Source organism: Seriola lalandi, unplaced genomic scaffold, assembly GCF_002814215.2.
Source record: "Seriola lalandi dorsalis isolate HSWRI2012SDOR001 ecotype SW California unplaced genomic scaffold, Sedor1 jcf7180002054861, whole genome shotgun sequence".
In the NCBI taxonomy this organism is placed as follows: Eukaryota; Metazoa; Chordata; class Actinopteri; order Carangiformes; family Carangidae; genus Seriola; species Seriola lalandi.
Window position 1 is genome coordinate 3072581 of NW_019525414.1, and position 71888 is coordinate 3144468.

At 40.5% G+C, this 71888-nt stretch overlaps 3 protein-coding genes across 6 annotated transcripts; 2 read left to right on the top strand and 1 right to left on the bottom strand.

Annotated features, from left to right (window-relative positions):
- Positions 1 to 1732: 1732 nt before the first annotated feature.
- On the top strand, positions 1733 to 5266 carry masp2 (MBL associated serine protease 2). Of its 2 annotated transcripts, XM_023427332.2 has the most exons (6): positions 1733 to 1849; positions 1923 to 2145; positions 2229 to 2406; positions 3083 to 3214; positions 4478 to 4674; positions 4924 to 5266. In XM_023427332.2, the coding sequence occupies exons 1-6, from the start codon at positions 1842 to 1844 to the stop codon at positions 5095 to 5097; spliced, it is 912 nt and encodes a 303-aa protein (XP_023283100.1). In that variant the 5' UTR covers positions 1733 to 1841; the 3' UTR covers positions 5098 to 5266. The 2 variants fall into 2 exon arrangements, with proteins under 2 accessions (XP_023283100.1, XP_087035764.1); XM_087179638.1 differs by lacking the exon at positions 1733 to 1849 and having other exon boundaries at positions 1859 to 2145.
- A 2339-nt stretch (positions 5267 to 7605) lies between these two features.
- dffa (DNA fragmentation factor, alpha polypeptide) lies at positions 7606 to 13364 on the bottom strand. The gene is made up of 6 exons (XM_023427407.2): positions 13164 to 13364; positions 11807 to 11965; positions 11558 to 11712; positions 10974 to 11178; positions 9793 to 9920; positions 7606 to 9334 (listed from the first exon to the last, which is right to left on the bottom strand). Exons 1-6 carry the CDS (start codon positions 13255 to 13257, stop codon positions 9131 to 9133), a joined length of 945 nt encoding a protein of 314 aa, XP_023283175.1. The 5' UTR covers positions 13258 to 13364; the 3' UTR covers positions 7606 to 9130.
- A 1475-nt stretch (positions 13365 to 14839) lies between these two features.
- pex14 (peroxisomal biogenesis factor 14) lies at positions 14840 to 60055 on the top strand. 3 transcript variants are annotated; one of them, XM_023427693.2, is made up of 10 exons: positions 14840 to 14940; positions 16137 to 16187; positions 33650 to 33734; positions 40074 to 40199; positions 42273 to 42358; positions 44475 to 44577; positions 48434 to 48531; positions 54808 to 54899; positions 56791 to 57271; positions 58654 to 60055. In XM_023427693.2, the coding sequence occupies exons 1-10, from the start codon at positions 14905 to 14907 to the stop codon at positions 58675 to 58677; spliced, it is 1182 nt and encodes a 393-aa protein (XP_023283461.1). In that variant the 5' UTR covers positions 14840 to 14904; the 3' UTR covers positions 58678 to 60055. The 3 variants fall into 3 exon arrangements, with proteins under 3 accessions (XP_023283461.1, XP_023283462.1, XP_023283464.1); XM_023427694.2 differs by having other exon boundaries at positions 56791 to 57266; XM_023427696.2 differs by having other exon boundaries at positions 56791 to 57226.
- The last annotated feature ends 11833 nt before the right edge of the window (positions 60056 to 71888 follow it).

The window sequence follows — 71888 nt, forward strand, 5'->3', positions numbered from 1 at the left end:
ACAGCCACTTAACCACTTACTTCAATGTGTAATTATGTCAATAAACACTCATTTCTTGGATTATTACATCTTAATGCAAAGTCATATCAAAGTATCTTGTGTCTTATCAGCAAGAACAGTGAATTTGAAGTGTTTTGTAGTTTAACTGTGCTAAAATAAACAAATAAACAAATAATTAAAGGTTTTACATTTCACCTTAAAATCAATGCTGTGTTTATCCCACAAGTCCTTGCGCACTTGTTCTACAGGTACGGTAAATCAAGGAGAGGTGGCTGAAAGGTTAGATCAGTCTGTCGCTCTCTCGGGACCAAAGAGATATACTGTGTGGGATATTTTTGAGTCCAGAGTGCAAAACACATTTGGGGCCAAAAAGAAATAAGTTGTCAGGGGATTGATGGGGTTATGAGTGGTGATGCAGCTCCTTGGTGGGTATAAGCCCAAGTGTAAGAAGCCCAGGATCTTTTTCTATTTTCACCTTCAGGATCCCACAGAGTTCTTCGGAAATGAAAACCCACAAGCCTAAAAATGAATTTACACTCCCAGAGCCGGCGGAAATGAGACCTGAATGATGCATGAAGCATAAACGCCACAATCATTATCGATTGTTCTTTGTGTTTTGTTTTTGTTTTTCTTTATGAAGGCATTTGTTTATATTCGGGGGGGGGGGAGTGATTTTTGCCGGAGCATCAGAGCCTGAGTGGCGGCTGGGTGACATCCAAGAGGAGAACATCTGCTGTCAGCACAGACAGTGTGGCTCCGCATCCGGCCAGCTCACAGTCAGGCGAAAAAGGAAAAGGTTATGGCACCATTTAAAAAGAGTACCATCAGAGAGGTCATTTGCAAAGGGAAATTAACACTGATGTTTATGTGGATAATTATTGTAATTCACTTCAATACTAGCCATTAGTGCTTCAGCATTAGGGAAAATTGGGGTTGGTTATTATATGCTTACTTATTGTACAAACTGTTGCGAGTTGAAAGGCCCCATCAGTTCTGAATAACGTCAATATCCGTATTCCATCAAAACAGACAGCGTGCATTCTCAATTCGCTCATTATAAAAGCCTGTACAATAAAGTCTGACCTGACAGCATTTGGCACAGTGAAGACATGTAACAGACATGTAAAAATAAAGAAATAAAGAAATAAAAACAACCAATCAAAGGAAGCAATCTGGTTTCATCCTCTGCTGATATACCTCTGACTGTTTTCATCCCTGATACAGTGATTAGGTGCAAACAAAAGGTCTGGGCTGGTAAATGTTGTGGGTGTTGTGTATTTATTTTTGTGGGGCTTTTATTTAACAGCCTCACAACTCAGCAATCAAGCAGGATCTGAAATAATTAGAGTCTGGTCTGATCAGCCTCACTGTCTAAACGCCTTTTCGAAGGACACAGATGAGTGATACGAGACGACAGGTGATCTTCATTTTTATGAATATATCTTCATTTTTATGCTTCAGATATTTCAATGCGAAGATTAAGACTGAAAAACTTTTGGGTGGTTTTTGATGATTCGGACAACCGAGCGATGTGCTGTCAGTCTTCCTTCATGTCTTTTGTTGGATGCGATGAATTTTAAGACAAAACTGCTTCTGAGGTGATAAAACAATCAGAGAGAGACTTTAAGAGTAAGAATGAATATAACTGATTCTGACATTCATCAGTTTGATAGATCTCTGCGACTGAGGGAGGTGGGGAAACGATGACAAACTGATCATGTGCCTGTCTCACTTTGTTTGCCTAAATGTCGGCCAGCCAGGACAGCTGGGTTCATTTACCCTCAGATCAGTGAGCGAGCCATTCCAAAACACACAATATATCTGGGGACTGTGAAGCCAGCATGACCAGGTGAGTGTCACTTAGCATTTATTTGTGCAAAATAATCCTTTAAACTGCTGCCATCACACCTAATGTTGCCCAGTGGCTGCTGCGTACTTGTCCTGTTTTCCCTCCTCCATGTCTCGCTGAGTGTGGAAATGACAGGGTTACATGGCAGCTTCACCTCCCCCGACTTCCCCCAGCCATACCCCGACAACCAGCACATAGTGTGGAACATCACTGTCTCAGACGGCCACAGGGTCAAACTCTACTTCACCCATTTCAGCGTGGAACCCTCCCACCGGTGTGAATACGACTACATCCAGGTAAATAATGCTGGAGAAACTCCCAACTCCCATTACCTGCGCTGGGAATCTGTACTAAAAGGCTTCTGACCTTGTCAAACCAGGTTTTGGCAGAGGGAAAAGAAACGTTGCGGTTCTGCGGTGAGGAAAAGAAGAACTACGAAAGCACCCCCGGGAACACCGTCATCCTATCAGCCGGGAACCTCATGTCAGTGGTCTTTAGGAGTGACTACTCTAACGAGGGCCGATTCACCGGCTTCCAAGCATTTTACACCTCAGAAGGTGATGCAGAATAGTGACATTTGTTGCCAGAAGGCAGATACGTTTTTGGTGGCTGTAATTACACCGAGTTTGATGGTAGTTTCGAGAGAAATAATAGCAGGTTTGTATCACCACAAGTATGCACAGTAATGTTTTAAAATATTAATTCAAATTTAGAAAAAAAAAGAAGAAAGGCTATAAGCAAAATAGAAGTATAACAATAACAACACAATGGCACACAGCAGGGATAAAGTGCAACATGAGTTATTCCAAGGAACTTGTGTCGGCCATCCGAAGCAGTTCAGCAAATACCTTTTTATTGTCTTGGCATCCTTACATTTTCATTACAGACCCCTTTTTTTTTTTTTGAATCTTCCTTTTTGTATTCTGCTGCTGATGGCCCTAAAGCAAACAAAAAAAAAAGGCCTGTCTGCAATTTCCGTTTTCATGCAATTAATACTTTTAATTGGATTTAACGATCACTCCTAGTTCATTTCAACATCTGGTCATCGCTTTGTTTCAGCCAGTTGATGGCACAATTCTGTGTGAGCAAAGAGCTAGATTCATTTAGTGTCTGCTTCACTTGTAAAAGCCAAAAACCAGGTATTTAAGTATGCTCATGAATGGAAAAAAAAAAATGCATATTTATTTTGTAGTGTTTCACTCTTCAACCTCTCTGTCTCTGTCTCTCTCACAGACATCAATGAATGTCTGTCCAAGGTGGGCGGGGAGAGAGCGTGTGATCACTTTTGCCACAATTACATCGGTGGATATTACTGCACATGCAGACAGGGATACTTTCTGCATGACAACAACAGATCCTGCACAGGTAAGAGCAACGCAGACCAGAGCTCAAGAGACGAGCTCAACTGAGCTCAGTCACAGCCAGTCAAAACCTGTGAAATGAGGTTTAGTGTTAAGAGCTCAGCACACAGCGTTCGACTGTATATTCATCTCTGTGAAGATAGCGTGCAGTGCAGAGTAAATACAGTGTTCAGCTCCTCACTACCAGACACAGCACGGCAGATATCGATGGCAATAAAGCAAATGTTCATTAGTTTGCATTGAGCTCTGTTTGAGGCACAACATATTTTAATTCCACCACATTTGTTGATAGTATAACTATAATGGCCAAATCTTTCAGTCGGCACAGTTAGTCGATGTGGCATTAAGGTGTTAATAAAAACGATCAACATACAAAATGTCGCTCGTTTGAGACTTTTCGAGAAGGGTGGATGAAAATGAGATCACATTACTGTGTCGCAAACTTGTAGCTACGCCTAATTATTGTAAGAAAAAGCCATTTGTATTTCAAAATGATCTCAATATTTCACAGCACTGCAGAACAAATTTTCAAAAAGCAATTTTCCGACATTTCACACTGGGCACACAGTTGATAGTGTCCTAGATTGGATTTCACTCCATCATGGCTTGGCCTGCGCTGACTAATTTCAGACCGAGAAGGCACACTGATGCATAAAGTAGTTGATCTTTGCCAGCTGGTGTAAAGCAAGGTTAATTACTGTCGATTCCTAAGGGAAAAGCAACTTCAAAATGACATTAAAAATTGATACCTGTGTGCACTGTTAATAGTGTACTGACACTGGGTAATTTATCACAATTACCAGTTGATGTGCCTTAAATTATTATTCTTTGCCAGAGGAAAAGGGTGACAAAACAAATCACGCAATGAATAGGAAAAAAAATGATTATCTGCCTACAGATTGTACTAATTATATGAATTACAGCAACTCAGCCTCTTTGCAATACTCATTTGTTTTTGTCTGTAACAACATCTGCACACTCGCCGGGGCAATAATGCAAACCTAAATGAATCCCATCATTTATGGTGCCAGGAAATGTCTCAATTGACATGAAAAAAAGAAAAATCTTCTTCTAATCAAACGGCTCACGACCGTGTAACTCATAAAGCAGTTGCAGGTGGATCATAACACTTTATCATTTTTCAAATTAACATGCATGAGATGCAAAGATTTGAGCAGTGAAGAGTGGATGACATTTTTGGAATGTGCCCCAAAATGACCACTTTTAATAGACATTTCAATGAGTGTGTGAGTCCTCCTGCTCACAGTGCCATGCCACAGCCAGGTGTTGACCTCGCCATCGGGGGTTCTGACCAGTTCGGGTTACCCAAAACCCTACCCGCCCATGAGTCAGTGTAATCACACTATATCTCTGTCGGAGGGCTACAGAATAATCCTGGACTTCCTGGAACCTTTCGACATAGAGGGACACCCAGACGTCCCCTGTCCGTACGATATGTTGAAGGTTAGTCGTGTGAGTTCAGAACCTACCCCACACACACACACACACACACGCGCGCGAGAGAGATGATGAATAAGCAATGTATTCCTCCTCATGCTTGTGGAGGTAGTCTATCACTGACTTGTCCTCCTTGGGTGATATACTGTTTGGCCATGCGGCCTCCTGCATATTTAAGTTTGGCTGGACATCAATCAGTCAGGCATTTAATGAATCAACATCCCTGTTCCTTATTTGGTGTTCCTCTTTTTCCAGATATCAACAGCTGGACAAGAGTACGGACCCTTCTGTGGATCAACTGCACCCGCCCGCATTGACACAGGGAGTTACCGAGTGCATGTTAGATTCAGATCTGATGCTAGCGGGAAAAACAAGGGATGGAAGATCAAGTACACCAGTACAAAGGCAGAATCCCTCACTTTGACTTAAGACTGATGTGACATTATCTTAATGAATCCTTGTTATGACATTATGACAACTGTGCTACAAAGATACCCTCCAAATTTCACGCAATGCAAACAATTATTCTGCTCTGGTCCAGCTGAAGACTGAGGTGCATTTTAATGGCAGATACAATAAATGAATTCAGTTTAAAGTATTCTGGATGTGAGTCGGTCTCGTCTAAGACGCGGTGAATGCTCGTCATTTAACCTTCATACATAATTCAGCTTGTTCTGAGCAATCCCGGATCTACTCCTCTATCAAAACAGTCATTATAGGGTTCTTCAATCCCATGAAATTGCCTCTCATTTGACACTTCTCCATCAGTGTCCCACAAGTGGGGCAAAAGAACAAGCCTGATGTGAGAAAGAAATTTACTTGTGTTGATTTGTTTTTACTGTTCCTGTCACTCCAGGGTGTGATTTTTTTTTTTTTCTTATTGACCCTTGGAATCACACAGGGCCAACACTTCTGTCCTGTGACTGTACAATGAACATCAGTATGTTGTTCACTTTGACTGAACTGTTATGCTGCTACATACTTTGTAGTTTGAAGGCCACCGCAACTTGGCAAAGCGAGGTACTGACCCATATATCCCCTTGGCATTTGCAGCTCCAAACAGAATCCGTGGGTCCACAGTGGACATGTGCTCTCTGAAAGTCATCCGACCACGTGGGATAAGGCTTGTTTCCAGCATGAAATGTCCAGACAGTCCTCAGGGCAGTCGGGTGCTTACAGAGCAAACCTGCAGTTGTTAGCCGAGCACTGTTAACTCATAATCTAATCCAGCAAGACGGTGTGACACATGATAGCAGAATCAACTGCTCCCGTAGTGCGCTCACTTCTTACTGTTCGGCCTTGTTGGAGCCAATTCCACAGGAATTACGCACACCATGAAACCCATTAGGCGACTGTTGGAAAATATCGCTCAGCAGCATGCAGCCAACAGGCTTATAGCTAATACGCCCTTCACTATTTTGTTGACAGCACTGTATCTTGGGCATGAAGGTACTGTAATGTATGGGGGGAAAAAAAGACATGTAAAGGAGGTGTTTTTGTCAGTGTTAATATTTCTTATCATGGTAGACCTTTCAGTAGTGAGTACTTCTGGGTATTTAGATTTACTTTCACAAAGAAGAGCATCTAGCTTTGAGCTCAGAACTGATGCTGTGTGTCACTACACCATGCTCAGCTTTCGAGTGAAGAAAACAGATTGTGCTAAATGCTCGTTTTTATGCACTTAGATACTGTATGAGTTTACACCCAAAATAAACACATGTAAAGTTTACCTTTGGGAAAAATGTCATAAGTTTGAGGGCTGGTTTATTTTAGAAAAACCCTCCTAGCACCATTCAACATGTGTATAAAAGGTACCTTAAATCACATACTGTACAGTCACATACAGCTTCTCTGTGTAACAATTGTCGTACCTGTTTAAATACAAAATGTGAATGTGTTGGAGAGCTTACAGTACGGTTCAAACGGGGTTTAGTATAAAACAGCACTTTACTTTTTAAAGAAACTGCCTATGAGATATCTATATGAGTCCTCCACTTTTCTCTGATACATGTAATTGTAAAGTACAAACCGGTAATGACATCTCAAATCTCACCGCAGCACGAAAAGATGAATCCTTAACGCAAATTCAAATCCACCATCATTTTGTGTTCATTGTTCAAGAGACAGGTGATGAGATGACAGGCATGACAAAGGCTATCTTCTACATAACCTATGAGTCACACAGACCCCGCACATGTCGTCCACGCCGTCACATATCACACAGCCACTAGACTGGTACATAACTTTCACAATGGTGTATAATTGAAACTCTTAAAGAGCACTCGTCCAGAAATATTGGTTCTGCGCAATTCAAAGAAGAAGCTTTGTTATTCTTACCCACAATGCCAGCCATAATGTGCTCAGTGAGGCTTGCGTGTATGTGACACACATCTTATCTTGTCTTACTCTATTGTAGGAATAATAAATTAAGTCTGTGTGACCCATTCAAATTAGCTTTTACACAAATATATTTGCTCGATGTCAGCATTTGCACATATCTCAGAGAAAATGCCACTCTCAGTATGATCCTGCTCACAGTCTCTGTCAGCACTGCCTGTCATTCTAATGTGGTGCTGTGCAAGTTACTTTGGTATTGTGTCTTGTGCGAGGAGTTCATACTCATCGTTTTATGGCATTTTCTACTATTCATTCTTCCGTGTGCAGACTCCGCTAATGGTTACAGGTCAGTGAATGATGACATTTCACACCAAGTAGCACATACATGAAGGCTGTGGTGCAAAATGCCTGTTCTCAAAACGCGTTTGTGATCTTAAGTTGGAAAATTGCTGAACTCGTAGACTTTAAAACCGATTGGAGAAAAGGTAGACCTACGGGACCGTAGTGGGAACATAGCATAATAGTGTCTTTTTGCAGCGGTCACTGGGGAAGGCACAAGACCAGCCATGTTGCCAGCTGATTGAAATAAGAGTGCACTGCTACTCTAAACATCCCATCCCCTGTATTTAATATGTAAATCACATTTCAATGATGGCACATGTACAGCACACAAAATATTTTGTTACTCTACTCGAGATTGACAGGGTTTCTCTGGATAGATATATTTCCTATCTGTAGTTAGTCAAAGGTTGTTAAAAAAGGAGTGCATAATTTGTCTTAGTTGTCAATGTTTAAGCAGGAACACAATGTAAACAATAATACTGCGAAGCTGAGTCAACAGTAACAGTTTATATAAAACCTCGAAACAATAGTTCCACATAAGGGGAAATACACTTTCTTGCTGAGACTGTAGATGGATTGTGTTAACAGAACCAGTGAGGCTTTTTCCCAGTTTCTACTTTTTATGCTAAGCTAGGGCGGCTGTCTGCTGCCTCCAGCTTCATATTGAACAGACAGACATGAGAGTGGTGTTGATCTTCTCATCTAACGCCCGGGACACACTGCTTGTGTTGCGTGTGCGTGACAGCTACTGTGGCTCGCACGCTCGTGTGTATCCACACCTCCAGCGTGTCTGCTGTGGCGCTGCTGCTGCCAGCCCCGGCTTTCTACTTTGAGTTTGCTATGCATAATGGTCATCAATGATCGAATGTTTGATTTCTTTTTCTTATAAACCTCACTAACTAACACTTTTGTAAAGACGCACACACACACTCACAGAGAGTAAGAGAGAACGAACTGGAAATCTACCGCCCTTCACCTCTTAAATTATTGACATAATATAATTAAAGCCTACATTGGGTTTCTGCTATGACGATATAACACATGTGGCTTCCACTGTCTCCACATGCAATTACTAAAATGGTTAAAAAATATAATATTGATCTTTTTTTCATGTCTGTGTCATATCCAGATTCAGTCTAGACAATGAAACTATAGTGGAAGGTGTCAGTTTAATGTAATGCTGCTGGTATAATGTCAATATGTCAATATGAACAAATCTTTCCCTTTCTATTTTTTCTGGGAAAACTTGCATCACATGGGAAAAATAGGCGAGACGCCAAAACTGTAGATGATGCGCGGCAGCCGCGAGGCTCGAGCTCTAATCTGTTAACATGGGCGCCGAAATGAAAACCAAGATGTTCCGCGACCGTCATGCACATATAACACAGGCAGTGTGTCCCGAGCCTTACTGTCAGCAGGAAAAAATAACTTCCCAAAATGTCAAACTATTGCCTTAAGTTTTCACATGGATATGTTTATATTTAACTGTGTTTATTTTCACAGCATGGCGCTCAATCAAAATTAGGAACCAGTCGAGGCCAGTGGTTAATGCCAATATGTTTTTGATAAACATGACTTGTGCAAATCACTTTGCTTCCTCTTGAGGCAAAAGCATTCGAGTGGTTTGCAAGTTTTACAAAAATGATGCAAACATCAACATCATTAGCATTCATGGATTCCAGCATTATGGGTATTATCAGTAACACGGGTTAAATCCCATTCTACTGGCCCTGAGGCAGGTAGTGTGAATTCTTATCAGTCTCTGCTCAGGTGAAGAATCAGCCTAGTTGCTGTCTTGGGCTGGTGTTTCTTTGCCCTCCTGCTGGCTGCTGTTCAGCTGTGTGTTGCTCCTGATGGACTGCAAGGCCTGAACCTGCTGGAGACGTCTGGTCAGCTCGGTTTCGCAGGCCTGCAGCAGCGCTGACGTCCTCGTTCTGTCCCAGCCCAGCACCTGCTCCATAGCTTCAACCCCTCTGGTCACGACCATCTAAAGAAACATGGAAGAGCCTTCATTTCAAGCACTAGAAAATGTGAGGAAGTTAGATTTTATACTGATTTATAATTTCTGGGCACACATATGCAATTCAGTCACACCCTGTAATAAATCCTATCCTTTGTGAAAATTATAATGTTCAGTTTTTGTTGACAACGTGTCAGTTAGGAGTTGATTTGAGTATTTTTTAGCTAAAGTAAATCATACAACACCAGTTTATCACTATTAAAGTATATGGATGTGTTGTGTCAGGACTTGCAGTTTTAGGTAACTGCATAATCTTTTTATAGCTGCTTATTAGACTGGATAGGGTGTGATAAACATAAGCCAGAAGTGTCAGAAGCAATGTTACAGGAATATGATGAACCCTAACCCTACATTGTTGGGACATTGTTGGCAGCTTGGTTTCTCAGCTCCGTCTGAAATCTATCGTATCAGCTTCAGTGGAGTACCTGCAGATCTTCAGTGGAGAGCCTGGTCTCTGGGCTTGTTTTTCCTTTCAAGACCATCAGCGTCCTGGGCATGAATCCGGATGCAGAGTCCACTTCCACGCCATCCGGCATATCCATGTCTCCAGCCCCTGACACATTGAAACAGGTTCTGTCTCAGGATCATTTGTTGTATAAAAGGGTATAGTTCTAGTAAATCACTGAAGAGGTGGGATAATACAGCAGGGACAACGGTTCCACCTAGTGACCAAAATGCACAAGCACACATCTTCCCTTATGCGCCATCTACTGTAAATACTATAAACCGGCAGAGGGAATACACTGATACCAGTTTTGTCAGTAAATGTTGGAAGTGAAATGTATAAGACGAACAACATGTTAAAACTAATATCAATATACTAATATACAGCTGATTTCACCACATGTATTTCTAGCATCGTGGCGACAATATGCTTTCTCATTTGCACATACAAAAGCTCAGGGGTGTATATGAATATGTATGTATTAAAATGATGATCTACTGAATACAAATAGTGTGATTAGTTATTAAATAAAAATACATAAAAAGATATTTATGAAGAAGTCTTGTGCCAGTCCTGCATGCTGATTCAGGTTTTGTTGCAGACAAAGAACAAGCAGTTTATGGGTCATTACCTTCCTGCAGGGCTACACAATCATGGCATTATATTGATTATTTAGTTGAATGTTGTACTCAGGCTTATTGATCACAGCTATTCATTTGAAATTGTTTTTTTAGGACAGAGGAAGATATACAAGCACCTCTGGCATTTAAAACCCACAGATTTATATTGTTTTTACAGCAAATATTCTATACAAAAAAATCAATTTTATATTAACCTAATTTAACTCTCTTACATAGCACTTTTATGTCATCAGCAAGCTGTTAGAGAGAGACAGACGCTGTCATAGATTTGCAGAGGCAATAATCCAAAAGTGATATGTCTATGACTTTTGCTGTCAGATCCTCTCTTTGGTCTGACTGACACTGACATACAAAAACTGAAATACCTTTCTAACCAAGGAGTAGCAACTTATCACATATTTTATATTGTGTCAGAAAACCACAGTATAAACTATGAAACCTCTTTAGAGTGCAAGTCAAGAATAAAATGTCCCAGACCTTTATTTAGGATAACCGTTTCCACATAATGACACAGCCATACCTCCCTGGCTGGGCTGACTTGGCTCTTCCTGCTGTCTGTCCTCTTTCTCCACAGCTTTGAGGTAGAGCTGGAGCAACTCCTTGGACTGCCTCTCTTCCTCTCTTCGGTCCAAAACCCTCTGCAGTGTCTCCTGAAGGTCCTCAGCCTTCTTCTCTTGGAAGCCCAGAGCAGAGGCTAGTTCGGAGCACGGGGCATCCACTAAGGTCTGCAACAGCAGGTGATAAAACTGTACTTAAAGCAATATTATACTGTTAACATTTAGGCGACTATGTCTGTGTTGTTGCTGTGTGTGTTGTGCTTCAAAGTCACAGCAACTAAAAATAATGGAACAAAAGAAGTAAAAATTAACAGTTGCAGTGTTTAGTCTTTCCATTTGTTGACAGTAGGAAAACTATAGAATAGTATATATACATATAGCCATTAGCTAAATAGCCTTTAAATTGAAAAAATATTAAAAAGCTGATGGTGAAAACAGGGGAAAGTGGAATTCAAGTAATACTATTTCCTTATTGTTTTCTTACCTGTGCACGCTGTTTCAAGCATGACAGCACACTGTTGGTGAAATAGAGGAATAATGTTGGTACCTGTAACTCTGCCTCAGACATGAGAATGATGCTGGCCAGGTCCTGTTTTAGCTGCTGGGCCAGGTCCCACCAGGGTGCCACAGCACTGGAAGTGTCCACAACATCAGCCTCCAGCAGCACAGACTCCCTGGCCATCCAGGCTGTGCCACCATCAACTATAATGAAAAGTTAATGAGTACCAAAACACAAGGCTGGGCATTTCACTGTTAAATGATGAGAATCACTGCAGACAGAAGTAAACCTACTTACGCCTGCGAACTGGAGACCATGACTCTTTTTCATGCAACAGCATGAACTTTGTGTTTAAGGGTAAACATAAAAAGTAGGCCTGATCCTCTACTATCGTCCCATCATCCTCTAGGACCACTGTGACCTGGTCACTGGGGCTGAACCCAAGGAACTCACACCCTGTGGGAAGAAAAGAGAAATGATAGACTTTACATCGTATCGTATATGAATGCCACACCACCAGATCATCAGCAAAGACCAATGACTTCTGCACTTCAAATAAGTTATGTCCATTTAAGCTGTCACCTCCTCTTTCATCACAGCTGTTCTTATTTCTCATCCACTACACTGCTATTGAGTGGCTGTGCTGCTCCGGCCCTCTGCCACTCTAACCACAGGCTTTCCTTTTACAGTTATGTATACTTTAATAAATCCATATTTCACTTGTGTGGTTGGTGGGTTTGCCTCTTGAACATTTGTTTGTGTCCCTCAGTGAATCTTTTATGTAATGAGTGTATTTTTTTTAATTCACATGTAAAGCATCAAGAAGAGCAGAATCACAGAATACTAATGAAACCTGCAGTGATTTCATGGTTCTGCACAACTGCACAACCACTTTGGTTGTTTTAATCACCACCAGACTAAAAATGCCTGCATTCTCTGTATTTTACTGTATTTATGTTATTCATATTCTGTCTGAAACTGCTTTAAAGGGAAGGTGCATTATTCATTAAACACCTGTAACAACACATTTGATTTATACTGAGGTTAAAAATATGAATTTACTAATGGAAGTTTTTCAAATGACACCAGGAATTGTGTGATGACAACTGACCAAGACTTCAGCAGGATCAAAAATCTATATTTCCAACATGTTGGATGGTTGAGAATGATGACACAAACCTGTAGTCATAGTCCTAGAAGACCACCACTGCTTCAATCTAACACAAAAGCTGTATCTACACCTCTACTGGGCAGACACCTTGAAAAGTGCAGTGATCTGGGCAACGCCTTCTGACTAGTATTTTAGGAATGAGCAGGACAGGGGGCAGGTCTTATCTGACTTTTCATGTTTGGACACGATGAAAATGTTGCTGCACAGCGCGTTAGCAATCAAGACATAAGTAAGCTCAAAGTGTGAAGCAAAATCATATTGGTGCTGAAGATCACCGCATGTACATCCTAATGACTGTGTTTCAGTTTCACATTATAGCCTACAACTACAGCTTTAGTAGGACACACACCGATGTTAAAATACTAAAAATATACGACTACATGAGACTGCATTTCACTTTATTGTCGGATTTCTCTGACTTTTATCCTGAACATACATAATACATCCACACGTTTACAAGTTGTAGCCAATCTGACTACTCACCTTTTATCTTCAGCTCATCCAGGGAGGGAACTACCAACCCATATGATTTCTGTCGTGTGAAATTACACACCTTACACGGTTTCCTGTCCGTCATTCTATACGTTATTTAGACAAACGTATTTCTCTTCTTTCTCTTATCTTTACACTGACAAATACCGACAGCAGTTCCCGACCACTATCTCAGCTCTGGCAGATTCGAACACGGAACCGCTGCTTTGGCGCAACGGATTCTGGGATATGTAGTTTTGTATGTTAGAAGACTAAGATGAGAAAAAGCGGCAAAGGGACAACAAAATAGCACGACTTGCAATAGTAATCTACAGTTTGTGTTTCCAAATAACTAACTAGCTAGATAGTTAGCACTAAGTTAGTTAGTAAATTCAAATGAAGCTTAAGGAAGATTTTTAAGATGCAATAACACTGATGTGACTCCAAATGGTCTCACTTGAAAAGCATCTGTCAACCTACAGACATAATTTTCTCACAAGTCTTTATGGTCTTTAATATCTACTTTTACTACTTTTAATGTGTCACTTGAAGATGACTATGAAAATGAATATACCATTATGAACTTATGACAGCAGGGCTGTCGAAAGGACAAAGTGGACGAGTGCCCGAGGGCCCCAGGATCTCAGGGACCCCTGATTGTTAGGAGTCTCTCTTCTATTCAGTGGTAGAAGTGCTGCTTTACTTGAAAGTACCAATATGACAATGTAAAACACTCTTTACATTCCAAGTAAAAGTCCCATATTCCAATTCTACTTAAGCAAAAGTACAGAGGTATTCTCAGCTAAATATAATTAAATGTACTCTCTCTACAGAATGATCCCTGTGGCTGATATGTTATAAGAACTAAATAACTAGATCATAATAATCAACAATTATAATAATATAATTGTTAATACAATACAATGTGGCATCTGTGTGTAAGCAGCATTTTACTGTTGTGTATAGGTGTAGCTAGTATTTCAAACATATCAGTCCAATGGTCCCCATGCCTAGGGGTCAGGCAGGCCATGCAAAGGATGACCAGAGTACCATGAGTAATGAGATGATAAACGGGAGAAGAAAGAAGAACGAATTTTTAATACACAAATTTGACGTTTTTTCCCCATATAATTCATACGAATTAAAATGCATGCTTTTTTTGTGAAATAGGAGTGTAAAACCTCTCTGGGCCTCAATAGATCCTATCAGAAGTTTAGAGGGGAATTTTCTTATCTTTTTCAAATCTAAACAATGCACTGTGTTTTATAAACATATTATTTGTGTTTTTTTTTAAATTGTCATATGAAAAGTAACTAGATGTCTGATACATGTGCTGGACTACAAAGTACAACATTTTCCTCTGAAATGTAGTTTCTGTTGTTTGGACTTAATTTGTGTATGAAAATGTAGCCCTGGAGCACAATGTTATCTGAAACATTAATTAATCAATATAGTTTTACTAATTCTGTTTATGTTTGTGTTAAGTTTATTGTTTTTATTATTATTGTATTATTATTGTAAAGACTTTTACCAGTTCAGTTGATGTTGTGCTTGCTTGTTACTTGTAAGCACAAGGGGCTCCAGGTAAATTCCTGATTGAGCTTGCATGTGGACTGCGCTGTGTTCAGTGCATAAGTTCAGTGTAGTTAATAAGTAGTGACATTTTGTGAATATAGACCTTCGTTACTCTTCAGGAGAAGCAATCGAGTGTAGTTCACTCGAGCAGCCTCTCAAACAAACGAGGAATAGGAAGATGGCATCCACTGAGCAACCTGATCCACCAACACAGGTCTACATTTATGCAACTAAAACATTTACCTCTTGGTGTCCAGATGCGACAGTGAACTCTTACAATGTGTTTATATTTCGTGACCCCTGAATGCCACCATTTTTTGTTAGTTACTTTTATAACTACTCAGTTAGCTCAGGTTAGCATGCTTGCTAGCTAGCATGCTAGCTAGCTCCTGTAGCGTTTCAAAAGTTGCTTCTCAGACATGTTTGTGTTGATAAGTGGGCACGAAGGGCCGAGCTGACGTTCTTGTGCTTTACCATATGTTGTCAAAACCGTTTGGCTTGCGTACCTAGTCGACTAGCTATTTACCCTGACCGAATATACGTCCTTCCACTTGCCCATAGCGTCTTGTCTCTGTCTTATTATGTGCAGTTAATGACATGATGTGAAAAGGTCACTGTTAGCCTGATAAGCCTGGCGGTTTGTATTCGGCTCTTTGCTAACGCTGTGTCGGTTTAAGTTGCTGACAAGCATTGATCATTCTGAGAAAACAAAGGCTAAGGAAAGTTGTGAGTCATACACCTTGCCAGGTGCAGCTTTGCACTTTGCTGCTTCATTTACAATGTATACTTTCAGCAAGCATGTATACCATGGGCTGTGCAAAGTTCAGAACTGAAGCATTCAAATCCCAGTTAATCACCAAGTGAATGAGCAACAGATATCTACCCCAAAAATATCTAGACCTTATTATATACATGTATCCAGTTCAAGTCTCACTGTTAATACTCAGCATTAAATGAGGCATAAGAAGGTTAGTAAATGTAATGCAAACAGCTGATTTTACGTTGTTCTCCCCATTTACATAACTAGATTTTAAGTACATTAAGGTCAAGGAATTTTTAAAGTTAAGTGACAGATGTTACTGTCCTCTTCTCCTGCTAGACTGTCATGTTGTTAGGTGTTTGAGGCTTTAAAGTACATGATGTTAAAGATGTTCATGTTTTTATTTCTATCTTGCAGATAGTCTTCAGTTAATTAAGCAGCATTAAGATTCTGGGATAGATAGACAGACAGACAAATAGACAAATAAATAGATAGATAGATAGATAGATAGATAGATAGATAGATAGATAGATAGATAGATAGATATGCCCACTGTAAATGTCATTCTAAACACTGCTGTGTGAAACCAGCAATACCCTCTGTCGTCCAGTAGATGGCGCTCTAATACAAGTATTTGTTTATCTTGTCAGCCTGGCCTTCCACCTGGAGATAGTGCAACAGCTCCCCCCAGAGAAGCACTGGTAAGGATTCATTATTTAATACAAATTACTTGACTTGAGGCAATGTGGACTAAAAATCACAAAAAAATTAAAGTTTCCCACTTGATGTCAATGCATATTTGATAGAGATGGCAGGCTACATCAAATGAGCCAATTTTGATTTAATCTCAAATAGTAAAGAAAACAGTGTTTTCTGTTTACTGATCAGTGCCTCAGCTTCGATTGCGTGTTTACCAGTAAAATCAGCAACCATTTCCCTTTTTCTTTTTTTGGAAATAATGAAAGTCTGTATACTTTTGGTAATTGATGACACATAGTTGAGGAACTTGTGTTTTTTTATGATCTTGTGACTTAAAGACATTTGTTTTCATCTTTTCATCAACAAACCACTTTTCCTTGGCTAATCAGATGATATTACACATTCCCCAGTGAGATCAAGTGTTAAACGCTTCCAATTAGCAGCCAGTCATTTAGCACCATGCTGATGTCCCCAAGCCCATAATGAGAGTGTATTTCATGTTCCTTGTCTTTGGAGAGAAAAAGCATGTAGAAAGTTCTATTTTAGCAGTGACAATGTTTCCACAGTTGCTTTAATCATGTTTAGTATAAAACTTTAACCACATACCTTTGTTGTCCTTAGTTTAGTCCACTGTTTTTCATCCACAACACAAATGGATCCAAGAAGTTTTTGAATTTGGTTCCTAATAGTTTGTCTTTGTCCCCAATGAAGAGTATTTAAGAAAAATAGCCCTAAAAAAAACTGCAAATACTAGTTGTTAATACTACCAAAGCTGGTAACATTTAAACAGAATAAACTTCTGTTGCTTTTCAATAATCTGTAAAGGAAAGTGTTTATAAGATGAGCCTGGCCCAAGTGATGACAACGATTATAACCAGTGCCTTATTGCTAAGTGGGATGGAATACATCACAGGTACATTCACTGTCCTTGTATGGACACAGCATCCAGGTTAGAGGAGTGCTGTGTTGTTCAGTCTACATGTCTCAATGTCATTCACCACCATTCACTCTTCATCCTCCCCCCATCATCCCTTCATGCCAAGGCTAATTTAATCCTGGGGTTATTGATTGTGGGAGCATTCTCCCAGGCTTTCTTTCAATTTACTTCAATTTCATCATCCCAGTGCGCTTCAAGACTGCCTCCTCAAAAAGGGAAGAAATTCTTGTTATGAGGGTCCTGATTCAAGACTGGTTGACAAGCCCCCCCCACCCCCCACTAGCACCACCTCACCACCACCACCACCACCCTCACTTCCAACCCCTTTTCTCCTTTCTCTTTTTGATGAGCTGCTCTTTCCCAGTTAAGTGGATTATTACAGTAGGGATAATTCTTGTCACATGGCATTATTTGGATGAGGTGAATAATTGAAATTTGTGTCTGAAAGGATTTTATCTGGATGAGAGGAAAGGGAGTGCTGGCAGGGTTGGGAGGGCAGAGACAGAGAGAGAGAGGGAGAGAGAGAGAGACAGAGAGAGAGCACACACGTTTGTATAACATTTATGTGCACATGTGCGTATCAGGCTGGGGACACCAGTCATGTTAACAGGTTCTGACTCACCTCGCCCAGATCAGCAGGCCCTGGCACACTGCATGGTGTGGACTCTCCTCTGTGGCAGAGCCAAGCTTAGGGGGCAGTGCCACAGCCTCTGCCACTGACCAGGCCAGAGGTGCAGGTCTGAACCTGCAGTGCCTGTAGAGAGAAAAAATGTATGGGAGAGACTGTGTGTGTGACTGAGTGTGTGTTCCATGGCTGACTGGTATACCAGTCACTGCCAGCCGCTGCTGTTGCCTCTGGCGCTGCTCTTTGCTCGCCCTCACCCCGGCTTGCTTCTTCTTCGTCTATAACCCCCTCCCCCTTCCACCTTCCACTGATCACTGCCATGGCCATTATCCCTGCCAGTCTCTTGCCGCTGTCTCCCTGCGGTGTTCCCCTGTGCTCACCTCTAGTTTTCCCCAATCACTCTGTCCACATTGCTTTCAAATAACACATTACTACGATAATTATATGTGAACAAAGTCCCTTTGATCACATAAAAAAACGGAGGCAGATCTGCATTATAGTTTCAAGTAATCCCATGTTCTGAACTTATTTGACTCTTATGAATGAAATGAAAAATTAATACCTGCAACCAGCAATTATTTTCATTATCAGTTAATCTGCTGATTATTTCCTTCATTAATCGATTCATTCTTTTGTCTATAAAATGTCAAATAATAATGAAAAATGGCCTTCGTAATTTACCAAGTGAAACTATATGTAATATCTGATTGTGATTTTTGTCTTGTGCTCTAGGAGCTACATAAGAATCAGACTCGCTTATGACTGTGTGTCCAGTGTGTCCCTGATTTTATTTGAAGGTCCAGTGCATAAAAAAGCTAACTGCTGCCACTCAGTGAGAAACTTTTAGCTATGATGTACGTGTATGAAGGCTCATGTGGGTGTGCAGCTGATTTACATTTAAGTACTGTCCCCTCACCAAATAGGATTCTTAGTCTATTGGGTATCCCTGGTAATATTAAGCCTGTCCTTTAGTCTCTGCACACTGAAAAATCACAGGCCCCGAATGAAAAAGCATGTTATTGTGTAGGAATGCAAGCGTGTGGGTTATGTGTGCAGGAGGTGTATCTGTACCATTTTCACACCTCTGCGTGTGCATAAGGGCATACATAGTGTAAACGGAGTGTGTGTATGTGTTTAGGTTTGGGGGTTTTAATACAGCAGAGGGAGGGTGGTAATGGGAGGGGAAAAAGAATTGTAAGAAGAACATCCCCGGTCTCACAGCAACTTCAAAAGCTCCCCTTCCCCAGGATATTAAGCGACTGTGATGAAAAATTTAGCAAGCGTTAAATAAGCCGCTTTGAAGTGATCTGTTTTGGCTCTGCAGTCTCTGAATTTCCGTAGCCCCTCTGCAATAGCCATCATACAACGGGGGGGGGGGGGGGGGCAGTATGTTAAGTGCAGGAGTTGTGGGGGACCTGGCTGGTTGGCAGAGGACGTGCCAGCAGTAATTGGTCCAGCCGGTGACATGAAGGCACTACTGCTGCTACTGTCCCCTTTTGTCTTTCTCTGGCTCTTTTTCTCCTCATTTCACCTCTCCCTCCCTGGCGGCTCTTCTGCGGAGCCCTGTGAGTCGCAGGCAGACAGATGTTGCTCATCTGTTAGCTCTGAAAAGAGATTTCTTTTTTCTTCACTTTGTGGGTGTAACGCAAATGTAACACAGCGGTGATACCAGGAGGTCAGAGGTTACTCTTGGGTCTTGACTCAGTTATTTTTTGTCCTTAATGACTTTCCCCATGTGTTTCTGGAAAGATATGTCCTTTAAAACTGATCTGTCCTCCGTGTGTGTGTGTGTGTGTGTGTGTGTGTGTGTGTGTGTGTGTGTGTGTGTGTGTGTGTGTGTGTGTGTTTCTTCAATGGATTATATAACTTAAGTAATTAAAAAAACTGAGTTACAATACATTTTAAGTGGTTTTAATATTTTTAGGTTTACACTGCCATAAAGCAAAAATAACAAGTAGTTAATCTCATATTGGATCATTCATATTTCAATTCATTTCACATTCAACACTTTTAAAACCATTACTTTAATTTTTGAGGACTCCAGGTTTCAACACGCTCCAAATTAATTATTGGGGCAGAATAAGAAATGGGAGCCAGTAATGAGTCTGGTATGGTAACTCCATTCTGTCAAGAAACTAGGCTACCATTTAGTTAGTCAAGGGAACCTTCTCTGAGATTTTCCTTTTTTCCTCTTTGCTCATTACTTTAATTGTAATTGTAATCCTTTATTGGAGCTGTCTGCAGTAAAGGAGAGTTATGGTCCGAGTGGGGGCGCGAGCCATAGAGATATTTCATGATTATTGGAGAAGACGGTCACTAGGTGGCAGCCACTAGTTCGGCCTCGCTGTAATTACTGGGTGGGAAGTGATGGCGAGTAACTGTGTGTGTGTGTGTGTGTGTCTGTGTGCATGCATGCAAGGGTGTGTGAAGAGAGATTTCTCAGATTCGATCACACTCCTTGAAAGAGAAAAGTCCAATAAATCTGTTCACCTGCCATCTCACAGTCAATAGATTCTGTATCCTGTCATGTTGACTGTAAACATGCTACATGCTCTGCACAAGCACAGAACAAAAGGCGCGTGTGGAAATCATCTGTCTTCATACTTTTGTGGTTCATTTCAAATAACTAAACTCATTTTGAATGTTGTCTGAAAACTGTATCTCACGGTGGGAACCAATGCAGAGTGCTGTAAGATATGGAAAAGACATGGCATCACATGTATTTTCTTTCATATGCCCATAGATTTACATGTGAAACATTTGCACACCGCAGTTTGTTTCAGTGGTCGTGGTGAAGTTTTCTCTTTGAAAAACGTAAAATCTCATTTCTCTGTTTCTCAGCGCAACGTTCATTGTGTATCATGCGCTGTTTGTTTCGGTGGTTAATGATACAGGAAGAGCCCTCCATTTTATTGTTGCTGTGTTGCACTTTTTCCCCTCCTCGCCCAACCCGGCAGCCTGCCTCCTTAGAGGACTCTGTATGAATTCTCACTGTCATGTCCAAGGACGAGTGGCGCAGGGTCAGCTAATTGCTTTTATGATTATGATTTCACGTCAGATTTATTGTGCATGCTCGGAGCACATCTTCCAGGTCCTGCAGACGTTGCTGGCTTGGATGGGGAAAATGAGTTTACAGCTTCTGGCTGTGACTTCTTGTTTAAGTGCAGGTCACACTTTTTGACTCATTAGAGTTGAACGCAGGGGGTGAACCACACAGGCTTTTCCTGTAAAAGCTTCTGTTTTCTATGTCAGTAACTGTACTTGTTTTTCTCACATTTGGCCACAAAGAGCATTTCTTCACTTTGTCTTCAACATGTGCTAAAGTTTGGAGGTCATGAGTGAGGAATGACACAGACAAGGATTTTTGGTTTTTCTGTCGTTTGAACTTTTTATGAGCTATAAATCTCTCATCTTCGTTTCTGTTCACAGATGAAATCATTTCGCTTATTCCCCTCATAGTATGCCAGAATTATCAGTTGAATTCTTTTTGATGTTGCTGACTTTTTTTCTGATGGTTCCACCCACCACTTTGAAAATGATGAACACAGATGAGTCCAACCCATTTTATAAATTTTATTTATTTTGTGGTTTCTGCCTCATGTGCTGAGCCGGACCAGATCTGCACTGCCAACCCAGACAATAGCATTTTTTATCCTGGATTTTGATGAAGGCATCGAAAATCCCTTTAATTCGCTGTAAAGTTCGTGGTAAATGAGGAACAAGCTGTTGTCACTGTATGTCAATAATACACATATTTTATGTAGATAGAGTTTCATGTCGTGACCCGTGGCTTTTGATTTGTTGCATTAATTTGACCTCGCTCTGACCTTCCTGCCTGGGCTGCCATGTGACGAGTGACAGATGCAGCCTGGGAATATGGTTTGGATAGTCTTCCAATGCTCAGAGGAATGCTGAAGCTAGTTCTACGCACAGTTCATTTTGGAGACATATGTAAAGTCTGTGATTAAGCTGAATTCAATAAACTTTAATGAATACTTAGGACTTTATTTGTAGGGTTTTCGTCAGCAAGTATATTAATGTAAACAGCATGGTAACAGAGCTGTAATTTCCTATTCTCCCACAATTTAGTGAACTGTCATAATGTGTTTACTTAAGAAATGATAGAAATACGACACCAGTTTAATTACAGCGTAGTCATTTTGCCTCAATATACTTGGGAAAGTGGCCCTATTGAGCTGAGCTTCCTTTATACTCTCTATTCTGCTTTGTAATTACTTCAGCTTGATTTATCGTCTTTTCTTTGTGTTTATGGTTGTAAACTGCTCGAGTGAGTAACTTGGTCTGAGAGTGGCTTGTCTCCTTGCAGCGAGGCTGGAAATCTCCCGATGAATCTGAGATGTCTCCGCTGTCAAGACTGCTCACATCGCTCTCAGCCTCCAATGTCACTTTCAAGGCATAATTACACAAGTTGTGTTGATTAGTATGAGAAGCAATTACGCTGGCTTTCCGCTGCAAATGGAGAATGTGATGGGTCTTGATTGACAGGAAGCATCCTGGCTTTAATAAGTAAATGACTATGGTAATTCAGGTACTGAGACCCTTTGATTTGTCAGCATCTTTCTAATTTTTGTGATGTCCTCTGATTTTAATGAACATGAATTTGATTGAATCCCCCTTCAATTCCCTCCGTCCCTGCACCCGTTTGTCTGTCTCTTCTCTCAGACCAGCAAGTGCTCTCACAAGAGAGCCATACGGTTACACTTTCACAGCTCCTGCAGCTGATGCTGAGCTATCTCTCTCTGAATGAATCCAGTTTGTAAGAATAAAAAAAAAAAAAAAAAGAAAGAAATGAGCAACATGCAATTTTGGCACACTATGCCAAATGCTTTTTAGGACATCATGCTTTCACAAGTGTGGGAATCAGAGGAAAAATTATTTTTAATTGACACTTTGGGGAACATTTTTTTCTCTTTTTATCTGGCTTCCCAGTAAGTTATTAGCTGTTAATTTGTCGGCAAGCTCCCCTACAGCGCCAGATATTTGTTCAAATGCTGGGATCCCCTCAGTGCATTACTACACTTCTGAAAATGCTGCCCTGTCTAATTATGTAATATAATACTGCCTTTTAGGCAAGTTTCTTTTAATTGAATAATATTAGTTCTAGCTAAGGGTATAAGCTATTGGAACACTTAAAACGGCTCTGTATACTGTCACTATACTGGCGTCTGCAGTTTACTAATTTCGTAAAAACACAATTCTTATAGATGTAAAGCTTTTACACCGAGTTCTCTGCATTTTAGATATTTGAATTAGGGCCAAACATTTGAATAATGCTGAGATTTGATTGGCTCTACCCTCTGTGTCATATTTCTTTCTTTGTTAACCACAGTTGGCCTAATCAAGTAATTCCCTGTTTGTCTTAGTAACCCCCTATAGAGTCATACATGCATAAATATAATAAAATAATTTGCTCTTGCACTCCATAGCCCAGCTGTAATTTATATGGATTGAATGAGTGCTGCATTGTGGAAAAGCACGAGTGGACCAAATGCTCGTTTGTCACCTCTAATAAATGTTGGAATGTAAATTATGAAGTTATGCTTCAGATGTAAATGCACTTTATTCCAGTCCTTTAATGTAAACAGCCCACTTCAATACATTAAGGGGGTTGGGGGAGGGCAGAGAGGGATCTGACTTGGAATTTTGACTGTTTTCACAATCAATAATAAACACAAAAGAGCCTAGATGGGGAACGTTATAACATATCTGAAGTCGGGTTCATAAATTATTGCATGAAAGCAGGCTTGTACACCAAAAATGTAAATACATTAATGTTATTAATAATGTAGTGACTAATAGTTCTATCAAGACTGTAATAGCAGTTTAATGGAATATGACAGCAAGAATGTATTACACTTCTTACATTTAGACGGGACCTCACATGACATTTATCAGGGATTTCTGAAACAATTTTTTTGATTATTTTGTTAAGTTAATTGCTTCTTTTCCCCCCCAACGTCTTCTCAGGGAGAGGGGCAAAAAACTGGTAATGGATATTAATTAATATGTGTCAGTTTTGTGGGTTTGATTAAAAATAATGAAAGCAAAATGCTAATGGGATTTCAGAGTTTCTCTGTGTGTGGCGCCCTGAGATTGTGGCTTTATCTGGGGAATCTGAAAAAAGGAGATAGTGCGCTACTTTCCAGGCTCAAATGAAAGCGAAATAAAGAAAATGAGACAAATTATCTTAAAACCTGCAAAAATGGAGAACTTAAGTGAGAATACTGCACTCTAATTACCCTATCTTTAGATGTATGATACAGAAGTGTGTTGACAGTAAACTGTAAAGTTTTCAGTGCGTTATAATGAAAAGTTGAGCATTGGCTTGCAATTCATCTCCTCCTCTCAGAATGACATTTCCCTCACCTGCAGCTGAAGGTTTTTTTTCCTGAATGAAAGAAACACTTGAATCATTTCTGACAAGTTGCTGTCTTGGCAAGTCTCTTTTCCGGCTACTGTGATGTGTTTCTAATATATGGTTGTTTGCCAGCAAGGCGATGTATGGACTTGTTTTTCAGAAAGGTTACAGAGCTTGGATGTGTTTTTTGTTTGTTTTTTTCCAAGGGGTTCTTCAGCTTTTCTTTCAAAATACACGCTACTCGTGCATCTTGAAAATTGAGTTGCACTTGACTTGGCACTGATTATTGCGGGACGTCTATGCCTTCATCCGTAGTCCATTACAGTCAGCACGGAGAAACCCCTGCCAAGACTTCTTTGTGTCCGTGTGCAGTCTTCAGCAGAAAGAGGACTTTTAAAAGCTATGATTAAGGTGGGGCACAAGAGTAGATCAGCAGTGAAACAGAGGCTGGCACAGTAAAAAAGCAACCATAGCCACTGACACAACTGACAATTATCCAACACCTGGACTGGCTCCCCTCCCTGGCATGTGCGTCAAGACTGTCGACTTCTTGTTAATGCAGTGATTAACAGGAAGATTGCATTTGTTTTCCTGTGCAGCTCTCCTGGCAGCAGTACTTCGCTTTCTTTTTGATTAAAGTAGTAGATGGATGGATGAATTGTAGCTCTGCCATGAACATCAAAAAGGAAAAGGGAGAGGGAGATGATAGAAATGGAATAAACAGAGGAGAGGCCTTTTTGTCGTCCCTTCCACATTGTGTTTACTGTGGAATTTGGGACTTTAAGTGAGATTTTAGTGGCCTGCGATCCTGTGGAAAGAGTGAACAGTCTTTGGTTGTCCCCAAATATGCCTCAGTATCTCAGTATCTCTCCTTATAAGTCCCTGTTTTTCCTTGTTATTTACTGCCACTACGTGAATTGCCTCCTATCTGTCCCTCTTCACATCTATAGGACGTCATAGTTTTTCTCTGCTTCCATACTGTGTGGAAAGTGGTTTTAGGTATCATGGGGATGGGAAAAGGGGAAGTGAAGGGGCAAACACCCTGTACTTTTGAAATGCAGAGAGTGGCATTGTCATGTGTTTTCTGTGTCAAGGTCGACAGAAAATGTCAGAACAGGTGCACGTCTGCTGCTGAGTTGCTTGCCAACTCAGCCCCTTTGCTGTAACACGCCACCCTGTGTGACATTATAGTGGTTCACTGTGGGTTGTCTCCTCTCCTCATTCTTTTGGAGCAGCCTGGTAAAACATGTATTTTCCCCCGTCACCACGTGAGTTGATTTAGAGTTCACATGGGTGTTGACACCTAAACTTCGACCATTGCCTCTGATTGTCATGTAGTCACGAAAAGTATGGGTGCTGTGCAGCAGTGACGTGCAACATTCCTTTCTGATGAATCCTTCTTTTTTTGTTCAGATCTGAATGTCATTAAATTTTTCCATTTTAGGAGACATGATTTTGATGAAAAGGGAACCTGTTTCTTTAGAAGAAATTGTAATCATGACCTTTTTAGGAAGGTTACAGAACAATGAGTGCCTCTTTAGAAACATAATTAGAAAGAAAACAAATACAATTATAATAATCTGAGATCTAAAGAGAGAACAAAAAATGTACTGTATTATATGTAATTTAAGGCACATTCTTGGAGTTGTATAGGAGTAAACGTGTGTCGATTTATATCACTGTCACATGTCTCATGTCTATTTACAGTTTACATCAGGCAAACATGTTGCAAAACCTGATATTCTCTCTCAACTTCTCAGAAGAGGTGGATTATATTTAGGTGCGGCACATATAAAACAAATGCCACATGCTTATTTTATTTTATGACACTTAACAACCAGTGAAATCTCCAGTGTGTAACCTCACCGCTTCAGAAAGGTTGAAATGGAGAATTATTATTCGATCTGACGAGCTGTCGTGTTCGTATCCTCTCTGGCATCGGGTTAAATGAGAAGAAAGAGAACTTCTACTTCTGTGACCCTGATGATTGTTGTTTTCTGACGTTGTCAGCACCACACTCTTTTTATGCTCATCCTAGTCCTGAGGTTAGATTCTTACTGGCAGTTGGAGGCCTCCAGTAAAGGAGATTTAGCCAGCATTTTTCTTTGTCACTTAGTGTGATCAGGAACAGACTCTGTTTGGTCTTTCTCCAAAACCAAACGAAGGCCTACTGCTTTAAGTTCCCCTTTTCATTTGACGGTGATTTCATTCTGCCTTATCTGCTGCTGTAGATGTGTGGCCCATTGTCTTGGCAAGTGTGTCTAAATGTTTCTGACAGGTCTCAGTGAAAGACAGGCCGCAAGGGTAAACTGCCAGGCTTTCCGCCCCCCTTTGACTCGACCCGTACCACCCCTGACCAGTAGATGGCGATGTTAATCTTCTCTGACTCCGCTCCTGCCTCAGTGCATCTCCCTTTACACCATCCTTCTCTCCTTCTCTCTGTGGCACTCGCTGAGGAAAGAGGGGTCTCACCCCGTGTGGAGGGTCATGCCACCAATTCCTGGCCCCCTTTGAAGACCATGAAATTGCTGATCCAAGACGCACGATTAGTGCATTCAGCCTATTGACTGGAGAAGGGTTGACGTGTGATTATAATGTCACTGGAATGTCACAATCTGTCTGGTTGTCTTTGTGAGCATACTCTCATCCAGTGGCACAGTGTACCCAAGAAGGAATAATTTGATCAATAAAAGGACACCTCTCTCTCTATTGTCACTGGCCTCTCTGTTCTAGTTTTATTAGTCAATTTGGCAGGCTGGCAGGACCGCACACAAAACTGATGCCAACTCGTTGCATCTTCACCTCAGCTCCCTGCTTTATTTGCCTATTGTAATGGTTCACTTCAAGTTGCTGTGCTGTGTTTGTATTGCACGGTGTGTGTGTGTGTGTGTGTGTGTGTGTGTGTGTGTGTGTGTGTGTGTGTGTGTGTGTGTGTCTGTGGGTGGGTGCTGCCTCAGTGAGAGGAGCAGTTTGTATCAACAGAGGAGGATAGGCTTGTCACTGTAAGTTGCTTGTGACGGAGTCGGTTCCTCTCCTGACACCACAACACAACTTCTGTGGTGTGTCGCTTGGACACAAGCTTCACGTTGTTTGCTGCTGGTGCCGCTTGCATTTTGCCTCAATCAGCTAATTGAACGTGAAAGGCCAGCGGGCCTTGATGATATGAAGGACAACACATAGAGCAGTGGCAGTTTCAAGAAAAGCCTATGTGCTTGTTTATGTGACGGTATCCAGTTGCTTCTCCAATTTATTTTCACATAAGACATTTCAAGGAATTTATGCAAATCAGTTTATTGTGGCTAAAAACTTATTTTTTTCAAATGTAAATGTTTGATTAATTTTTATTGACTACAATGCAGTTTTTGTTTATTTTTAAAGTTGTATATTATGGTTTTCTAAGATAAAAGTGTGTGATTTGTTATGTTTTTGTGAAATGTAAGTGAGCAACCATTGATTAGTGACAGTAAATCTTATTTGAACAAAAGTTTTTATAACACATGCATTAACGACTTTATAACCACATGTTTAGTAGATTCCACTTGTACGGTTGCGTTTCTAAAATGGTGCGCACTTATACAATTTTGTAATACAAAATAACCTGAATATGTAATATTAATGGTCATTTAAGTCATTAAGCAATGATCGCTGAACAAAGTTTACATCCAGTTCATTATTTTTATTGTATCATAAAAATGTTTTTATATTTGTTGTTTTGTTTTCGGACAAAACTTTTCATGCATATTGAAACCACATTATAACCACATTATCTAGTACATTCCACTGATCCAAAGTTACATCGTGAGCACTCCTATGTTTGGTAATGCTCATTCCCCGTAAAGAGAAGCACACGGAGCTGCTTGTCACAGAATGTCATCATTGACTGTAATAGAAAAAAAAAAGAAAAAAGAAAAAGAAAAGCTTCGAATTACAGGAAAGAGGCACTGCATTAAAGAACAAAGGAGATCGATGGCAGTACATTAAATTTTATGCGAATGAAAAAAAAAATCAACTAATTAAAATTGATTACTCCTGCTTTGTAAATGTGTTTCTGAATTAAATTATTGTATGAAAACATTTTGACCAATCGAGGAGCTGAGGAAGTATCCATTACTGGATTGCAGCTGAGAAGGGGCTGGAATGTTTTGTGGTGGCTAAGTAGTTTGTTGTGCTCTGCTGTGACTCCCCTCTTGCACCCCCACTGCTAAAGTGCCATGGGTTAATCTCTGATGACCCTCATCTCTCAGAGCGGCTCCAGACTCATGGTTTGGGCCTTTTACCTGAATTAGAAGGCATTTGTGGGCTATATAAGTATTTTTGTCCAAAGTAAGTGAAAGTGAGGTGTCACTGACGGAGTCGCTGCTCTTTAGTCATCGGGACTCTCGGGGCTCTGAGGGCCCCGCTGGGGATGTCCTTATCTAAACAGTCATCTGTCTCGCTAGTTTAGCAAGGGCAACCCCAGGCAGCACGACTGACAGTTACACATTAAGAAATGTCAGACTCGGCTTTATACCGTATCTCTCAAGCTAGTTTTGAATTGGCTGGATGCCACGTGTTTTTCTGGCGATCTCACAAGAGTAAAAGAGCCACTTGATTCATCTTTTTTATTTTAAAATGTTTGGCTGTTTGTTCATGCTGCAATGATGTGTTTTTGTTTGTTTTTTTTATCATGTAAGCAAATCCTGAAAGAAGATGAATTATTCTTTTGCAAACCACAACCTGTAAAAACAAACAACACACTTTTTGACCTATTACTTTACTTAAATTTACAATGTAAAGGAAATGAAGCAGTCACATGACATCATCATGCATACCTAGCATATTGAGTCATTAAATATGTAGCTACAGTCTTTCACACTATAGTAAAATTTCTTTCTGTAGCTACAGAAGAGAAAGGAGCAAGGAACAAGTCATTTTTTTTCCTTGATAGCCTCAGCATGACTCCCAAGGCTCTATTATCTGTGTTTATCTGTACTCTGTACAGTTTTTACAGTTTGATAGTGTCCTCGTTGGATCAAATGTACTTTAGCCCCCAGTGTTTCTTACTGCTGAACCTACTCAACTTTTCCATGTTTGTGATGACAGAGCTGTGATAGGGAAATGCTGCTGAATGGAAAGTTTGGTCTGTACGAGCAGTGGTCTTGAAAAAAGCTTGATTTCCGTCCACCAACCCCCCCTTTACAAAAATTGCATAATGCGCTTTTGATGTCATGATTGTAGCCTTGCCCATGGCTCTAACGCTGACACTGATACAGTGCTGTATGTTATTTTTAAACCTTCGCAATGCAAATGTCAATGAAGTTTTCCATGACCCTTTTTCATCTGTTGAAATGTTGTCTTTCAAAATTAGGACCATTCAATAAAGACTGACCACATTCAGAGTAAATGACACAAAAAAATACCCCCTGTATTTACTGACAGTAAAGTTTTAACACATGTAGAAGTAGGTCTATACTATCTCATAGTTTTTCAAAAGAAGAAGAAAAAAAGGACCACAGTTTAACAGCATTCTTTATCAGATTTTACTGATTCTGAGGTTCAGTTTCGGTAATGGTTTTTCATTTAATTTTCCCACATTGCAGCTTCTCCGAAAAGCACTGCCCAAAAGTGATGAAAGAAATAAACAAACGCCTCTTTTTGTACAGTCATTCTCAGAATGGTTCAACTCCAGCAGGGCCCTTGATGTAGCCTGCAGTGTCTGAACGAGTGTAGATGTGGAGCTTAGCTAAATGGTCGAGTCTGCACCTCACTTCCTGATGTCTCTCAGGGTCAATAATTTCCTATAGCAGCTCCCATGAGGCCTTGCTTCCTCCGCTAAAGGTCACATTAAGGCGGGAAAGATGTCACAATTAGAAGGGCATTTAAAGCTGCTCTTTTAAAAAGATTAAAAAGCACTGTTGGCCACATCAAGCAGTCAGGCGACTAAAGGAAATACGGTAATTGCATTAAAACTTCATTCGTTTCTGGCAGGGCTCTGGTATCAGAAAGGTATTGGGTTAAGTCATTTAAGACAGCTGCCCCTGATAGCAAATCATCCATGAAAGCACCAAATTAATATAGAGCTTCATTTTTCGCGTCTCTCACTTTCTCTCGCTTTTGGTCCTCCAAACGTGTGTTTGGGGGGGAAATTTGAGACTAGCCTAACACAATTTTTGTTCGTGTCTATCAGTGTGTTATTATATCAGGGGCACTTCTCCACAAATGTACAGGCCGGGGCAATTTGGAATGAATTGATTCACGCTGAGACTGAATCCTATACTTGCTAATGATTTCCTTTTAGCCCCTCCATTGCACCCCCTCACCCAAGTTCTAGTTCCATCATGCCCTCTGAATGTCTTCACTGTTACAGACGAAATGTGTTATACACACCTTTATGTGGAACAGTTGACATGGAAAAAAAAGTTGCTTGTGTGTAGTAATTTAATTTAAAAAAGAAAAGAAAAAAAAAGGAAAGTAGATGTGACACGCTACTTTTGAATAATCTTTTGGAATACAATGAGCCTTTGGATAAAAATTAAGTTCAGATAAACCCTGGGTTGGTAAGATGCGTAGTAGTTTCATTAAAATGTTTCAAAAAGAGGCGCAAGTATCAACAACAATCAGTGAATCTTAAAGAAAGAAAAGTCACAGTTGCAAACAATCCCCTCTTACCCTATAGCACTTTCATTTCCTAGTAATTGCTAGTGATAATCTGTGGTTTGATGTCGCCCAAATTATTAAAACTGAAAACAAGAGCCTTGAATCCTTTTTTGTGAGGCGTCTTTTTCATCTGTTGTGTTTCAAATGTTGTTCTCCAATTTATTTCACATACTGAAACTAGCCAAAAGAAACAAATGTAAGACAAACAACGCATTGCTGTTCCAGTACAGAGAGTCTGAATTTCCCAACTGCTCATATCCTCAGACTCACAACATATACCTGCAAAACATCCATGGCTCTTACGGTATATAATGTTTAAGTAATATTACTAGTTAGAGCAAAAATATACAACTGGTTACATGGATTTCCTCAGGCGTCCAACCATGCGGTTCGAACATAATTGGATTTCATCCTCATTTCTCACAATTCAAGGTATCACAGTTGTAATTTTCAGACAAGTGCAGTGCAAAGTCTTGTCCAATTCAAACTCAATAACACTGCTGTAATCTTGTCCTTTCATCAACTTCACTGTCTTTAAGTGTGTTGGTTAATGTTATCTCTTCCTATGATTGAGTTTTCGCCTCTTTTTCGGCTTTACCTGACACTTTATTGGTTATCTGGTTTACAAAGATTATTGCTCCTAACATGAAGCACTTTGGTGCATTAGCAGTCAGAGCTTTACAAGTAGCTTACACTAAAGCTTAATTGTTGTTTCAAACAAAAATGATTCACTAGTTTCCTGAAAGGAAGGAAATGCACCCACTTTTTATTGTAGTTATTTATGCTGCCAACCCAAATGAGCCTTGTACTGTTATCCATCTTACCCCCCTAAAAGCCCAGTTGTGTGCTACCCAACACTATAACTGGGGTGATCCATAAGTCAATAACAAGACAAGACTGAAATCTGTGCAATGTGGTTATAATTGATTGAGGTGTCTGGGTGGAACTTGTGCAAAGCATCTATGTCATCTGCTAAGAAGTGCACTTTTCCTCTCCCTGAAGATCTACCACTACACTTTTAACCAAATGGACATTTACCTCATTAGTTTGCCGCTGAGCTAGCTGTGGTCCTTACTAAGATGTCATACTTATGCCTATTAACATTGACACAATTTTCTTGTCAATATTGTGCTACTGAAATTTTAAGGGAATGTAAACAAGGGGTGCTCATTCAGCATATTCTTCCTCTATTAGGTCATTTCCCTCTCACAGGGCCTACATCACTCTGTTATTTACTGGAATAAATATTAGGATATTAGATTTTAGTGTGTTCATTATCTCTGCTTTCTGCCTTAACCACAAGTAGTCTTGTTGGCTCACTTACTTGAACAGAAGAGCTTTGCCAAGAGCAGGGTGATTTTTGTCTTGTTATCAAAGGGATATTTTCTCTGTGTTTTGACTGTATCTTTTGGCCCAGAACATCAGTTGGGGGTTCACCATGCAAATGGTTTAATCTGCTTGTCACAATGAAGGTTCCGGGTGACTGACTTTAATAAGCCCTCAGCATATAGAGATCCAGGAAATTCCATACCCCTTGCATAACCCTTACGTACACCAAGGTCACGGTAGTGTCACAGTGAAATGGTAGATTAGTGTCTAAATGAATTGTGGCAGCATCTCTCGGGAAGAATCTGCTACATTTTGATAAACTTCACTATTGAAGTTTCATTACTGCAAATACAGTGTACTGTGGACGCTGCACGGTATTTTCATGTGTGTACCTAATTAGAATAAACGTGCTATTAAGTTGCTTTTCAGCCTGCTGAAGAAAAGTCAAAGTCTTTTTCATAAGTTTGATAAAGATGCCTGTGCCTTGATCCTCCACTGTACTGTTTGTTTGTCACAGAAATCTAGCTCTTTACACAGCTTCTCTGCCACACCTACCCCGTGGACAAGTTTAAACTGCAATTCTTTTGGATTGAAACGGGTTCATAGTGTATGCAATGCATTACCCAAAACGAATTACCACTGGCAGGGCGCTCAATCACTTTGTATCTTTCAACACTAAGAGAAAAGAAGAGTAATCAAAACCTTTCAACCTATTAGAGGGATGACTTTTACAATTGAATCACGGGGACCACAGGTGCGATAATAAGTCATCTAAACCTCCCCTCCAGTGTGTTTCCCCTTTCTCTGTGTTCTTACATATTTATCTATTTTAGGAGGCGCCACTTCATGGCGCCCACTTCAAATTTATGTTTTAATGCCATTTGAGGAAGATTTTTTTTTCTCCCTCCAATTCTTGGAAATGCATACTGGGGTGGAAAATTAAGGTGCATCTCGAAGGAAAACATAATAGAATCGATGAATGCAGTGCACTTAAAACTACTGATGTTCTGATGCTATTTAACGTTCTAGTGCATTAACGTTTCAAGTCATTACAACATTCAGGCCGGGTGATTTGATCATGGCAGGTTTTTAACTGGAAGAATTACAGAAGTTTTCAGCCTAGGATTCTCAAGTTATTAGATACAAATGATCACCTCTGCATTAAGTATAGATTTTCTTCCACTGCGCACTTAAGAATGGAAGTTTGTCTTTAAGAGGGTAATAGCAAATTAAGCTCCATACTCCATTTGTCCAGCACTCTTGATGGGCTAATTTTATAACTGCTGATTTGGTCATTCTCCACATTTAGCTGGTGGAAAGTGGTCAGGTGGTCTTTCTTCTCACTGCTGGGTGTGGGGGCTTAGAAGCAACTATCAAATGGAATCCATTTATGTTCAATTTCTTTTTTTCATTTTTTTTTTGTCGGGATTTATAACGAACCTTTTTCTTAAAGAAGGTCTAGACTGTTGTTTGTAGTGTTTAAAAGCATGTGCAGCTTATCTCCTTCCTCTCACGTTATCTCATTGTGAGGAATTAAATCACATTTCTCTCTTCCCAGATTACCACTGCTGTAAAATTTCTACAGAACCCAAAAGTATGTCAGAGTCCCTTGGCCACCAGAAAAGCTTTCCTGAAGAAAAAAGGTAAGAGACTTTTGATTTGCTCCTGATTTCTGTTGAATGCAGCACTGAAAGCCTTTAAAAAATATATGTGGCAAGAGATGAACACACTGTGTTTTTTTTTTTTTTTTTTTTGGTAAGATTAGTCTGTTCGGGTCAAAGGTTGTGGCCATAGCTCTTTGCCCCGGGGGGGTGGGGGGTGGGGTCTAACATGGGTCGATTTTAACTTCAGAGTGCATGATTCAGGCCCTGTGAATAAATGACACACCAGTTGGGATGCTCCTTTGGGTTCAGGAAAATTAATATTGACAAACTCTCTCTGCATTTTCAATGGAATTATCAATATTGCCTTCCAGCATTTTAACCCTTTTACTTAATTTAACTGTTATCGTAAATTTGAGGCATGACGCAGGGAGGTTTTCTAAGCAGGGATGGTGGAAATGTTTGCTGGCTCCTCAGTTTCTTTGCAATTCAGTGAAATTATTTCTGACACATGGTAGAATATTGTTTGTGCAATAAAACTTGCAAATGGCTTTATTACTCCGAACTCATTTAAGTCTGTTCAATATAATGCGGCGGTGGAAATGTGCAGTGTTATGCCATGTATTTGTTACAGTCGGCCTATGGCTGAGCAATGACAGTGTGTACAGAGAGTACGTGGCTTTGCCTCAGATAAACTCTTCAGGGTTAGTATTTTTATTTCACTTCTTCACAAAAACAGTTCAGTACTTAGGGGACTGTACCTCTGCAGTGCTGGAGGACTTTGCCTAGAGTAGCCAAACAGTGAAAAGTGAGCCTAAAAGCTCCACGACTAGGGAGGGTAACCTGAAACCAAATCTATGGTTGCCGGCTGCTACTACACACATCTCATCTGGCTCTAATGACTCTTGGTATCTTTTGAAATTTCTTTGTCTTTGTGTCTCATTATCGACAACTAAGGCACGTTCACAATCTACTGTTGGTTATCTCAAATGTACTAAGGCCTCATCAATACCACATGATGTCACGCTGCACCTCATTTTCTTCTTACTTTCTGCTTTGTTGTAAACTCCACAGAGCTGCGCTATCCAAAATGGTTTGCTCTTACTGCACTTTAAGTCCATGAAATATGTATGACGCTTTAATGCAGATTTATTTAGGAATGTCTGTTCTACTGTAGATCTAAACAGGAACCCTTGATTTGCATAAGGACATTGATCTCAGGGAGAGAGAGGGTAAAGATGAGAGAAAATAGAGTAATGTAACACTGAATACAAAGTACTGTATACTTGAGTAGCACTCTGCAGTATTCATAGGAGAACTCTTGACTTGTATCTTAAAGTCATACATAAGTGAACTTGGAAATCGTGTACATTCCCTTAGTTGTTTCAGGAAAGTGCTTAACTATAACCTCATACCTCATTGAATCAAAATGTTTTGTGCTCTTCTGATTTCACTTCAGCACACTCATTTCGAACTAAGAGCAGTATTTGTACATGTTTATTTTACAGGAAATTGTGTCAGGAAAAGGTTGTATTATTATAAGATTAACCTTGGACACTGTGTAGTTCTGCAGCTGTGAATGTCATTTAATAAACAGGTTATCTAAAGTGAAAGACACGAGTAAAAAATCACTTTCTTGAAGTGATAAATCCTGAGTCAAATTAAATCATTTTGTAACGTCTCTTATGTCATTGAAGTTTTTCTTTGTCATGATGAGTTAAACGATATAAGTTTCCAATGCCCTTATTTATGGTGTTGCAGCACACGTCAGTATGAGTTTTACGTCTCGGATACATTCAGAGTAAATAATATATAATGTATATGACGCATTACGCATTACATTACAAGATGCATTGCAGTGCTGGTTCGTTCTTTTCAAAAGTATACGTGTTCTAAGCTGTAGTAACTTAGTAGACATGGTAAACTTGCATAAACATAACAGTAGGCCAATACTCACATTTCCCGTTTCTGCACCCAGCATATATATTGTCCTCTCAACCTTTTGACCTAGAAACTCAATCAGCTTCCTCCTCCCATAGTCAACCACAGCAAATGTGTCAGTCTTAATTTCTAATACAGTTTAATGTCATATTTATGTAAATACTTCTGGATTTTACTCTATATTAACAGCCAGAAATGTCAAAGCACACATAAAATGAAACAATACCATCTCCTGGTAGAGTGGAATTTAAATTGGATTCCTCTTGCTGCCAGTACTTACGCTGGACAGCTGATGAAGGGGAAAATAGGGCCCACTTTGATTACATGTTGCAGAATCTTTACACAATAATCTCGCTCGTGCATATTATTTCTCTGCACATTTGTGCCCTAATCTGCGTTGAAGGATGCCTCTCTGGTTACATCTCCTTTTTTCCAAAGAGATCCTAATAGTGTGGTTTATTTCAATATTCATTGAAAAATATAATTTTCTGTTTTCCTTCAACTGTCAATTTCAGGGTATGAATTGGCAATTATGCAGTCCAATATTTCTAGCTGCCCTTCTTGAGTCCTTGTTGAATAAACTGGCTGAAATATTGAAACTTTGTCACTAAGATGTAATATAAATCAGGATTTAAACCCAGAGACGTTTTCTCTTTTTTGCGGAGGAGTGGGGGGAAATAAATTGCATTTAAACTGTCTTGCAACCATCTTGAAGCAATTTTGCTTTACTTGTTCCTTGCCAAGATCAAGTAAATTTTATTGTGTTTGAGTGAAATATAATGTGCTACAGTCTCATCTAGTGAATTGTTCCATCTATGTCCTCAACAATTAACAGATGTAACAACTAAAGTGCGTTGGGACCCATTTTGGCAACACCATTTAGCCCAGACAATTAGCAGTTCCACACATAATTACCAAAAAATTCTAATTCTCGAGACAAAGTCAAGAACATTTTACAGCTTTCAGCATGTCACTTTGACTGTGGCCCTTAAAATGACATCTCTGATGATCACCAGACTGAGTGCAGTTTGGGAGAGTTCAGAGTACACAGACATACATTGTTGCATTACAGGTAAATTCAGCATGTGAAACAGGCACAGTACATTCTCTGTCAGCGACACATAAATGATGGCTTGAATTATTTCTTTTTTATGCCATCCCAGTTGTTATTGACTTGAATAAATAATCCTAATAGATTTCACCCTGAGTAGAGGGCCAGTGATGGAGGGTCACAGGGAACACAGGTAGGCTGTTGGGCTATTACCATACCTGGTATGAAGGTAAGGGTAAGGTTCATCATTCCAGATATTAATAGGATCCTGTTTGTAAGTGGGGTTATGTGACTCACCTCTCGGACAAAAATGACAATGACCAAGGCCTGCACAGAAGGTAAAGGGATTGATGTGGTTATAAATTACTCCACGGCGCCACCTAGCCTAGGCCTTGCCTACTTTGTCATCAGTACAAGGCGATAAAGCAGGGAAATGAGAGCAGAGTCCGCTTTTTTAATACATAAATGAATACTCTATGAGAGCGGTCATTATTTAGGGCATGCCATTTTCAAGCAGTTGTACGGAACCAAATGACATGTAGAATCTTCTCGCCAGCACAGCATGAGAAACAGGTTGAAGTTGCACTTGACTTCTTAATAACCCATTGACCTCCATCTATTTATGACCCCTGCCATGCATTTTTTTTTTTATATAAATATGTTATTCAAAATGTAAGTAATTTTCACCCAAGGACAACTTCATAATTCAGGCCTTGGAGGACAGCAAAAAAGGCATTCACCTTTTACCACCCAAAATATTTTAGTAAGCAATTTTTATAATTGGCTGTCCGGCTTAGGTCTTGACCCATAAAGTCCAGAAGTGCCAGAATTGGAGAAATGGATTTAATGTAAGAGCCTTGCTGCCTCTTTGCCCTTAAAAAATACCCAGAGAATATGAGCCACTGAAAATAGAGCTGTAAATAACCTGACGAGCAATGGGTTTTCCTTTAAATAAATACCGATCAGGTTTATGTTGAAAGACAATAGAAAACGTAGCCCAGATATGCAGTTTACAGTATTTATAGCTGTAATATCGAGGTGCCAGCACCGTAATTTCATGCCCCAATGAGAATGGCAAGGTCAAAGCAAATGCTTTGGCTGAGCATCTGCTAATACGGTGACTCATAAACAGGCACTGCGTGTATCAGGTGCACCAAATAATACAGTATAATGAAATACAGAATAGCTTTCCATTATTGTTCTTTTTTATGGTGTCGTCATTAGGTGTAATTTATGTCTTAAAAAATTCATCTCCCCACAGGTCGATCTGAAATGGAGGTCCAGGGGTCATTCCACAGGTTTTGGAACCCATAATAAATTTCACAATCCCTTTTTTGTCTTTTCCTTTTATATGTAAAACTCACTTTCACCTTGTTCCCCTTTCTTTTGGATCTAAGGGCCCTTTCATTTGGTGTTGTCTTCCCCTCAACAATAAACAGATCAGAGCCTACAACACAACTTAGCAAGCTGTAATTTGACTAGAATATAGCTTTAGGAATTTCCATGTATTTTATTTAGATGCAAGGTAAAAAAAAAAAAAAAACCTTTCATTTGCTGCAAACACAACTTCAAAGATATGAACAGCCATTAAGATGTACATACATTAAGCTCAATAGCATCCTAAATGTGGATTTTTTTAAAAAGACTTTACATTTCAAGGTGAAAGGAAAGACCTGAAGCATGTTTTTATTTCTTCTCATTCGGTGAAACTGAGATCCTTGCAGGTCTCATTCAATAGTCTGCCACCATGTAGTCTGCTGTGGTCAGATGAATCAGGAGTCCAGGGACACATTATTGCTTATTTGACAGTGCAGTCTGACTGCACAAACTCAGCACATGGTGCTCACCACTTCCTGGCACTCAGGACCTGCTGTAGACTACAGGCTGGCCAATATTTGCCTTCAATTATTCAACAATTTTCATGGCCATTTGAAGTCCTCGGAGCATTTAAATAGGTGACGGGAGGGACCTCCCCTTGGCATAAGCTGTGTGGTAGGGTATCAAAAGATTTCTTTATGCTTTAGGGCTGCTGATACAGTGGTAGGTTACAGTGGGATTTCTGATTCAACTGGCCATTCATATTTGCCTCACAATTAAGCTGCTGAAACATATATTCAAATGGGATGAATCATTTAATGAAAGGATTTTGGTTATAATATCTCATTCACCTTGAGAAATGGACCAATTCTGTTGTTCGTGTTTAAACAATACATACAGTATTATTAAAACTATATGAGTGTTACTGTGTGTTTCTCTTATGAAGACCACTCTGTAGGTCAGTATCAGAGATCTGGCTTTGCGCAGTTACTTTTAATAAAAACTAAGAGGCAGCTCTTGAAACACTGCAACTGAACCCTTTCCAATTGTCTCGCAGTGTCTCTCAAAAGATGGAGGAAGCTTATTCTGGGCTTGTGTAAATTCTCCAAATCCCGAGGGAATAGTTCAAGTAAAAGGCTCTGTTACAAAAGGGATTTTCTGTCAATAAGTGAGGGAAAGGGCTTCCACAAGTAATGGTAAAATGTTAGGAAGCTACAATGAGCAGTATACAACATTATAATACGAACTGTACTGATTTTTCATTATAAGGTAACGCATGCTTATCAATATCTAACAGTTTTAATTCTTTGTTTTCAGCTTTCTCCTTATTGTTTTGCTATAAATTGGTTAATGTTGTATTTTATTGTAGTTCATCAAAAGTTGTAATGATTTTCCTTTGTTTAGGCTTAGAAGCTCATTAAAAGATGAGACCCACAGCAATGGCAGTATATGGCGCCTGAAATAAAATCCTTTCTTGCCACAAAAGGAGATGTTCATATTAGATTTTTTTTTTCTCCTCCCCTCTGATTCTCCATCAGGGAGCCCTTTGCAATTTAATCATCACTAAAATCATTAAAAAGATCTGAAGATTAAATTATATTGGCATTTGCAAAATTATGTAATACATTTACATTACAATGAAGAAATTAAAATAATGCATTTTCACTGTCTGGGGTGTATGAAATCTCCACATGGGAAATATAACTTGAGAAGTGGACAGACTCTTATTTTCTTTGCCTTTGGTGGCAGTTAATAGGCTAGCAGAGTTTCAGATTTCATTGTGTGAACCTTTCCAGACTATCTTTCTTTGATGGATGTCCCTGAAACAGAAACTCTCAATGGAGAATTCCATTGAGAATCATGAAATGAAAATGCATTTTTTAGAGGAGGGTAGGTAAAATTGAATGACGATTTGACATACATTCTCTAAATTGTACTTAAAAGATTTGTGGGGAGCTTGGGAAGTATTTAAGTATATATTATGACAGCCATGGAGCCATTTGGCGTTTCCCATTAACACAGAGCCACTGCACCTCTTCCAAACGTCTTAAAGGTGTGCGTCTTGATTCCAGGGCTGACAGATGAGGAGGTAGAGTTGGCCATCCAGCGCTCTGGCAGCACAGAAGAAGTCCTGCCTCTGAGCCCTGTGGGGCCCCCACATCCTCTTCACGCAACTCAACTGGTTCCTGCAACTCACAGTGAGTGCACACTCCCTTTTCTCCACTTTGGTACCTGGTTCATACACATTCTAACTATATTTATATGCACAGTATCACCTCAAAAACAAATTTGTAGTCGAGGCTAATTTAAAACTTGGATCCCTGTCCACTGCAGGTTTGCTGTTAGAGTCTTCCCTCTTGTTTTTATTAATATAAACCCACTAAACAGGATTATCCATAGCTCACCAAATACCAGGATCTTTACAAGGCTTACAGACTTGTGTGCCATGCAACATTTGCCTTGATTATGAATTCAGACACAGGGAATACAATGTTGCACAGCACAAGCTCATGAAGTCTCCCTTGCCATTCTGTTTCAAGGGGTTCCACCCTGGCAAGACCCCACACCGCAACCTGTATCTTTATTACCTCAGGAGGTTATGAGTGCTGTCCACTGATTTACCAATGCAGAATGAAGTCCGCGTAATGCTTAACCCATATGACAATGATTCCAGATGTATTCCACCCTCATTTATTACCACACTGTCCTTGACTCCCCTGGCATCTCATGTTTTGTAATGAAAGTGATGTTGATGGGATGGCCATGTAGTTAGGGAGACTCGCAGCTCTCCGTCCATAGTGGGGGGTTTTATATCAAAACGGCTATAAGGGAGCTGCATAATGAGGTGAGAGCGAGGAGTCTTGTATGGGGGGTCATGCCGAAAAGAGGGGGCTACCTCCCTTTGATGTCCTTGTTATGGGGACGGTGCACGGGGACCCGCATCCATCTCTGTCGAAGTAATGGATACTCTGATCTCTATTTCCACGCGGTAGAAGGACAGGAAGGCCTCCACTGAACCCAATAAATTTGAGAGGAGATTGGAAAAACGGGGGATGGAGACCACAGTTCCACAGCTTAAGTGACCAAATAAAAAAAAAAAAAGAAGATGGCAGAGTGGAAGTGGTAGAGGAAAAAGGAGAGACAGGAAGAATGAAAGGTCCTAAAGGGGGGGAAAAGAGCAAGTGAAGACCCCTGGTGATGCAGTGAGGCTTGTTCAGGGTCAACCACCTATCCCAAGGACTCCCAGGCCTTTCAGAAGCACAGTATTCTGGAATAGGTGACAGACTATCGCAGTTATAATGTTGATGAAGACCCAAATTTATGTGGTTACCATATGGATGTTGGAGAATGATTCAAAATTTTCGATAGGAAAGGTTACGGGTTCATGCCTGAATGCTGCAGCGGCGATGAAACATGCCCTTGAGTAAGGCAAATACAATAGCATTCACCTTGAAAATGTACCATATAGTCCAGTATGGCAGTGGGTCTCTCATTTTATTTGCATGTCAAATCACACAAGTGGTAAGGCACAAGATCAATCTGGTTTACTTGCATCAAGCCAGTAAACACGTACCACATAACCCATTAGGTGAAATCAGACCTGTAATAGAATATCAATGGTGTACTTTAGTGGCTTAGCCTCTAATAATTTCCTATTCATTTGGGCCCCACCAGAGTAAATAAAAGAAAAACTCATATATTTCCTCCTAACCTGTTTGTTGTTTAGTGACATTTTCAGTTGAATGCCTCTCTTATGTGGGGAATTTCCACTTTGACAGACAGTTGGCCTACCCAGATGACAGCTTGCACAATGACACACTTTCACATTATCTGTCACTCAGCAAGACAGTCAACTTCTAAACACAAACACACACACACACACACTCACACACCTTTCTGTTCATTCCAGTTGTTTAAAGGGTTATGTACATATACTGTATTTGGCCCCACCCCAAATAAGTGGCGCATAATGGAGTCCTTTCTGGAAGAGCACGATAGAGAGCACCTTTTTGCTTTCTAGACTTAACCTTGCATTGTTCTGACGTTTGGTGTATATGCAATGATTTTAACATCACACAGAGATAAATTATATTACATTGTGTTTATTAAATGTAGAAGTAAATTACTAAGGCAATATAAAATTGACCTCAAATTACTATAACAGTTGTTGTTTCTTGTTTCAGCCCAAGCAGTGTCTTGAGCAAGCATTTCAACCGTATTGAAATCAATGTAAATCAGTATTTTACCACATGTTTTATCCCCCTCTCCAGGTCCAGCAGGCTACAGATGGAGAGACTATGGTGCCCTCACCATCATTATGGTGGGCATCGCCTTTGGCTTTCATCAGCTTTACAAGGCAAGTTACACCCTGCTTCTCCTGCTTCTCCTGCTTCTCCTGTTTCTCCTGTTTCTCCTGCCCTTTTGACAATGTTTCCTCACTGACTTTGTTTTCACAGTTAATGTTTCACTAAAATTTGTTATACATATTAGGCTTTGCATCCTAAGATCTGTCAGTACTGCCTCTCCCTGATATTACATTTAAATTGGTGGTCTTTGCAAGTACATCAGTTTATGATGAATTATGGTGCTAGAATAGAAGGCGCCTCTGCAGTATGTAACATCACTCTGGTCTTGTTATTAAAGCTACCCTGCTTTACGTCAAAGCATGATCTCATTTGAACCCCTTCTTTTTAACTTCGCCTTCCCTCCTCCTCTCAGATATTTTTTTTTTTATTCCTCTAAAAAATATAGTTGCTAACACAGCACACAACCATTTTTTTGCCATCCTACCGTCTAAAAATAATCACCCTGGTTTTTATCGGGCTTAGCAGCCCTTGAACATGAGCTCATGAGGCCCCTTGTCCCCGGTGACATTAATCCCATAGTGGTTGTTAGTAGTAGTCTGAGTGGCATGTGGAAGCCATTACTCTCGTTTTAGAGGAGGACAGGAGCTCTAGCAGTAGCTCTTGGCCTAGATGACAGGCCGTTCTCCTCTGTGTCTGTAGGAGAGAGAAAGGGAGCGCGAATCATGTACATGCATATGCCTACCTGACCCTGTCAGACATATTGGCTTCTCTTTAGATCCTGTTATGTCCTATTATTTCGTTCTTCTTTACAGAGCCTTTCATAAGGCTGCACATGCACATTCTGGTTCCTCTGTCTCTTCTTCCTCTATCCCTGCGGTCTTTCACTGATGAAAACACACACTGTACCAGTCCGCTACGTGCAGCAGGGTTTGCCAGCCACTGGTCGCCTGGGAGGTGGGATTCCCTGGCGGGACGGCACAGGTTGCTGTCATGTCACTGGAGCGTAGCGCCAGTCGCACCATATGTCCAGGCTTCTGCCCATACTTTATTTATGTTATGGTGCACCTTGTAAACACCACACTCCCAGCAACCCACTTATTAATTACTACGTGTTGACACTCGTTTAATCTTTTTCTCTAAAAAGTGTTTATTACTTGCGCTGGTGTGTCTGCTTGCCACCTGAGCTGGAGAGAAAACCCGGCTTGGGGAGCAACAAGCTGCAACTGGCTGCAAGGCATTAAATGATCCTTATTCAGCCTTAAAACCAAGAAAACATTTATTTTTACATTTTGAGTGCAGTTCAGTCCCGCCCCCCGCCCCCCCCAAGGTTAAATTGACGTGATTTTATTTGGTGAGCTCTGCTCCACGTACACACACGTACAGGACTCAGTGAAATGCACACAAGCTGCTCATCTGGGTAACACTCACACTGGATAACAAACATCCTCATTTGGCTGTCAGACATACATATGATTTGGTAGAGTTCTGTTTATTCAGTGGCAGAGAGATAATAAACAACATGACATTGTCTTTGGTTTTGGAGGACTATTTTCAGTGTTCGCCATCGTGTTTTTCCCTGGAGGCCCATCTCTTGGTTTCACTGTCCCTTTCTGGATTTCCTTCATTTACATTGCTGGAAATGTGTTTTTAGGGCTCCAACTAACAGTTACTTTCATTATAGATTAGCCTAATTATTTTTTTTATTTTTTTAGATTTACACATTAATTGTTCAGTCCATAGGCAGAAAGAATTTGAAATTTTTCTCAGAAACCCTTGGTTCAAATTTTTTCAAAGCATCTTCAAAGTGTTTTTACTTTTGAGAGTCTAAAACCCAAAGATATTTAATTAGCAATGTTTGACATTTATGCTTGATGAATAACTTTTTTAATAACTAAAATGACTAATTGGTTGTCAAACTTGTTGATTAATTTTCTAATCGACCAATGGTCTCAACATAGATGTGTGCACATACCTGTATCAGTTGCTTGGACACTGCGGTAGATATACATGCATCTAATCATGCAGTTTAGACAATTAGGCATTAGTCCAATAAAACAATGCTTTTGACCCTCCAGAGCCAAGTCTAGGTGGCCCTGTCTTTTCCTCATCTTTCTGCCCCTTCCCTCTGGAGAGAAGTGTAATTTTGTGCCATGCTTTTAATTGCAGAAATACATCCTTCCCCTCATTATGGGCAGCCGAGAGGACAAGAAGCATCTGCAGAGGATGGAAAGCAACATTGCGGCAATGAGTGGCACGCTGACACAGACAGGTGAAGATTAATATCTTCATCACTTTCTCCCTCCTTAACATTTTCCCTCATTTATCTGTCGCCAAAATCGGGGGGCCCCGCACGTTTTTAACAAATGACGCCGCTGTCATTTCGCTTTAATTTGAAATTGCTTGTTTACTGTCAGGCTCGGGCTCAATTAATTACGTTTCGCTGAAAAGCTCTTAACCTCGGAATATTAATGAGGAGTTGGGAAATGACAACTTTTCTCCCCCCCCCCTCCCATCCTCTCTCACTCCCCCCTTCCATCCGTCTCCCCCTGCACCAACCTCAGCCCCATCCAAACCTCCACCGCCATCATCATCATCCACCCTCTTCCCCGTAGGTGGCGAGAAAGTTCATTTTAATTTTGTGTGCGTGTATGTGTCTTTGTATGTGTGTGTGTGTGTGTGTGTACCATGCGTGCAGCATGGCACTGTGTGGCGTCTGGGCTCAGCATTGGCCCTAGTGTGATTAAGTGCACGGTGACAGGTGCGGCTCCCATGTTGGACAGGTGAGGAATCTCAACCTGGCTGTCAAACATGGAGAGAGAGAAAAGCAAGGAGAGAGATGCTTTCCTAGCTCGTTGTCAGTATAATTAAAAATCCAGGGAGGCGTAAATGAAGGAGGCACTCTGAGAAAGTTTGGTCTTGTTAGCAGGAGTGTTGAACGGGAGTGTTTTCACCTGAAAGGTACCAATCCCTGTTTGAGATCAGCAGCCTGGTAGAAAAATAGGCTACACTAATAATAATGATGATTATAGAAATTCTACATTTATTATAACATCAAGTTAAATCAAAGAACCAAGAGGACTAAAGTACATTAAAGGGATAGGGTAACAACATTTAATCAAACATTAAAAGCATGGTGAGTCTTGAGTAACTTTAATTGCTTGAGATTTCAGAGAGTTTCAGGGGCATATTACATCATTTTGGTCTGTGCTCATTTTTTTGTAACACGAATTGTTAAATCCAAATGTGTTTTTTAATTTAATTTCCTTTTAAATTTGAAAAGATCACAGTAATGTACATGTCCCCTGTCTGTATGAGATATCAAACAGGGTAAAAACTTGGTTGTGTTAGTGAAGCAAATGCGTGTAATATGCCAAATTATTATAATTCTTATTATGTAATTATTATTATTATAGTAGTAAAACTATAAAGTAGCAGTAGAGAGATAAAAAAGGAATCATACTTGAATCATAAATGCCATACCGTGAGTTTAATACAGGTATCCTTTGTTTGATTTTAAATCAAGTTGTTTGAGTTTACAGTTCCTGTCACAGACCAACATGGTGCAGATGAAAGTATTGCTGTTATCATTTCATCCAGTCACACCCATGCCATTGTTTTCTGGCTGGCTAACATAGGTGGAGGTTAGCAGTTGTGTGAGATTGCGTGCGAGGTGTGCCACCCTGAATCTGATTAACAAATATCTGCTCTTTTATGGTCATTTTCTCCCAACTATGCAAACGCATTTCCTCTGGCTATTTCACTGCCCATTCTTGCTCTACTTATCACTTTTTGGAGATTTGCCAACTTACAAACCCTGTTTTGTTTGTCGGTAAAGAGAGGATTTCACAGGCTGAGTCCTCCTCAGTTTTGCAGCGAGTAGGTGAGCCTCCAGTTGGGGGGGAAAAAAAAGGAAAAAAAACCACAGGTCTTTTTTCTAGCCAGTGTGGGGAACTAATTTGCTATGACTGCAGTAGCCAAGCTGCTATTGTAGTTAATGACTGTTGTAGTTAACAGTTGGGGAGAGGGGTTGCAATTACATTGAGAGTTTTCTCCCCCTGCTTTGCCTTTGTCTTTCTCTCCCTCTCGCTCCCTCTCTTCTCGCTGCACTGAGTAATAGCGGCCGACTGCCTCACTGCTGCCAATTGCTTGAACCCCCTTTTGTTAAAGTTCATGTATTTCTCTAGTGCCGGGCGCAATGAGGTGATGTATCCTTTTGAATGGGGACTACATTAGTCTCTCTCACCAGCCTCAGCTCGAGAGTAGGGGCCTTGACTCCCATTATGATTTGCCTACAACTTCACACAGACAATTAATGAATGGATCTTGGAACTCCTTCAGCGTACCCAGGCTGTAATGGAATTGTGCGGCTGTTTGGGCACTCTCAGTCGGTAGGAGCCATATTGGTGACCAGCTGGCCATTAAAGACAGAGACAGGCCTGGACATATGTAGTGTACATTATATAGAGGTATTTACTGAATAATTTACTGAATACACAATGTGCACCGTCCTCACAGCAGCTGCAAGCCTCACACATCATCTTGTCTCCGATTCTTTCTGTCTCGCTCTCTCTCACACACACACACACACACACACACACACACACACACACACACACACACACACACCACTGCTACAGCCTCCTTCTGATTCATGCCTGGCCAAAGTCATTGACTTCATTATTCTTGGCTTCATATCTGTGATAACTGTAGTTGAAGTGAACTGAAGTTGCGCATTTTTGTCAAGTGTCTGAGCAGTACAGAGGAGTCAACTTTGTGGAGAGACATGAAAAGAGTTGGTCTGTGAACCGTTTGGCTGAAGCGGCTGAAAAAGTGGTGCCAATGGTAATTCAGGAGGTACAGCATTACAGGCTGGCAGACTGACCCACACATCTGGATAAGCTGTTTTGTGGCGAGGCGGAATCGGAGACTAATAGGGCAGCTCTTGGCTTAGCGTACACACCCTGTCACACTAACACCTTTTTAAGCAGGGATGGCCGCGGTATTTTAGTTTTATTGCCGTCTTCAGAAAGGTTGGTCACACTCTGGATCACAAACCCAGTAACAAACTCAAATTGTTTGCACACTGGTTTTAGGACCAAACCAACCATCCTGCTCAAACTCGTATTCCGTTAGGATTCCTCAAGCATGAAAAGATCAAACGTTTCAGCACCCCACCTATATTGATACAACTCCACCCTTTAAACACAGGTGTCACTACAAGATATTAGTGTCTTTGAAAGATCAAATATTTTGTCTGTGTTGGTTTTTCAAAAGAAACACAGGCTCCAAGCCTGACTCTGTCTTTTGTCCTGGCCTGGGTTAATGTGAAAGGAGGGTTCTTTACATCCCGTCCAGCCGGCTGCAGCTCAGGCTTTTAACCATTGGCCTGACAACCTCAGCAGTGGACCGCCACAATATCTGTTGATGTTAATCCTATTAGGCTTGATTTAACACTTTACACGCCCATGATTTATATGAATGTTTATTGGTTTTCTGTAATATAATCAGCTCAGGGAAACTTAATGCATTGTTTGGTAATACACGCGTGACTGGAAGCAGGGGGCAACAAACTGTGCCCGGTGTTATTTGAAATCATACACCCTCATCCAACACCAACACTTGAACTAATTCAATCTTCAAAGTCAATGGAAAAAGAACAATATTTATTAGGATTAGGGGGGACATTTTGTCTGGCAGCCTCCTCCCAAATGAGAGCCTTGTTTTTTCCTTTGTTGATCGTTTGAGGATTTAAGATGCATTAGAAGGCAGTGTCTGGGTGGGTAATGGAAGGTTAGAGACTGTTATTTGATTTAAGTTCAGACACTAGAGATTAATATCTCCATCCTATGTGGCCCCCCCCTTCCCACCCTCCACCCTCAGTGCCTCCGACCAAAAAGCTGCGACTAAAGTTACGGGGTGTTAGCTTTGATTACAATTCTTAGAGGACAGCTTTGATCGGTGATGTGTTGAGTCTCATCAGTTCTGTCATCGTCTCTGAAAAGAAAATGTTCAGTTTTGTGGCACCAAAACAACCTTATCACACAATCTTACTTCCCTTTTTTTTTTTTTTTATGTGTTCTAAAGTTTGCGGGATTTACCAACTGTTATTCTGCTCGTTTCCACAGTAAGCCAGCTGCAACAGACGCTGGTCTCCGTCCAGGAGCTTCTGATCCAGCAGCAGCAGAGAATCCAGGAGCTCTCTCAGGAACTGGCTGCATCAGAGGTAGCTACCACCTCATCAGCAACTCAGCATCATTCACTTACCACCCCATATACTTTCCAAATTTCCAATTTGCTAGAATATCAGTGGTTGCAGTTAAAACTACCTGATTTTTTTTTTTTCTTTTCTTTTTTGCACCACTTTCTCCTTTCACTGGTTTCCTGGATTAAACTTCAGATTGTAGCAGTTTGTATTGTAATGTAATTAAAGCAGATAGTAGCACATTTACCACAGTTGGAGACTCTCCTCATATTCATCCATATTCCATCTGGCATGTTAAGCCTGGTTAAGAACTGGTTGTAAATGAGTAATTTCATTAAATAATGTATTTGTGTCGTTATATCGTACTGCAAACTAACAAGATGGAGAGGAAACAACTTTACTGAGCTTTGCTGTATTTTGGACATGAGAGTTTGCAGACTGCACCTTTTTGAGGTCTGTTATGTTGAGATTTATGATTTTGAGGAAAGCTAGACAGGCAGTAACTCTGAAATTACAGAACAGCTCAGTAAACATAAAGTTGCATTTTCAAATCTCCAGATTGATGAGGAGAGAGAAAAGGTTTCTCGAGGCCTCTGTGTACTAAAATCTCTCGCGCTGTCCCGAGTCATAAGTACCTAAGACAGACAGCCTTATTATACTGTATATCATCAGAACACAAGCTGCAAAATAGTATGGTGCATCTCATCATGGGCCCATAATCTTTAACCGTATGGTCATTCCTCTTCGCCTTGATTTTTATAGACATTGTTCATAATCTACTCAGAATTGTAAGTGTTTGGGTGAATCGGATGGAGTGAGTGTTCTAAAAACTTATGTGCAGGGATGAAATGTTTTTTGCTTTTTATAACAATGCTCATAAATCGCTTTAGGATCTCTGAGCTCTTAAAAAGTCCTCGCAAGAGATGATCTTAGACAATGTTTTATGTCCACAGCTGTTAAGCACACGGGTGTTTCACTGTAGCATCTGGATATCGCAGGAAAACATATGCGGACACATCTGCTACGACACAAATGAGGAAGAAAAATATGAATCTCTTCCCCGGACAAGGTTAATCAAAAACTGACAACTGGTACCTAATTTTGTGCTGTTTAAAGTTCTCAGCCATTCAGTCTCTCTGGTGTAGAGAGCAGTGGTGGCCCAGATCAGCATGTGTGAGTACATGGGAGCTGATTTGACCCCCCGCTGGTCTGAAAGCGACCCAGCTGAGGTGTTCTGTCAGGAACACTGTCAGCCCACTTTAAACAATGAGGTCCCTCCACAGCATAAAGGGACAAGGGATGTTATTTCTTTTCATTCGTCATCTCCAAATCATAGATTGGATTAAAAAGTGTCTACTTCATTTGCTATGAGTGCCTAGTTGGACAGCAGTAGTGTATAAAAAGTATATTTCACATCAAAACACCCATTAAACAAATCATAAACTCAGCTTTATAGCTATAGTGTTGATCTTAAATTTTCCCTGCGAGTCGGCACGAGGCCCTCTGTTGTCTCAGGCCATGGGGGAAATTGGGAAATTGTTTTCAGGTCCGGGATATTTGATGAGAAACACATGTTGGAGCTGGCGAGCTACTTATCATTCACCGTTTGCGGCTTTCGGGGTTTGCCTCACCATGCTGCTCAAAGTGCACCACGCTTAGCAATTATACCTCTCAACACGGAAATGTGCCTTTAACCCGAAACACATGGAGACTTCTGTTTCCTCAGCTGCTAAGTAAACATTTCTCGTAGTTTGGAAACCGCTCAATTGCGGAGTGTGTTTACTGTCCCTAAACTGGGGACCTCATTATGGTAGTGAGTTGAGACAGACTGACTCATGTCCACACACACAGCACGTGCTGATGCTGCACATTTCCTGACTTCAGGGCCTGGGACAGTTTTCCTATTTTTCACTATTTTCTCAGTTTGTCATGACTCTTTAAAGACGTGCTGCTGTGTTCTACCGCACGTGTTAAGGATAGATGGGACTCAGGATGATTCATCCCTGATGTTAAACAGCCAAGTCTATTTCTGCTCCATTATCATTACAAATCTAACTGTTAACTGTGTTTGCCTTGCTGTCTCAACTCACTGATGGTTCTCTTTATTAGTGGATACTACATAGAAGATTAGAAACCGCCTCCTTGCTTGCGCGAGACATACTGCCAGTGGGAAAGTGCATAAATAGAGCAATTGCACTGTACCAGTGTTTCCACTCAAAAACACTCCTCTGGGGACTTCCTTTTGAAACTAATTCCATCATAAATATACATGCGTTACACGAAAACACACTGTCTGCCGGCGGAGTAACTGTGAATTAATTTGCCTTCAGACACTCTTAAACAAGGCTTGTTAAAGATCTTATCTTGTTGCTAATGGTCCACAGGCATTTATCTTCATTTAGCCAGATGCGTTGCCGTCCTTGGGTGCTGCTGGAGTTGATAATCTTTTTTTCTTTGCTTGTAATATATATGCATGTATATGTAAGCCGTATGTATGTGTATATATATATATATATGTTTAGATTTTTTTTCCTGAAGCACTTAGTTAACAGGCAGAAAGAGGCCTATCACCCCCAGGCACCCACCTGAGACATATTAGCTACAAGGCTTTTAAACCAGTTAGAGGAAATCTTTACTATACGGTATTTACACAGTAAAAGACCTACCCAGTCAGTGCAGTGGTTTGTGTTTTTTTTTGGTTTTGGTTGGTTGGTTCATTTATTATGCCTCCACGCTATGGCCTGAGGCATTATGTTTTTGGGTTGTCCATCCGTCTCAGGAACACCTTGAGGGAATTTCTTCAAATTTTACATAAGTGTTCACTTGCACTCAAGGATCATCTGATCAATTTGGTGGTCAAAGATCAAAGGTCACAGTGACCTCTCAGAAAAAAGGTTTGGCCATAACTCTGTATTCTATCAGAATCAGCTTTATTCACCAAGCATGTGAACACATACAAGGAATTTGACCCTGTTTTTAGTTTCATTCAATGAACGTATCGCAGAACAAGAGCAACAAAGCTCAACACAGGAAAGTCAAATCAATTGTATTTATGTATCAGGATTCCACCCTCTTCACTTCCTCTCGCTGGATGACAACCAGGATCCGAGGGCGTCCTGTTCGTCTGGTAGTCCAACACAAACTCCCAGGTTTTGCTGACATTGAGCTGCAGGTGACTGTCGTTGCACAATGTGATGAGGCTCCATATCAGTCATCTGCAGCCCTCTGAAAAAAGTCTCCAAGTGAAGACTAATTATTCACTGGAGTCATACATGTTAATATATAATTTTCATTTCACCGAAAATACACTTAATACCTTTTAATAAATTCCTTATATTAAAGTCTTCACTTCATATATAACATCTATACAGACAATGATGTAAACTTGACTGGTTGACGAAGGCATACAACTGCGAGGCGGTAATTCTAGTTTGTTGATTGTTTGTTCATGCCTGATGCAATGTGCAGCGCCAAGTAGAGGATTATGCTCTCCACTGTTGAGGCCACACAGAGCCCTCAGAGCCCTGCAGCTGTACACCGGGGCGGGTGGAAAAAGTCAAACATCACACGAAAGAAGAGAGATGCTCACTCATCACTCATTTTTCTGTCTTTTTATGTCTGAACAATTCATTTTACCACACATTGCCGTCCTCAGGATGAAACCACAATGTAGTGTCATATGCAGCCTATAGGGCAGTGACATCACAACACAGTCAACGTAAATGTTTTATTTATTGTATTAGCTCCACATGCTAGGAACCAGCAAACACTAAATAGTGAATCACAGGGTAAAACATTTGGATGCATGCATTTAAATCAAGTCTACAAGAGAGTGCAATATGAAGCATTTAAGTTTCAATTGTAATTAAGTAAAAAAAATCCTTCAGTACAAAAACAAACTGATGCATGTATTTATATAGGAAATATAAGATTGTAGGAAAACGCATTGCAGCATACCAGCAGAAGTAGCGTACCTAATAAATAAATGATTTTCATGTACATACAGTGGCGAAAAAACAAGAATCTGTTATTACTGATAAATGATGATAAGAATAATAATACATAGGTCAAACTCTGCATTATAATATCCCACCTGGAAGTATCTCTTAAATTATGCCTTTGTAATCAGAGCTTCGAAATCATTTCAGAGGTTAAATATTTTGATCAGCAGTTTGATAAAACGTCACAACTTACACACTTGTGCGGTCCATTGGATACGTGTCAGCACTTAAGGTGGGGCTTTTAAAGTCAGCAGCGTACTTTCAATCTCTCCGGTCACTGATACCCCACCACTCAGCCTCCACCCAAGCACCTAGTGCACTTAACACAAGATTCTTACTCAATGTGTGTGTATAAACACTGACATAATGTATCTCAAAGCTGAAATTCAGTCCTGGCCCAACATTTAATTAGGTTTCCTCAGACTTAATTAGACATATGTCAGAGGTAGTGTTGTGTGACAAGCCTTGATGTGAGATATTATATGGTGCTGCTCTGTAGATAATGCACATTATGGATGTAGCTAGCGGTTAACAATTCTCCTCGAAAGCCTTTTTTTTTCTTATACGAAGTGATATACGCACATCGAAATCCTCACATTTCAGTTATTTGCAGAAATGTGCCATTCTCTTAAGCTGATTTTGTGCCTTGGAAGGTTTTTAGCTCAGCCTATACAGCAATTAATTTTTTTCGATGTAAAATGAGAGAGAAGCAGAATCCAGCGTTATTATACGGGTGCCTTGGGGAGGCAAGGGATTAAGATGGTTCTAATGAGGTGACGGCTGTAATAAGAGTGTCTTCAGCTGGCCTCCAATGCACCACCTCTAGAACACGGCTCCTTATCAGCGAGGTTTAGGAGCCGATAACAGCCAGAAGAAAAAAAAAAATCTCCTTCCCCTCCTCGTCTCCTTTTCTGTCTCCCCTCACTTCTCCTCCTCTGCCTCCCTCCTTCCACTGTAAATGAGTCTGATCCCTTTCAGATGTGATTCAATTAATTTCTCTTAGATTTAATTACAAGCGAAAGAGTCCAAGTTATCCCTCTACCCTCGATAGGGGGTCCACGCTTCCTAACAAGCTTCCTCTGGTGAGTCAGGAGAGTCTTAATTACAGTTTTTACTTTTCTTTTATCCCACTTTTTCCCTTGTCTTCTCCCTCTCCTCCCTCTGGTCTCATCAGTCTATCCTCCTGCTAGTGCACATGTTTGTACTCTTTATTCAGGAATAGATTAAGAATGGGGAGCAATTAACTACATCACTGGCTTCTAACCATTTTGGCTTTATAGCCAAACAATGCCAACTCATGATGCTTCGTCACCGGTTGCATGTGTGTGTGAGCAATTCAACCATTGAACAGCTTCGAGTGTCATGAAGAGGTAAAACCGGTATTTCAGAAGAAATTTAAAAAAAGTTTAAAAAAAATAAAAACAACTTATCTGGTTAATCATCTTACTTAGATTTATCTTAGAATTATCTTGAGACCTGCATGTTAGGCCTCTAAGGTCTTCCCCTACAGAGTTGTTTCCATTAATGTTGCAGTACCCATTAGTCTACAAGACTTTGCAGCAGTTGCAGCTCAGTTTTATTGTTGGGTTTGACTGTTGCCACTTGCCACGTGATGTTTTTTCTCTCGGCCTTTATCAAAACTCGTTATTTTATAGCTCCCCCTGTCAAAGTCCTGCCTATCCCTAAAAAAGTGCTGCAGAGACAGATTTTCAGCAGCAATTTGCCATTCAAATACTTTGCTATTATTCCCTGTAGCATTTCAAGCTGCACCAGTGTGTGTGATAACACATGCCTTTGATAAAAGACAAAAAGAACAAAACAAACTGCTAAGCTATGGTCTGCCTTCATGAATGTAGCCATTGTTCAAGATAAAGTCATTATCCAAAACACTGGACACTGGCATAATCTTTTCTAGATAGTATGGAAAATTATGTAAAAACAGCATGATTCACACTCACTGGACTCTCTGAGCAGTCGAGGTGGCTGAAGTATGATTCTTTGTCTTCCTCTCTGTCATCACCAGCAGTCGGCAGTTATGAGGTTGTTATGGTGATGGATGACCTGACTACACAAAAACATGTGCCTTTTAGCATTTGCATTCACCATATTTGTTTACCCTGCAGGCTATGACCTTTTTTGGAAACCAATGTTTTTTTTAGTTTTTTTTTCAAATTATTTCATATTGTTGAGACAGAACATGAAGGAGTTGTTGAAAGACATATATTGACTTTGTGCTGTGCCCCTGCATGTGACCTGAACAGTGCCTGTGCCTGTGTCACTTGTGTTTTTCCTATAGGCATCATCTTCAACCAACCGTATCCTGGACAACCAAACAATTGGAGAGCTGAAGCAAGAGATAGTCTCTTTGAAGGGCTTACTGCTCAGCAGGTAACAGAGTTATCCACACCTCGTCACATGAAACAGTGCAGGTGGAAAAGAAAAGAAAAGTAGTACAGGTGTATGAGTGTGTGTCTCTGTTGAAGGGCTTGATGTTGCTGGATGCACTTCATTTGAACCTTTTGACAGTGTTAAACAGGAAAAAGAACCGTCAATGTGAAACACACCATGTGTTAACTTGCACTTCCTATCCAGATGTGATTTTGGCCACATTTCATTTACTCCTGACATTAAAATGCTTTTTAACATGCTTTTTTAAAATGCTTTTCCACATAATATCATACTGCACATATCAAAAAAGATAACACAAGCATCTTATTGACAGATTAAAACACAAATAAAGATTATATTATGTTAGATGTGTCGTAAGAACCAAAAAAGCCACGCAGCCTGTTCCGTGGCTCCTCTTGAAGAGTGCATATGTTGAGCATCTTTACTCATGGAACACTTACTAATGTTTTCCGGCACTTTCGTTGCTCAGTTGTCATCCCCTGACTGAAGTACAGAAGGTTGTATATAAAGGGAGATAACTCCAGTGTGATTGAGTGATAGCCTTTAATTGATGACTAATCAATCTAGTCTATAAACTCCTAACTGCTGAGGACTGTGATGTGGTAGAAAGTACTAGGTGTTAAAGAAAATGTACAAACGGTAACCACAGGATGAGCATTATGCAGTCATCTTTGCATACTCACCTCTACAGTCCAGAATTGTTGTAGATGGCCTGAAAGTTTGTGTTTGTGTATGAATAAATAAAATAGAAGAAAACATAATGTCACATTGCTCCTCCAAATTGCGCACTTAAAGCATAATCATTAATCTCAAATATGTTTAATCTCACGGGCACTAGAGGTTATAATACTGATTGTACCATTTCTTTTACTTCACAACTTGGCTCAGCCAATTAACATACTGCAGGCATCAGCTGGTCTTCTGTGTTTTACTGCCTTTATTGGTACGCAAGATAACCACACGTGCATAATTGCTCCTGTGCAACTCTCAGTCATTCCATGAATGCAAAATAAAAGACAAGAGAAATTATTAATGATAAATCAGCTTGGTCCTGATCAAATATAAAAACTTAAGATTTATTTTACTTACATGTTAATAAGAGTAAGGCATTTCACTGTTTTAAAAAGATCTCACTGTATACTGCTAGATGTCCGCTCATCCAGCTTTGTTCCTCAATCTAGTCAGGTGCAGCCCTGCTCAGCGAGGCCCATTAGCATGCATGACTATGTATCAGTGTCTATAATGAAGCCTGAAGTAAGAGTGTACATCAGAAAACCGGCAAGGACGAAAATTGCCTCAGAACTGTCTTGTTGAGCATGTTTTGTTCCCCTGCTACATTCTAATCAGTAATAATCCCTTTGTCATTTGCTTTCTTGACTTCATCCTGGCTCCCACAATGAGTTCTCTGGCAAAGGCTTGAATCACAAAATAAAGTGTCTGTATCACCATCTGTCTCCAGACTTGTTCCCTTCCTGTTCAAATGATCCAAATTATCTCCAAACAGTTTTTCAAAACACCAAGTAGTGCTGATCCTGTTACAATTCAACATTGTCTTTTTGATCTTAAAAGCTGCAGTTGGGGTAATTAAAAAAAAAATCTTAGAGCATCTTTACCAGGTGTGATGAACATCTGGCTGTTTGAGGGGGGAAAGCCATTTTCTCTGCTGTAATTATGAGAATTACATAGGGTGCTTTGTGTGTATTTTGTTTGTGCATGCTCTAGTGTTATATATGTAGTTTTGTGGTTGCAGTATGACTGATTAGATCGTGGGAAAGCTCTTTTCACAAATTTTGATCGCTGTGAGGTTTTTGAGAGGCTCATCATCAGCTCTCACTGTCTTCCTCTCTCTTGTCTGTCCCCCTGCCCACAGGAGACAGTTCCCCTCCACTCCCACTATTCCTAAGATCCCCTCGTGGCAAATTCCCCTGAAGCCGGCTTCAGCATCCAGCTCGCCGTCCATTAACCACACCAACAGCAGCAGCGACATCTCCCCTGTCAGTAATGAGTCAGCCAACACCTCCCCCATCAAAGATGGACACCACAGCCCTCAGGATGCACTACTGGGGGGGCCTGATGGAGCTCACGGTATCAATGGAGATGTCGGCACCGTGGTCCTCAGCACAGTGCTGCCCCTGGACCTGAAGGACCAGGTCCGAATGGAGGTGCAGGGAGAGGAGGAGAGGAAGGAGGAAGAGGAGGAGGATGATGTCAGCCATGTAGAGGAGGAGGAGGAGGAGGAGGAGGAGGAGGGTCTAAGCATGCAGACAGAGGATCGGCGAGGTGGAGACGGACAGATTAATGAACAGGTGGACAAACTGAGGCGGCCCGAGGGTGCCAGCAATGAGAGTGAGGTGGATTAGACAACAGTAGAAAGCACAAAAACACTCTCCAAACACCACTTCTCATCTCTGCTGATGGCTTTGTTTCAATCTGCTGCTCTCCGCTCGCACTCATTCTGTTTGTTTTTTTTTTTTGTTAGTTTTTTTTTTTTTTAAATCCATCTTCACTGTCTGTTTCCACTTGTTTCTATAACATCTTAATCTTGAGCAAAATGAGGAGTAGGCATTGGGTGTGAGAAGTCGCAAAACTGACAAATATTGTCTAGTTGACACATGGCTTACCTCAATTTACTTTTCATCATGCAAACTAAATGACTGCATGCCGAGCCAAGTACCATGTTGTGACGTTACTTTGTGATGAGAAATGACAGGCAATAGTCAAATCAGGATGACTTTAAAAGGCTGTATGCAGAACTAACCGTGTGTGACTTACTGCTTTTAATTTTCATGATTTGATCAGATAATTCACAGCTTTGCCTTGGTGTCCTTGTAATTGTAACTAAGGCTCTTATACAGACCAAAGAGGCGGCGCTGCACAGAGTATCTCTGCTGTATAGTGCAGCTGTGGGTCAGGAGTCATATGTTGGTTTTTCAGTCTCAAAAGTTACCGTGAGCTTCCAGAGAAGCATTAACACAGTTTGTCTCCCTGTTGATGGCGATAGGAGAGGACAAGCTCTTCCAGGGCCGGAGCTTTTAGCCTCTTTTATGTGTCCTTTCGCATTGGTGTCAGTCTGTCAATAATTCACAAGGCCAGCAGGGTGGCATTTGGGTGAAATAAAAGCCCTGAAATTCGAGATTAGAATGTGATGACGGGCTTTGTTCCATGCCGGTGTCAGAGTGCTCATACGCTCAAAGGAGGGGAAGATAAATGTTTTTTCCCCCGCTTTCCTTTTTCACTGAGGGCTGAATTGTGCATCTTTGCGAGTGCGTTTGTGTGTGGCAGGCGAGGAAACCCAGACTGTCTGCTGAGCTGTATCTGTGTCTCCAGCAGGGCAGCTGATTTGGTTTGTGAAGTATGTTAATAATCAAATGATCAACAAATAACAGATGTATTAGTTCATGCAGCTTGAAATGTCAAGGAGGCTAAAAGCGGAAATCTAATACAGAAAGCCCAGTTGCATTGTATTATTTTCCGTGACAAACCCTCCGGTCCAAATTATGTAGGGCCTCCCACAGTGAGTAATCTTTACAGAAAACGGCGCCAATATTTTGTAATTAAGCCGCAGTAAGACAACGAGGGCTGCCACAGATGGAAGTTGCAGAACTTCTATCACTTTTTTTTTTCTCGGTGTGGAGGTGGATGGGGGAAGTTTAAAAAAAAAAGTTGCCCCATGATTGAAAAGGAAAGCAATAAATGAATTCTTGACTTATTGAATTACTCACTCTGTCTCCAGCTAACAAGAAGAGTCCATGAGTGAGAAGGAGGGATATCAGCGCTCGTGCCATTTCCACCTCCATCACATGGCCTTCATAGGAACACAGAAAAGGTAGAGGGACGCTGAACATTTCTGTGTGACACCAGTCCTAGTCTACACATTATTTTTTTAGTTATGTTGATTGGATTTAGGTCAAGTGTCAAATGATAACAACAATACTGCAGTATCCTGTGAATGATATATATTTTTGATTTAGTAAGAATGAATTTGTGTGGATGTATAAGGTTGGTTTAAAGAAGTACAAAATCAAGTGGTGCAACTTTTGCTTCATAGCACTGTGGTTTCAGTGATCAGTCCTCCCTGTAAGCTGCTGATCACTATCTGAGTGTAAGACAGAAGTGTACGTAACTGTAATAAATTTGGTTCATTTCAACAAGAAACTGCTTTATATTTATTTGAAACCAGCTGGACACAAAATACACACTGCTGTATGTTGCTATTAAAGGACAAACCTAGTATTACTGAGATTTTCATGTTTATATTTTACAGTTACTGTTTTTCATTTGTGTCTTTTTCCTTCAGTTACAGTGGTGATTGTAAATCCTAATAGAGTTAAATGTACATAATTTGTATTTCCATCCATTCTGTTAACATTAAAGGAAAACAAAATGCACAATAACAAACCAATACTCAAATTACACTGAAGTTATCAAGTTGTCAGTTGCTTAAGTGGGTTGTGTCATTTTTGTTTTTGCTTTTAATTCCTCAGAGTTGTTTGTATGAATGTGGTTGCGTATGTGCTGCGGTAGGAAAGTTTCCTGCAATATTCATATCAAGTAACAGTTTGTGGCATTTTTTCTGTTTGGCTAAAAAATTAAGTTTGGTAATAATAAAATGAGACCAGAGAGACTTCCCATTCTGTGAGACAAGCTTGAGCCTTATACATCAAGTAATAGCAGTACTGCAAATTACTGTCAATTTTTACCATTTGGAAAAAATCCAACATGTCTGAATGTCGAGTGATCCACATCCAAAGGCCAATTTTAGGTCAAAGCTTCAGCTTAATCTCTGTGGTTCCTTTCTGGGTTTTGTATCACCTCTCATAAGCAGCTGTAATGCATTTGTAAGACCAGATACAGATGAGAATACTACCGTACATGTGCATATACTCTGTGCACAATCATGAATCACTCAGTAGTGAATTTTCAGAAAGCATGACAAGGCAGGGACTTTCAGCCTTTTTTCAGCTTTCCCTCTGGAAATGAGTAAGTGACTCAGTTACACATTAAACATGTGAGGTTTTGTTTATTTCTGTAGGTGGATTGTCAGTTCCTGTCATTTGGTTTCTGTAGTAGGAGTGCTGCCTTCTCGAGTCGGATTTCCTATTCCTTTTTGAATACATTAAAGATGTTAAAAATTACACACTATAGACTTATTTATTTTCTTTTTTTTTTTTTAAATTTCTTATTTTTAAAATAAATTATTTTTGTTTAATCCAACAGTAAAGAATACTGAGGTGGAGTGAGGCAGGCAGAAAGAAGGAAAAGAAAGGAGAGGTAGTTAAATAATTGCAGAGACAGAAGGTAAGCTGTGATTGTTCTCAGTAATCTGATGTCATTAGTGTGTGTCTTCTAGATCCTACATGAAAGCAGGGAGCAGTGCCATTTATGGACTTTGAAGTGTTTGAAAATTACCTGATGAACAAACAACAACATAATAACAACTAACATAATATTGTCAAATTGATGTTTAGAAATGTTTAAATTATGTTGATTTTTATGTTTACTTTAAAATGTTCGGATCACTTTGCTGTTCTTAGATTATTACCCCCAGATGGGCAAAACATTTCAGGGCTGGTCTGAGGTGGCAGCAGTGAAAAGCCATGTTGTTGCCTGAATCAGAAGAGTTTATCCTATTTACAATGTCCATTTCAGTTTGTCAGTGTCAGCGCGTCAGGCTCAGCTTCACATTCCCTGGCTTTTAGCAGTCTGTGCTCTTCTGTGACATTCCCAGCTAAATTTAGTTCTACCGTTAACATGAGTGTGCATAAGAGCAATAAATCCTGATTATAGGTGAGATGTAATAATGCTACATGTGGTTCAGCGTAGTTGCATTAGTATTTAGCATAGCTACATGTATTTATGTTGCTAACTTAAGAAATGAAACGCAATTGTTTCAATCCTAGTATATGTAACATGTATACTCCATTGATTTAGCGTTGCACTTTTATAACATTGTCAGGCTCATGATGGGAAGTTGATGGAGCAAACCCTAGATATCGTTTTAGTGTGTTACGCTAGTAGGCGCTAATGTAGCCTCGTGCTAGTAGCCTACTATGAGATTTTGTGAAGCTCCCTCTAGAGCCACAATTGGTTTTATACAACTTTCTTCACAATTGTTGTGTGAACTCCTCGACACTTGTACACAGACTTTAATGTGCAAAATTGGTTGAATTCCCCTTTAATTGGAATCCAAAGTGTTGGACTGACTGACCAACTGACTGAGAGCTACATGTGAAACATGGATTCATTCTATTAGTAAAGTTTATGAAACTCTCTGAACTGGTGCTTGTTTCATGTTGAGAAACAAACCTCAAAATGTTTGATTTTTCTCACTGGTTGGGTCGCTGATGATTCTATGAGGCTCCCAGCATTAATAGCACAGCTCACATCACAAACCGCCACAGTTTGTTATCTTAATATGCAGTTTTCTGTGGTCTTAACAATGTCTCACTACACCTATGTCACACTTTAGATCTTCATCCTAAAAACAAATGTGGACTGAAAAAGCCAGATTCTCCTCATACAGGGAATTCTGAATATGCATAATCAACTGTATAAATTTAATTTATCAAGGTCTAAATGATCAATAGCGTTTCACATATTGATGAGGTGTATAAACTTCTGTGAGGTTCGATACCACATCCCTTTGTAATCCATTAACCTCTCCCTGGAGTTCAGGCCAACCTTAGATTTATAGGGACCTACTGTAATAAATCCACTTGTACATCATTTAGTGTCTTAAGGGATTTGCAGAGAATTCCTGTTCAGAAAGCTGTGCCTATCCTACCCTCATATTCTCATCCACATTTTAACACTCTTAACAACCTCCACTGCAGCTTGCATAGCTTTTCACAAACATAGTCTGTATAAATACACTTCTGGGTACAGCTGGTGTGTTCGCCAGTAACCAGCGCTTCTCAGTGTGGTAGTGTAGTGAGGGATTGTTTGTCCAAAGCAACACCTTGGTTTTGACACCATTTGGCTCCCCAGTTGGGAGCCTTAACCTCATCAATCTTGCTGCTAAACGGAGAGCACTCACTAGGATAGTGTATCGACGCGCTCTGAACTCCATTGTTCACTGGAACTGAGCACTCAGCAGGTTAGAGGGCTGAGTGTCTCCTTGGATCAATGCAAGGGTTGTTAGCCCATAGCAGCCAGTCAGAGGGCTACCGTGGCTCTGTCTGCTGCACCATACACACATCATCTTTACTCATTTAAGACCCCTCCTTAAGTCCTTGAGCGTTGATCCCGATCCAGCTTTTGTTTTCAGGATAATTTACATCCCACCAGTACAGGTCCAGTTCTTGAAGCATCAAGCTCCACCCAACATGGCTTCCAGACATCTCTCTCCGAGGGGGAAGTGTCGTGAAAAAATTTGCATAGGAAAGGTCATGGACAATGCAGGAAGAGGAGGCCTGAGGATGAAATGCTACTCCTTCCTCTTCCGTGTGAGATAAGATGCATGTGGCAGGCATCTGATGTAATACTTGATGTGTGACGGGGCCTGTAGAACTCTAGTGGTTGCTTTGCCCCTCTGGAAATATCCTTTTACTCCTCGGGAATCCTAGTCTGAACTGATTCTATCACCATCTGTGGTGAAACGCTGTTAACCACATTTCAAGATGTTCTCATCAAAGTCCTGCAATTTAGTGTCTGTTGTATAATCTATGTTTCTGGAGACCATGCAGATTTTAGCCACGCTAGCAGGATGGATCTAGCTATTTCAATGTCGCCCGATAGGGAGTGATGTGCGAGTCAACCAGTTGGACCAGACAGAAATATCTGAACATTTATTGGATGGATTTTCTACATGAAATTTTGTACTGACATTTCATGTTCCCCAGAGGATGAATCCCCATAACTCTGGTTAACCACTGATATGTTATCTAGCGCCACCACCAAGTTCTCACATCCATCAGAATGACTGGCACAAAATTTTGTACATATATTCACGGTTTCCAGCTGGATTGTTCGCCTGACTTTTACTTTTACATTAAGATTGACATTTGTGGTCTTCAGTGAAATGTACTGACAACCATCCGCTGGATTTCTATGAAACTTGGCACAGACATTCATGTTCCCCTTAGGATCAGTTGTAGGAACAGCACCACCATCAGGTCAAAAGTTTAATGTTTCCAGTACTTTGGATTAAAACTAACTCTTCTCATCAGTCTCATCTATACTTTGCAGTGCTAATCAGTGAATGTTGACATGCTAACATGCTAAACTAACATGGCAATATGATAACTAATATCTAAATATCAACATGTTAGCATTGCCATTGTGAGCATGCTGAGGTTAGCATTTAGCTCAAAGTGCAGTCTCAGAGAGCTGCTGGGCATGGCTGTGGACTCTCGGTCTTGTTGAAAATATTAATAGTTTTATATTCATCATAGGGTTATAATTCGGTGGCCTTGAGCCTTTCTCTGACTGATGCTTTTCCTCAATAGTGTTTTCAGTGGTGAAAGTAAGGAAGCATGGGTCACCTCCAAAAGCTTTCCGCGCCTGTCTCTCTAAAAGCAGCACACCAGCTCTGAGTAGCCGCTGAACACTGGCTCCTTCCTGGTGAAAATGAGAACATTTGACAAGCCAAGGTCAGCAGGGGGACTTTGCCTGTATAAGGCTTCAATCGCAGGGCCCAGCGAACACTGCAAAGTCATAAAGCACTTTGTCATCACTCGCTATATAAACTCTCAACAATCAAGTGGGATCACATTCCCTCCCTCCCACTCTGTGTGGCCTGTGTCACTTGATTTTCTCCTGGCGCTGTTTCAAATCCAAATGGAGTACGTGGATACTGGAAGGCTGTCATGTGGAAGGCTGTGGGGCCTCTGTTGAACCTGAAGCAAAGTTTTACCCACCTTATTGGCAGGTAAAGGAAGGCACTGGTGAGGAGCTGTGAGGAAAAACAGTGGCAGGCTGTAAAAAACAGGGAGGTGAGTTCTGGGTGGCAGTATTTATGAATGGTCCAATAATGAGCCATCAGGAGAGAGGTGGCCATGAGAACATGAAGGGGGACAAGAGGTAGAAAAAATGAATGCCCTTGTCCTGCGCTGGTGGAGAGCAGCTACGCCACGGTGAGGAGATTGGATTATCCAAGGGAAGGCCTGTCAGCCTGCTGAGGGACCGCGGCTGCAGGCGGCACAGGGGCAACAGGTGCAGCGCTCGCCAACATTTGTGCAAATTAGACTAATCACAGGACCTGACTGTGGAACACCTGAAGCATGCTAGCAGCCAGGTGGGCGGGGGAGGGGGGAATGGGGAAGGGAGAAGAAAATAAAGGGGGAAAAAGAGTCGAGCGCCGTCTTCTTCATGGCTTTTTGCATTCACAGCTCTCCTCACGCTCTGTTAGCAAGACTATTCAAGTCAAGACAAAGAAAAATATGTGAGAATCCACAGCCGTGCTAGCGACTCATAGCTGAGCTAAATGCTAATGTCAGCACGCTAACTCACAATGACTGCGCTAACATGCCGATGTTTGGCAGGTTTAATGTTTATGCCTGCCATGTTGATCTTAATTTACTAAACACACTACACAGCTAAATCTGATGGGTATGTCTTTAGCTTCTCAGGTATGTGATCATAAACCAATGACCTGATGGTGGCACTAGAGGAAAAGGGAGGGATCACTAAAGTTATTCCAGTTCTTCTGGAAGGGGCCATGAATATCTGCACTAAATCTCAGGACAATCCATCAAACAGGTTCTCAAGACATTTCACTCAAAATCACAAACATGAACTCTGTGGTGGTGCTTTCGGAAAAGTCAGAGGATCAACCAAGTCACAAGGATTCATCATCTTAGAACCATGAATGTCTGCACTAAGATTTGTGGCAATATTTTCAGTAGTTGTTAGTTGAGATATTGTGGCGGAGCGATTGAACCACCTATACTGACATTTGTAGAGCCACGACACCAACATGCCTAAAAGTAAAAACTTGATATGCACTGTTGATGTACTGTTGTGTTTTACGAACTGGCGAGGCAGATGTTGACTGTAGAGACAATGTGGCAAATTTCTGATAGCATAGCATTTTACGCATTTACTTCATTTGCAGTTCAGCAAGTTCGAGCAAGGAAAGACCAGTTAAAACCTAAATTCACACATCTAAACTACGTCTTGTGAACTCAGCTAACGTTAACAGCAAACAAATACTAGAGGATTTTTTTTCAGCCAGGTCAGATACATTGAGATACGTTCAGACGACAATCAGTCTCAAAACTTTCTAACGAAGAACTTTCACAATATTCACTGAACATCTGCCAGTCTGACGGACAGAAGCAAAGACTATCAACAGTCCAGAGTCTTTGCCAGGCGACTGAAAACGATGAGATTAGTTAAAAATTTCAGTAATGCCCATAAAGCTTTTATTTTCAGCCTGTGCCCAGAATAAATATATATTTTCAAATATTTTGAAAGTCTATGGTGAACACTTTTAGTTTTTGAAAGCCCAGAACCTCAACATTAAAAAAAAAAAGAGCTTTCTTTAGCTTTCTCTAGCTTTAGCCCCTGGCTGCGTAGAGCTCCGAACTTTTCACCCGCCATGAGCCACGTGTGAGAGTTGATGGGTTAAGTAGGACGGTTTGTGAAAAGGGGGAAGGCTGCACATTCACCGACCTTGTCCTCCAAAATTGGCATGGATTGTCACAGTGAAATACAATCCACATTTTCATGCCCGTAGCGAGGAGGAGAGTAAGGGAAAAAAAAGTAATCCCAAAATCCCTCAGTGGACACCCAATGTCTTGTTTTGGAGGGTCTGCGGTACTCACAGAATTCTTTTGGTAACAGAAACCCATAGTGAATGATGGACATTTTCTATTATTAGCATCAGCAGAATCTTCCCAACCTTTGCTTCTTCCATGCTACAAATATCACATAGCTGATGTCTTCCATATTAAATTACTGAGTTTTAACTGAGCGGGGCTGTGCAGTGTCTGTTATCAACAACCATAATGTGGAAGATTAGCACACACATGATGCCCACCTGTTGCCCAGCGCTGTTTTATGAAGGTCACAGCTGTGATACTGAAACCAGTCTTTTTAAAGGCTCTCGTGATGTTCATGGGGGGTGCTGGTGATATTCAAGAGTCATTCAACAGAAATAAAACTGATTGTAATGTTTTTATTTTAAATCTGTTGCAACAGTTCTGTAATAATGAAACCAACCGACAGTAAACTCTCAAACTTTGTTCTGCTGCAACCCGCTAAGTATTTTTATGAAATCTTTAAAAAAAAAAAAACACTACCACATGCTGTCTCGCAAATGCCACAGTTGTCACATTTCTGTTCAACCCGTGCTATTTCAAGTTTAACCTCACTCCCACCCAGACAGTGTCATCCACAGGGGAGCAGTGACATAAATGCTTTTTCCATATTTCCACAGCAAAAATATTCAGCAAACCACCAAAGCAGGTCAAAAGAAATGTGCTCTTTTTTTTTTGACTTGTCTTGCCTGTCTCAGTGTGATATTATTATTTAACCGCAACTAACAATTATTCACAGTCTGCACAGTTATTTTGTCACTCAGTGCAAATTTTGTGCAGGAAAAAGATCATTTGAAAACAAATATGAGATTTATTAATTATTTCTGAATTATTATATAGGTAATATAGAAAATATTATAATAATAGTCAGTTTGCTTAATCATTTTATGAGGTTTTCAGATAGCAACTGGGTGTGAATTTAAACCATGATTTTAATCATAGAATATGCAACACAGATTGTAATTTGTACAAAATCTTCTATTTCATTTTCTTTTCAAATCAAACATTTTCATCTTCATTTTATAGTAACTTCTCTCTGATGAGGCAGCACTACAACACTCACTTGTTCCCATGAACTTAAAAAATAAAAAAAATGGTTTTACTTCCACATCCGTGACTGAAACTGCGTCTTTTTTATTGACCTTTTATTGATCCCTGTCCCAAGTCAAAAAATGAGTGACACTTCCTGCGTCCTCTGACCACGAGTGTCGGCTGTTGCTTCATCTGGTTAACTTGCTGTGCACATGCATTGCGGCTCAGAATAAGAGGAATTTATTACGGCAGATTAATGCAAGTGTGTGTGAGTTAACCGTATGCACATACAGTAAATATCAACTTCCTTTATGTACAAACACACAAACCACTTTAAGCTACTTCAGAAAAAACAAAAAAAAATCTTCTTTTTTTTTTTCCACAGAAAATTACAGTTGAAAGCTTTTCACAGCATTAACATAAGAATGAGTCACACATCGCTGGTGCCAGAGTCAAACGCTTTTACAGCTCTGTCAAACACTGTCCGTTGTGTGTTCCAGTCGTCATCGCAGAGCAGAAACACCATGTTGGACCATTCCAGCTTATTGTCAGCCAATATGCCAGGCTTTTCCCTGAAAGAAAACGATCCCATTCCCCTCGGACTCATGTCAAATTAAGCAAATTTACAGCTTAGCACTTAAGAACTTCTCTGTTTGCCAAGAAAGCAGCAGCAGCAGGCTTCTCTTGCCAGTTAGCGGTGCTGCGCGGTGGCAATTGAAGTGGAATGAGAATTACTCTGGCTTCTGAGAGAGCACTGGCCCATTAGATTTTTTTGCTCCAAGCTCTCTCCTTTTGGATGAGGCTTATAAAGTGATGAAACACTCAACTCTGGAGACCTCTGGTCCAGTTCTGAAGCAAACTACTTGAAGGGTAATGGCCGTGTGGCCACGAGCCAGCCTGGATCAACCGTTTAGTGCACTTGCTTCTGGTTTATCGTCTGCTACTAGTTGTTTGCTCTGCTGGCAAAGTCGTGTTTAACTCTGGGGATGACTAATCTACGGCAATGGGAAAACTTGAGGCAAAGTAAAACAAATAGAACACAACGCTTGGTATTTCTCAGTAAACATTTATGTAACAGGGTTGACAGGAGGCTCATTTTTCACAAGCTGTTATCTTTCCACTGGATTCTGTTTGTGTTTGTAAGACGACAACTGCATGTTTACTAAATAACATCTCTCATGTAACATTACACCCCCCGCCCCCCTCCTTTTTGAAACTGTGTTCACTTCAAACAGAGCTCACAGAAATACAGGAACTGTGTTTGTCCCCAACTCAGCACAGTAACCAGGTTTAATTTTGTGCATGACAGCAACATCTCAACTTGTGGTGAAAGACATGAACACACTGACTTTTTTTTAAATTTAGAATCAAACGTCCATCAACATTTAAGATGCATCAGGTGTTTATTGTCTCATCCACGGGACATCTATTCAGGTGTGTTGACACAGTGGCTTTTAATTTATTGTTATAACGTGCTCTTTAGCAAGACAGTGAATCCCTGCCCTCAAACACACCCTGACTTCTGTGTGGGGATGAGAAGACAAATAGGAATCAGGCTTTATCAAAGAGAAAAAGGCGGGGGATAAAAAAAAAGATCTGGTTCGTTACCACGGCGAACTGATCAGCAGTTTGCGGACGGTTTGCTCAACCTCTTTTCTGTGTGAACTGGCCAAAGTTTAATCAGGTTTTTCAGGTTTTTGAAGTTAATAATCATACCACCGTTGTTTGTTTTCACTAACTGAATGTTCCTACAAAACTGTGAGAAGAATGCTTTGTTATCTTTGTGTCCTAACAGAAGAAAAATGTGTTGAAAGACAAAGATTTCTAGATACACCGCCCTCTAAAGAATGTGAGATGTGTTTATGGAAAAAGGAGAAAAAAAAATGTTACTCAACCAGAAACAAAACACAGGTGTTGCACAAGAGAATAATATCTGATTCAAACCTGCTGAGCATATACAGAAGCAGATCTGTGCTTCACGCAGAAAAGGATCTTTTAAAAGATAATTATATATTTGTTAATGCATGAAATCATGGAGGAAGATGAAGCCAATACTCGTTTGACCAGCGGTTGCTATGTTGAAAAGCTTAACAACAACCTAGTTCTCTTGGTGTGGTTGGATTTAAAAGTGGAAAATATAAAACGGATGGAAATCTCTCGTTTTTGCAGATCTTTGTAGACCAGCTCAGTGTTTGATGTTTGAAACTATCTCATGTTACGACTCAGACTTTCCTATGGATGGTTTTAATAGTGATTCTTCGGTAGACATGGAAATTCATGTTATTTTGGTGACTGTTATGCACTTTTCTTTTCCCTTAGGTTTTACTCTCAAATGCGTCGTTTTCCATGTTGCTGCAGAACGTAGATCCTTACAGCAATCATTTCTTAGTTTTTGGACAGAACCCATATGTAACAATATAGGTCAGCTTGCCCGAATGTCTGTTAACAGACTGGAGATAACTGCACACGTCATACTTTGATCCCAGTCACACACATTCAAGAAGAACAGTGGCAGATCGCAACAGAGCCACATAAGGCAAAGCCGCATGTTACTATGGCCCTGCATCCAATAAGGTCTTGTTAATGGTAAATTGGATGAGTGTGTGTCCAATTCTCCATTTCCTCAGAGGTGTCTCAGCAGCAACAGCTGCTACCAATGGCAAAGCAGCTTTTTTCACACAGCCCCCTTTTCTACTGGATGACCGAGGTCTTTCCAAAATAAGCCCATACACATGCAAAAATAGATAAATGAACATCTATTGCAAAGGGCAACCGGATTTAAAAAGAGGTCTAACCAGGGCAGAGTGCTGAGAGAGATGAGGGAAACATCTCATCCTAAAAACGGGAACTATAAATGGGTCAATGAAGCAGTAAAATGAGCGGAGCAGCCATGTCATATATACACGACACATGATATACTGTATACCTGTGGGGCCGCCTATCTACAGCAAGCTACTCTGATGACAAAGATATGATACCGGGGCAGGTGATTCATTTTATGCAAAAGGCTTTTCTCTGTTCGTGGCCTGTGCCTCATTTTTGCATTGTTAAGATGGGAAGCCCGGGGGCATTGTTATAAAAAAAACTTTCCCTGCCGCATTCTGGGCAGAAATAGTCTCACTGGATGAGTTAAACATCAACTGCTGAAGCCAAAACGTTTTACTGTCTCAATCAGCCTGTTTTAAGTTCTCATGTTCTCAGGAACTGCAAGCAGAGAGTTGTTGTCGCCGCTGTCTTTCAGTATTTCATGACTTGGTGTATTTTCAGGGGAGAAAAAACCCCAGATGATACTGATGGCAATATTTTTGAGGCTGTTATATCCATATTATTGAGAATTATATATGGTCGGATATTTATTTGTCACATTAACATGACACTGACACATGTTTATTTTGACTCCTTAAATCCGTTTTTTAACGTAGTGTGAACAATATGCTGAGCGGTCCAGTTATTACACTTCTTTATCATTTTGCACTTTCTTGTTACTTTTGCTGCGTTCCTTTGGGATGGATGGTAAAGCTGGAAAAGATTCCCAGGTCGCTCAAGTCAAGACAGTTGTACGATTGCAGAGTCGGTTGTATGAGGGTGTTGAACACAGTGAACTGACAATCTGGCACTTAATCTAGTAAATTCGGTTTAATCACCTCGAACGATGGCGTTTGGCAGAGACAAGGCGTCTACAGTGAAGAAGATGTATCAGAGCTTTCAGAAAAGACCGAGCTGCCGGTCGTTATAATAACTTTAATGTTGACGTAAACTGTCTTGAGTCAAGATTTTGGAGTTCTTGATTACAAAGTTGATCAGATTTTACCATCCCCCGCTGCAGCTACCTAGCCAGCGAGGTTGGGAGTGTTTAGATTAGCTAAAAATCACGATTTCTTTCGTCATGAACTGCTGAAAACGACTCCAACCAATCCTAAATCTGCATTACCTGATTTATTTATTTAATTATCTATTTTTTGCCACTTAGGGGAAACAAGCTGCAAACACAAAACTGCCATTTTATCACCTTTTTAAGTTGACGTGGCAAAATTAGCAAAATGGCTTATTTGCACATCCAGCAGATACAGAGCAACGTCAGTGTTCAGTTTGAGTGGCATTCGTGATGAACCTGATGAATCTAAGTCCAACATTCACTGTCTTTTAGCTGTGTGTTTGGTGCTGCTAAATGCTCCGCTGTGTTCAGCGCCCGGTTGTTAACGTTGTCTGTTTGTCATCAGCTGCGGAGCATGTTGTGTTCAGTGGGTTTATCAGAACAGCTGAGAGTCAAACTGTAAAACTGAGGCTGAAAAGTGGAAACAGTTGAGTTGGAAGATGCTAAAAAGCTGTGTAGAGTTGAAGGGAACTGCAATCAGGTGATCTTTCTCTGTGGGGTGCAACCCCTTCCACATAAGTAATCATGTGACCCATTCTTAATATAAATATTGATCCAGCCACAAATTTCTTTTCTTTTTTCTTTTCATTCACCCGTTGAGGGATAAATCAGAGGAATCCTGTCTGCTTCAGGAACAATTTAACTTCCAGAAAGAGAAAAAGCTAAAATCATGTGTGCAGAGAAGCTTCAACAGAACTGACAGATTAACAGAGCAGCGAACAGTCTGTTTCAGTGGTGTGTGCCTGGAGGCGGTGAGTGCGGAGAGATGTGGACTAAACTGAACTGTACTGCAGACATCACATCTCACTGAAGTATCTGTCTCAGGCCCTGACACACAGCACTGGAGGTGCTCCTTCATGTTGGCAGCCGTCACACTGTACAATACGTACAGTCCAAACAGACTCAGCCAATCAGAGCCCGCGTTCCCCCGACTGCCTTTTTTCTGTAGATCCAACACCTGCATCCTCAGTTATGTTCACAATATAGTGATAAAGAGAGCAGACATAAGTACACACCGGGCGAGCTTTTCCTGCTGGCTTCATGTTGTACCTCCGTTTATAGCTCTCTAAATGGAAATGTAATCATGTGTGTACACAAACCTGCACGTTTTATTTGTCTTGACACATCTCTGGGTGGATGTACAGTATTTATGTTGATAATGTGTCATTACAATGCACATCTTCGTGTCTCAACACTTCTATTTAAACTAGTATTGTGAATATATTAATGTTTTGCATGTTATGTATAGACATTTTAGAGTTTCCCTCACACATCTGATGTTTCTCTCATTTGTCATTTTTT

Excerpts from the sequence above, each read along its gene's own strand:
- dffa (XM_023427407.2), bottom strand. The coding sequence starts at position 13,257 with ATGACGGACAGGAAACCGTGTAAGGTGTGTAATTTCACACGACAGAAA. Across the intron at positions 9,921-10,973 it reads AAGTCAGCCCAGCCAGGGAG|GGGCTGGAGACATGGATATG; the intron begins GTATGGCTGTGT and ends TCAATGTGTCAG. Across the intron at positions 9,335-9,792 it reads TCTCCACTGAAGATCTGCAG|ATGGTCGTGACCAGAGGGGT; the intron begins GTACTCCACTGA and ends ATGTTTCTTTAG.
- pex14 (XM_023427693.2), top strand. The coding sequence starts at position 14,905 with ATGGCATCCACTGAGCAACCTGATCCACCAACACAG. Across the intron at positions 14,941-16,136 it reads AACCTGATCCACCAACACAG|CCTGGCCTTCCACCTGGAGA; the intron begins GTCTACATTTAT and ends TTATCTTGTCAG. Across the intron at positions 40,200-42,272 it reads ACTGGTTCCTGCAACTCACA|GTCCAGCAGGCTACAGATGG; the intron begins GTGAGTGCACAC and ends CCCCCTCTCCAG.
- masp2 (XM_087179638.1), top strand. The coding sequence starts at position 1,912 with ATGTTGCCCAGTGGCTGCTGCGTACTTGTCCTGTTTTCCCTCCTCCAT. Across the intron at positions 2,407-3,082 it reads AGCATTTTACACCTCAGAAG|ACATCAATGAATGTCTGTCC; the intron begins GTGATGCAGAAT and ends TCTCTCTCACAG. Across the intron at positions 3,215-4,477 it reads CAACAACAGATCCTGCACAG|TGCCATGCCACAGCCAGGTG; the intron begins GTAAGAGCAACG and ends TCCTGCTCACAG.